This window comes from Miscanthus floridulus, chromosome 1 (assembly GCF_019320115.1).
Source record: "Miscanthus floridulus cultivar M001 chromosome 1, ASM1932011v1, whole genome shotgun sequence".
Lineage (NCBI taxonomy): Eukaryota > Viridiplantae > Streptophyta > Magnoliopsida > Poales > Poaceae > Miscanthus > Miscanthus floridulus.
In genome coordinates this window covers 115,961,002-116,033,090 of record NC_089580.1, presented here as the reverse complement: position 1 = coordinate 116,033,090, position 72,089 = coordinate 115,961,002, and positions in this window count along the sequence as shown.

Here is a 72,089-nt window from a genome sequence, read left to right as displayed (position 1 = left end):
GATATTCTTATTACATGGTCAAAGTATATATACATCCAACTACATCTAAAACTAACTCTGCTCTTGTGCACTTCGGGACGCTGCTTAGACAGTAGATCATCCACAATAGATAACTCCACTAACACGATTACGGTCCAACAATTTAAAAACCTATTCAATTCGGCGTGGACTACAATGGATAGACATGACTGTAACCACCCACTGCTAGCACACAACTAGAGAACAGGGTGTGCTCACAGGCAGAGCATTGTATAAGCACCATGCTTACATGAGGCTCGGCTACTTAGCCCAAACAATAAACTATAGCAGGCTAAGCGCTCTATGAACCCACACACAAAAGTATAGATAAGCTTAATTAAGCAAGATTCATATTCAAAGTAAGTATAGCCATGTAAATAAGAATGATATAATGATAACAAAGTCTCATAAGATAAATAAGTGAAGATACAATGGCTTTACCAAGCATCTAAGACCGGATCCAGAACCTGAGCAATGTCGCAGAACCGACCAATTTATAAGAGTATAGTACAATGGCAGCCCGCAAGCGGTCGCACTGTCATACTTGAGACCATATAAACCCGGTAGTCTGTAGAGTACCACGACGGGTCTCGATAAATGATCAACATACAACCAAGATCGTACATGATTCAACATACATGTCATATATTACATAAAGTTCATAGATATAGTTCCTTCATCAGAGTACAAAATAGAGTTATTACAAACCAAGTTTGATAGATAATAGCGGAAGCAAATTAAAGTTCAAAAGTAGTATTTGCCAACATAGTTCAACAACAGTGCCAACATATGATCACCATCCACAAAAGCATATAGAAGGATTATTAAAGATGCCTGTCCAAGGCTCACTCCTCATCCACAGCAGGATAGAAGCAATTCTTGTAATAGCCGTGATAGACGGTACCATCTGCAACAATGGGAATAAAACCCTGAGTACGAGAAGGTACTTAGCTAGACTTACCTATCATAAACCATAAATAAATTGACTCCAAGGATTATGTGAGGCTGTATAAGTGGAGGTAGATTGACAACATTTTGCATAAAAAGCGATTAACTCAGTTATACAATCATACTTTGGTCAAGTTAATTATATCTATTCATCTCTAGATTTGCAACTATCCTGTGCCAAACATGTGGTATTTCATTTAAGAGCATACAATAGTAACCATAGCCAGTGTAGTAATTCCTTGTTTATCCAAACCATCACATTCCATAATACAATTACTACGATGTTGGTACTAGCCAAGTTTCTCACTATCCGAGAGAAATGGTGATTTGAATCGATTTCAACCAGCTAGGAATTTATTTCTAACACAAACCTAGGTAGACCAGATCATTAGTCACCTTAGGTCACCTTTGGTACAACTCAGGTCCACATTTCGTGGGTTCGCCCAACGCTGCACAAACATGGACTGACGGTAGCTAGGTCGCTGAAGCCATGCCTGCCCATGGTCCTAGACCAGGTCGCTCAGGTCATGCTTGCCCATGGTCTATTGATCCGCTCCCCGCACATCCTTATTTCCTCTAGTGTGTGCACTTTTATAGAGCGGGGCCCGGCCTGAGTTGAGCACTTGGCTTTGCGGTTGAAATGAGTTATCCGGCCAGCTAAGTGATAGGCATGCGTTCAATCTTGTCAAAAAGCGCCAACAACGGTATTGTCCTTAATCAACACAGAAGGGGATAGATCCACACCCAAGACCTCCATGTCTTATTGCTTCTCTATCGACATCCCGCCCGGTCTCCATTCTTTATTAACACATGGTTATTTCCACAATAGCAATATAGCCAATCGTGCTTTGGTATCCACCTATATCTCGCAGGTGACAGGAAATCGCTCGACTTCTACCGGTCTAAGCATGGCTAAGCATATATTCAATCCTAGACCTACATAGGGTTAAAGATGTATATATCTGGACAAGGTAGTTCCATGCATCAAGTGTTTCCAGTCAACTCTTATAACCTAATGCATCAATCATAAAGGACTCAAGTAGTATTTTGTAAAACACTAGGAGACTCAGAATGCTCCGGGGCTTGCCTTTGAGAAAAGAGGTGGGGCGGTGATCTAGACACTCAGGGAGCTCTTCTGGAGTTGGCTCCTCTTCTTTTGGAGCAGCGGCTTGAGGAGTCTCCTGATGATCCCCATCCTCTTCTTTATTGAATTCCAGCAACATTATCTCCTTGGTCGATCCTATATGCATGATCATGGAATAAGATGTCGCGAATGCATATATGCTGACACGTATAGTATGATAAAATGTGATGAATGCATCCTCACAAGTATTTTCCACAGCATGGTATTAAAGTAATAACAAGTGCATCATATTCTACCGAGTAGGTGCATATCTCTTCTCTATTACTTAAGCAAATACTTCTACAATTTATTTACCGAACTACAAAACAACAGCTACTTGTTTTAATCATAACTAGAGTTATATACATCAAAATAATATGATTGTAGACATTCTGGAAATCTTATGAAATTGTCTACAACTTTCTTTTAATACTCTTTAGGTGATTCAATAGTTATCTAGGTCAAACAATTCAATCAATCAAATCTATCCAGAGAACAAACAATTAGGGCATCAAACTTCTAACAGCCAAAACTCTTAAACCCTAAAGCCTATGACTGTGAAAATTTAACACAAGGTAGACTAGTAAGTTATATAAAACTTTGTTATCAACAAGTTTTTCAGAAAAGGCCATTATCAACATGAAATCATCCACTCACCCGAAACTATACATGCAACCATTTATTTGAATTATAAAGCAATAATTAATTAGTTGCATACAACCAATTGCTTCTAAGCCTTACAACTAACTTCAACAGTTTATATGTATCTCAAGCACTATAGAAAACATCATGGTCAATCACAATTTATTTATTTAAATGCCTTTATTAATTTAATTAGATAATTAGGGGAAATAACAAACATATATCAAATGTGCACAATAAATTCTCATAAAAGTATAGTGGCTTCCAAGTGCACCCAATAGACTACTATAAAAATTTCATACCATTAAGCGATGTATAACATCCTTTGCAAAAATGACAAGCTAGCAAGGACTATTTTAGTGAAAATAGTAAACCCTATAGAAAAGTGTCAACAACAGATTATATATTTTTCCTAGCTTCATACTAGTACCATGATACTGTACAAAAATTTGCATATCAACATGTTTCATATTTTTATTACTACAATTTTCCTTAGAAAATGCCATTTATTAATAGATAAATAGAAAAATCATATTTCAAGCAAGTTTACTACAAGCTCAATATTTTTCCTAGCTAGAGCATCTCAATACAAGATTAGCAAAATTAGAATCACCTATTTACCACATTTCTAGCTCAAGATATATAATTTACAAAATTGTAAACATTCAAAAGCATTTATCTAAATACATTTTAATCACCAATAAAAATACTAGAAAACTGTACATTTCATATTTTTATAAAATACTACACTTCATAAGGAACACAAAAAAATTTTGGTTCACCAAAAATGGACATCTACAACTCAACTTATGATTTTTCCAAGTTAGTACAAAAATCAGGAAAAGAAATATCAAAATCTAGAACTACAGACACTGATAGGCGGGACCCAGCTGCCGGTGGACCCCATAGGTCAGTCAAACCAGAGCAGGGGATGGTGGTCGACCGGTGGTAGCTCACCGACGGCGAATCCTCCGACGAAACCAACCCCATAGTGATGTTCCTCACCCTCTCCCGCATCGATCCATGTAGGTGGTTAGCATGGAGGTGCACTGAAGGTGGCTCGTCGTCGGCCATGGCACCACGGTGGCGCTGCACGGTGGTGCGCCACCTGTCTCCGGCTAGGGCAAGGCTCAGCGAGAGAGGCTACGGTACCATGGTGCTTAGGCGAAGCTGTTAGGGCTACTCTAGGGTTAGGGGATGCGCTCGGGATGCCTGGCCGTGGGCATGTCCACGCGGCAGTGGAGCTCACTCCGGCGAGGTTCATACACTGGAGATGTCAATGGTGCAGCAGTTAGGCTAGATAGGACAGAAGCATTTATGAGACACGGGAAGAACAATGCACAGGAAAGAAAGCACAAAGGAGCGGTGGTGAGCATGGGCCAGGCGACCTCTCGATCCGGCGAGGTGCCAGTCATGGCGGCGGCGACAGAAATGGCCAATAGGCCCTCACCATGGCTCAAATGGGATTCGAAAGGGTCAAGGAGGTAGGGCGAAGCATGATGCCTCTATGGGCGCGAGCACTTGCATGATGGTTGAACGACTAAGGAGCTACGCGCCCGCGACTGGCTCGGCAGCAATGATGGGTTGCGACGCTTGGCTCTCGCGTGCTCGGACGAAGTAAATGGGCGTAGGCGAAGGCAGTAGATGAGGCAGGGATGCGTGGCATCGTCGTGTCCATGATGGCCTGACAAGTGGGGGCAGCGCTGGCATCCTGCTTCCACTTGGCGCGGCTGGCCTGATGGCGGTCAGCCACGACGGCGTGGACGCGATGGTCATCAGAGCTGCGTGAAGAAGACTGACAGTGCCATTTCGACGTTCCTAATCTTCTAAACCGTGGCTCCTTAGCAAAATATTCCTTAACAAAAGTTGTAGCCCTATACACCATCTCCAACTTCTCTTAAAGGATCAAGGCCTAATTCTCAAAGAATAAGTAGAAAAATCATCACAAAGTTGGGTACGTTAGCACTATCGGCGCAAAAAGACTTGATTTAGTGAAAGGTTGATTCTTGTGAGCCAATTTGAAACAGGTTAGGAGCTGAACTAGCCTATAACCCAAAAATAAAAGTTGTTGCCCTACTCAAATACTACAACTTTGATTCTTGCGAACCAATTTCTAAGTGCTAAAAACAGTGAAAGGTTGATTCTTGTGAGCCAATTTCAAGCAGGTTAGGAGCTGAACTAGCCTATGACCCAAAAATAAAAGTTATTGCCCTACTCAAATACTACAACTTTGATTCTTGTGAGCCAATTTCTAAGTGCTAAAAATAGTGAAAGGTTGATTCTTGTGAGCCAATTTCAAGTAGGTTAGGAGCTGAACTAGCCTATGACCCAAAAATAAAAGTTGTTGCCCTACTCAAATACTACAACTTTGATTTAGTGAACACATCCATGAAAAGTTTCTAAAATGTAGTTCAACTCTAGTCAAACATACTACTTTCAAATGATGGCTTACACTAGAGCTATGACTTAGTGACCAAACTAGCCCTAGTTATGAATACAAAAGTTATTCATAGTGGCATTCTAAACATGTTTAATGTATTCCTAAGGTCACACAAGCATTTCATACATTGTTTACACATAATACTCCCTAGGTCAACAAGCATATCATCACTTAGGAGCTTAATTAGACAAAGTGATCTACATGAACATTGTTCCATTAGTCATCCTAAGTGTAGCTAAGGTGCTTTAGTGACCAACATCAACCACTTACACTTATTCACACATGATCATAAGCATACACCTATAGAAACATAAAATAACAAGGCATGTTTCATATGTTTCAATCATATGCTTCACATGTAAAAGCTTATATATGAATGCTTGATGAGTATGCTCATGCAATGCAAGTGAAATTATGCAAGCCTAACACCTAGGGTGTTACAAGCAAGAGCCCAACTTGACCCTCACTCCTAAGCTACTAATCTACTACATTGAAGAGCTCTAGACCAAATCCTCCTGGTGTGTGTTGATCTGAATGAGAGATATGAATTAGGGTTTTTAGGATGGTCTCAAGGAGGGGGTATAGGGCCATATATGTAGGGGGGTAGTATCAATTCTGGATCCTCGGATCAAACTAACTTGAATAAATGGCATAGATGCAATCTTTAAGGTGGTGGAGAACTGTCATACGAAGGAGAGGCTGATCAGTGGACCTAGTAGGCTGAGCGGCCCCAGCTGAAAGCCTCTCATGGTCTTCTTCAGTTGGGTGTCCTCTGGAACCTTTTAGAGTTGTTTACACCATGGTTAAGCATGATTTACTTTGACGAATGGGTCCACCTTGATGGTTTTCTGGATAAACCCTGCTGAAAACACAGATTCACCAAAACTCATGGAATTTATTAGTTTAAACCCTTAGACCTATGTTTGGTGCTGGAATTAAGTATATACGTAGGTGATGGAATTAAGTATATACGTAGGTTATATTGATAGTTTATGAGTACTCCTCAAAAGTACTCATGTGTTCAATAAAAAATTCTCCTTCAGATTAGAACAAACTGTTCTGACTTTCAAACTTACCCATATTACCTTCAACCATGGGGCTTCTTAGCCTTCACTTGGGTATTGAGCAATTGAAAGATAGAATGAATGAGTCTAGCACTATGTCTCATGTTCTTTCTTCCACTATTATTCTAGAGTTTTTATTAGTTTGCCAAAATAAAACTCAGAGATTCCATTGTATGACACTTTCAAGTCTCTTAATATATATGGTATTTGTGGACCCTTACCAAGGCAATAAAGATGTTATGCCTTTTTCTTCCTACCACTAAGGCTTATGTGGAGTTCGTAGGTAGCAAGAAAGTTAGAGCATACTTGCAATACATATATTATAAAGTCAAACCTCAGATCCAAAAAGATATGCATGTGTGTGGAAGTATGGTGGATATATATGGTGGCTAACCTAATTCTACTTTGCTCCTTCAAAACATATCTCTCTCTTGAAACTTAGAAACTTTTCCTAGAGAATAGGGGCTATCTTATTTATCTCTTTTTTTAGGAGGGCATCTAAGTACCTATTGTTTTTAATATCTTAGACACTTTTGTGTCCTTTTTTTATGAATAACTTTTGCATAGCCCCATGTCTCTTTTCTGCAACAAAATTTTTGAGAGAGGTATCGACAAGAACTTGGAGCATTTATTTTGAGTGGAAACCTAACAAGCATGTTTTTGTGTTCACCCCCAGTGTAGGAGTAGAACATTTTTGGGTGGATCTAGATGGAAGGCATGTTTTTGCGCCTACCCCTAGTGTAGGAGTAGTGCAGATGTGGGTGGAGTGTATGTGATCTTGATTTTAAGAGCATGCCAAACTTCTCATAAGGGTCAACAAAGCTTGATAAAACTCAATGCAAAACAAGTAGCATATATGTGGAAGTTTTCCTTAGCCTAAATAACATGTATGGCTCTGGTGGGAATTCAAGCTTTGTCATACAAGAACTCATCATAGCATTTTTGTGTTTTTCAAAAGATAAATCTCTAGAACTTTAGTGTCACTTGGAACAAGATAAACAACAGCTCAGACCTTCTCATATCATATTCATCAATTACCTAGACTTAGATCAAGCATATGCTACCCATGAGTTTCAAGTTCACAGTAAATCCTTATATCAAAACAATCTTATCCAAAACTTGGGAGAATTCAAGGCTAAAAACTAGTTACTTGAAAGAAATTATAATAGAGCAACTATTCATTATTTCCATTTTAAAAGATCATCTTCAGAGTCCTTTTTATTTTATTCAGCTCTTAAAAACAAATTAAAGCAAATTGTATACACTCTCTTTATTAGTTTTCATTTTTTAGATTACACATTATTATTATGACTATATATACTTATTATAAGGATAACTATTTATTTTGTTTTTAGTTATTCATCTTTTTTATAAAGTAAACCTAAAAATAATAAAATAAAAAGGAAAAAAATACTTAGCTCGATACAATGGAGTGCCTCTCCCCAAAGCTGGTTGTTGTCGTGGTTCTCAATGCGATGGCCAGATGTGGAGATGCTAGAACAGAGCCTCCCAGTTCTGGTTTTGCTGTTGCTGTTGTTGCTAGGGGCTAGCCACCTCGTGTCCCATAGTAGCCTACCATTGTGTATGATTATGTAACATACCTTAGATGAAAGCTGTCCTCTCATCAATGGTTATGAGCCTATTATCGAATTTAGAACTTCCACTTGTAGAATTTGGAGGATCGACTCCCCCACACTTTACTAGAAGTGTGTTCTGCTCATAAAGACAAGGTAGAGATCAAGTGCATGGGCTCTGTTGGTGGAAAAACACCAACGGAATCAAAACTTTATTTACTCTTCTCTAGCCATAGGCAATTTAATCATGATAGAGTGAATGTTATGTGCATTATTTATTCTTATAACATGGGTGATAAGATCAGAAGGATGACAAAAAGAGTGGAGTTGCTTAACCTATGAAAGGATTGTCTATCTTTATAATGTATCAAACTTTACATGATTATGACTATCATCTTCCAAAGATAAGATATGCAACATTTTAGCTCATTTGGTTAAGACTATGAGATCAAGAAAGTGGTGCTATGAACAAACTTAAGGAACAAAACCTGTTGAGTTAATCAGGTTGAATCAAGCAAAGTTATAACTTAAATGTGTTTGTGTCTTCATTTATGTGTATACCAAGATCAAGAGGAAAATGATGACCTCTTACCTTAAGATGTTACCTTCATTATTGGAGCAAAATGACACCATGTGATGAAGGGTAGATGACTTGTGGTTGTCTTCTCTTCCTGCTTGAAGCTTTCCTTGCTTGAGTTGTTCATGAGCATCTTGTCTCCTATGTCGCACTCCTTCTTTCTCATTCTTTTGTCATGCCATCTTTTTGTTCTTTCTTTTGTGGATCTTGTCATTCTGTTTGGACCTTCTGCTCCACTCATTGTTTCTTCTCTACAAAGGATTAGTGGACAATACATACCCGAAGAAGTATACAAATGATTGAAAACAAGGATGGTGCTGTCATAGAGCTAAAGGTCATTTGTATCCCATGTATTAAATAATGTGCCTTTATTATTCACCACTACTTCAAATTTTCAACAAGGTTCAGGCAAAAATGTGCAAAATTGTTTAGAAAAATACCTCAAACCTTGATTGTTTTCTTCGAATGATCTCCTAACATTCCCAACAAAATTTGAATATTTTCTTGCAAGGGTTAGTCCACATATACAACCAAACTCTATACAAGTATGTTTTGATTTAATAATTATGTTTGAATAATATGTCGAAGCATACTTACAATATAATAAGGAAGTTTGAAAGACTAAAGAGATTCATTTGAGTAGAAACAAGAATATGTATGGTGACTCAAAGGAGGATGATTTTTAAATTGTTACCTGTTTGAGATTTAGCAAGTTGAGCACATCACAAAGGTAGGGATGACCAAGACAAACTAGCAACATGACATGAGATGTTTTAGAGAACTCTATTCCCCATAGTTGAATTTTGCAGAATGCAGAATCAAGTTTGGTTGATAGAATTCTCCTATGAATGTGACTCCATATTGCATAATGCTTGGTTGAATCTACCTTGTGTTTTCTATCGTAGAACCGTCCAATTTATAAGAGCACAAGTACAATGGCAGCCCTCAAGCGGTCGCACTATCATACTTGAGCCCATATAAACCCAGTAGTCCATCGAGTACCACGACGAGTCTCGATAAATGACCCACAAACAACCAAGATTGTACATGATTCAACATACATGTCACATATTACATAGAGTCACAGATAAATCTCCATCATTAGAGTACGAAATAAAGTTATTACAAACCAAGTTCGATAGAGTAGTAATAGCGAAAGCAAATTAAGTTTGGAAAGTAGCATTTGTCACATAGTTCAAATATAGTGCCAGCATGGGATCACAATCCACAAAAGCATAATAGAACGATTAATAAAGAGGCCTGCCCGAGGCTTACTCCTCATCCACAACGGGATAGAAGCAATTCTTGCAATATCCATGATATATTGTGCCATCTGCAACAATGGTAATAAAACCCTGAGTACGAGAAGGTACTCAGCTAGACTTACCCATCATAAACCAGAAATAAATTGACTCCATGGATCATGCAAGGCTTTATAAGTGCAGGTAGCTTGACAACATTTTGCATAAAAAGCGATTAACTCAGTTATACAATTATAGTTCCGTCATCAGGTTAATTATAACTATCCATCTCTAGATTAGCAACTATCCTATGCCAAACATGTGGTATATCATTTTAAGAGCATACAATAGTAACCATAGTAGGTATAGTAATTCCATATTTATCTGAACCATCATATTCCATAATACAATTACTATGATGTTGGGACTAGCCAAGTTTCTCACTATCCAGGAGAGACGATGTTTCGAATCAATTTCAACCAGCTGGGAATATATTCCTAACACAAACCTAGGCAAACTAGATCATTAGTTGCCTTAGGTCACCTTTGGTACAACTCTAGTGCACATTTTGCTGGTTCGCCCTGCGCCGCACAATCAGGGACAACCAACTGTCAGGATGTTCAGGCCCAGCCTACCCTTGGGCTCATGTCTGGCTCCCCGCACATCCTCACTACCATCCAAAGTGCGCACTATTACAAAGTGGGGCCCGGCTTGAGTTGAGATACTCGGCTTCATGGTCGGAATGAGTTATCTGACCACGTAGGTGATAGGCATGCGCTCAATCTTGTCAGAAGCCCCAACAACGGTACGGTCCTTAATCGGCATAGACGGAATCACATGAGTCAACCAACCATAGACTCCATCTGGCCTCCCATTTACTTTTACTCCATGGTTCTTTTTCACGATAGCAAATATAGCCAACCGTGCTTTGGTATCCACCTATATCTCGCAGGTGATAGGAAATCACCCGACTTCTATCGGTCTAAGCATGGCTAAGCATATATTCGATCTGGACCTACATAGGGTTAAAGGTATATTTCTGGGCAAGGAAATTATGTAACACCCTCGGTGTTACATTGTACTATTTTTGCTAAAACGCTACATGAGCATCATACTTATGTGCAATAGTGTGTAATGTGAAGTATAAATCAATGTTCGGCACTTGAAATGTTTATCCGAAACAAGAAACAAATGTTACGTTTCATGTCGCATAATATTGTCTAGTATTCTAAGCAAATATTTATCGAACAAAAATGCTATAGCACGTTTATGTGAACTTTGATAGAGTTTGTAGTACGTACTTTGTAGACGACGATGAAATAGGTGTGGTCGAGGATGAGGTTCGCTAGCTAGTATACCCAGTAGGTCAGAATTGGAATTCGACGCGAAACCGTTTGAAGTTTAAGTCATTTTGCGTAAGTTTGAAAAGGGGTCGAGGAAGCCATGTTCGGCAAAGTTTGTAGAGCGACTGGGTTAAGAAGTGGTGAGATGTTTTGGCATGATTGGCTCCTTAGGTACCCTTTTCCATGTAGAACAACTGGTTGGGCAGTTGTAGCATCAGATTTGAGTTTTTGAGCCGCTTTAAAAAGCATGCAGATCACATGTCTGCGAACAGAGACGCTGCTAGCCATGGTCATCACTTGGCTCGGTCTGGCGCCGCTGTTGGCCGCCCAATGCGTTGCCGCACCGGCCATGTCCTCGCTACCACCCCTGCAAGCACATCACGCGTGTGGTCCTTGCGTTGCAGGCCACGACCGTCTACCACCATGCGCTGGCGCGCAGCTAGCACCGCCGCTGCTACTATGCCGCGTCCTAGGCGCCTGCCCGCACCCTACTGTGGCAGAACCTCCTAAGTTATAGGGCCCACATGCACCTGCCACTGTCCGACGACCTTTGACCTTTATGCATATGTTTCCAATAACTTAAAAAGACTGTCGGGTGTCCTCGGGGAACCCCGAATCATCCACGATTTCCGAGCAGGATCACGTTACAGAGTCATTGCAGTATTACAACATTTATTCAAATATCTACACCAGAGTAAAAACAACGGAAGCCTTATAATAACATAATTTACAAAACGGTGGTTTCAAACCTCGTAACTAGGTTCGACGTTTATTACAAAACGAAATAGTGGAGTGGCATTATAATATAATACAAAACACACAAGGAGATTGCCCTGCCCAAGGGCCACACATTTACTTCTCATCGTCATCACAAGGTACAATTGTCATGCAGCACGATCCAAAATAGATCTGCTCATGAGGCTCACCTGCAACAAGGGTCAACGAACCCTGAGTACAAAAGTACTCAACAAGACTTAACCGAAATAAAACTGATAGAATTCAGGAATGCAGGCTCAGGGATTCAAGGTATGGTTTTAGCAATAATCAAAGTTATTTTGCGTAAAAGCTCTTTAACAAAATACTTTATTTCAACAATTTAAACTTCATAAAATCATATACAAAGATGACACGATCCATGATGAGATCATGAAACTTCATATCCAACACCTTCATCAACCATTCTCAAGTTCCAGTTATTAATACTACGATGATGAACAGTGAGTTGAGTCTCCATAACCGAGGAGCAACGACGATTCGAACCGATTAAAAACCCAGCTGGGAATTCCAGACCACACGACATATGCAGGTCCCCGACCTACATATACCAACCTACCCTCAGATCCTCTAAAGCAAGAACGGGTCCACGCCACCCAAGAATACAGTACTCCACCATTCCAGCCCATGGCCACGTGGGTACACGCTATTCCCGCCATCTCTCCACTCCCAGTGCGCGAGTAGCCATTCCCGACAAATTCTCACCTCATGCAATTCAACAATGGACGTGCCTTAATCGACATAGGCGGAAAGAACCCGCTCACAAGACCTCCATGTCTTGTGGCTCACACACACCGAGTCCGCCCGGTCTAGATTTATTACTCCACATTCCCATATCACATGCTAACATAATTAACCAATGTTCCATTTAAAACTTGCAGGTGGCAGGTAATCACCCGACTTTCATCGTTCTACGCATAGTTAAGTAAAACTAGGCATATATGAGTTTAAAACTGGTAATATGGTAAATATGGAATAACAAGGGTGGTAATGCACCAATTAGGCTTTTACTTAACTCCTAATCACTTAATGCAGTAACGGAAAGCAAAAGCAAAATTAATTTGTAAAACACAAGGTAGGGTTGTATGCATCCGGGGCTTGCCTTCGTTGACGGAAAAGTCTGATTCCTGCGACGTCACACAAGTATTCGATCCGACCTCAACAGACGGATTAACCTCCTCAACAACTTGATTAACTACCACGTGTTCATCTTCGTTCACTACACGTAATAACAATACCATGTTTAACATGATGCAGAATACGAAACATGATGCTCGATGATGGACGCAAAATTAATAATTTGAATACAACTTTCCTTCGCGGTACAGTTGCAAGTCAAACTAATCAAACCTTTTTCGTAACACATACATCAATTGCCAAGGATCATTATCAACTAATGACCCAAGGTCATCACTCAATCCAAAATTTCAAACAAAACCTAAATCATTAAAGGTTACTATTTGCTTTTATGAATTAATTATTTAATTCAAAATTATGAAATAAATCAACTTATTCTAATTAAGCTAAAATTTTTTGTAATTGTTCATTACATGATAACTAGGTGGCAAAACAGTTTTCATAATTTTTGGATAATTAATTAAGCCTAGAAAAATCATGGAAAGTCATTTATTAATTAATTGAGCAATTTTTATCACATCCCAAAAATACTGAAAATCAATATTTCAAATTTTTGTCATATAACATACATCATAGAGAATTCACACAAAAATTTTCATAATTTTTGGAGCTCTAAATAATTCTACACCAAAATAACAAATTACAGCACTATTCATTTAATTCTGAAAAATAGAAAAATCCATTTGAACGTTGAGTCACTGACATGGTGACCCCACCTGTCATCCCCTTCCTCCCGCTTTGACTACGGCGATGATGGCGCTGACCGGCGATATCTCACCGCCGGTGAGCTCAATGGCGACGACCAAGGTACTGAAATGACCCCTACACCCCTACGCGTCGATTGGTGGCACAATCGGGACCAATTACAGCGGCGCATGAGCATGACGACGGCCATGGCGGACACGGCAGCGCGGCTGCGCTACGCTAGTGATAGGAGCTCGGTAACGATGAAACAAACAACTTGGGTAGAACTAGGAGCTCACCCCGAACACACTGGAGTCACTGGCCGAGCCTGAGAAGCAACGGAGACACGGTTCGACGGTCACATCAGTCACGGCGGAGCAAATTTCGACGACGGCGATGCTCCGGCGACTGTGGTGGAGAAAATGGTCAATCAACCGGGCACAAAGCACCACGGCATCGAGGCAAAGCTGAAGCAAGAGTCAGAAATAGCAGAGGCTCACCGTAACGCGCTGGCCACGGCGACGCAGGCTCGACGGCGGGGCTGCTGGCCGTGGAGAAGAAACACGACGAGTGGCGGTTTCCAGCGAAATTAAGCTGAATTGATGGGTTGGTTGAGCACGTAAGGATAAGGCGGAGCTAATGGATGCTTTGCTGCAACGGCAGAGGCACTGGTTCGACGATAAGGGCTCACCGTAGAATGGCGGTGGCGGCGGGAGAAAACAGAGGAGAGGAAAGAACGACGACGATGACGCCTCGGTCCAAATAACACAGCTCAGAAGCTCAAGGAAGCTGCACTGTGGCCTTCACCACGCCAGCGCGACACCAAAGATGGCCACGACCGCGCCTGGAAGCAAACCGAAGATCGCCGGCCATGTAGCTTCGGCGGTGGACACTGTTCATCCAAATTACAGAATTGCCATTCGCCAAAATTCACAAATTACTCTCAAATTTTCATAACAACTCAAAAATCTACAAAAACAAAAGTTGTTCAAAATCAAAAGTTCTACAACTTTGCTTCTATAACCATCTCCTAATTTAGTCTAGATTTTGAAATGAACTTTTGAATTTGAATAGGGAAATTTAACGAATTACACCTTTTTGAATTACTCAAAATTTTTCTAAACAACTTGAAAAACTCCAAAAACAAACTTTGTATAACTTGCCAAACTCTACACTTTTGCTTTTGGGATCAACCCCAAATTATGCTTAGATTTTGAAATGGATTTTCAGGGTAGGATTTAAATGCTGAAAAGCGGGGTTTTCTCAAAAAAAAATTTCAAAAATCCAAACAAACTTTGAATTTAAGTCAACCAGTACAATTCAACACATACCACATGAATATAAACTTGTTTTAGTGTATGCATCTCAAAGTTTTCACCAAATGCCAACTGCTTTGCAATGCATATGATGACATGTCAGGTTTTAGTATTTTAAACACCCGAGGTGTTACACCTACCCACGCACGGGTCGGTTGCACCACCAGGTCCCGCGCTGCTGCTCACGCTACCGTTGTTGCACAACACACTACACACACACACACACACACACACACGCAATTGCACTGTGTCAGTGGACCGGCTACTCTGCCTCGCCTTTGCGTCGCAGGCACTTGGTCGCGCTGCGCACCGTCCATTGCCACGCGTGTCACTATTTCCGTTGACCCACCATAGCTACTTCGCCAGTGTGTTAGTGTTTGCTGCCATGGTATGCCATTGTCTCCTCTGCCCTACTAGCCTCTGCGGTGGTAGCACCAAGCCGACGTGCCTACCTTCCCTTGTTCCTCCATCGCCGGGCCACGCTGAGATAGCGCAGCGTCTGCAAAGGTAGTAAGGTTGCATGCATTGGGATGGAGTGAGGACTTAGCCACACGCCGAATGCGTCCACTGCTGTTGCTGGCCTTTGCCATGCTTAATTGGACAGTTCCGTTGTCGTCGGTCGTTTTAAGACCCACAGCCGCACCATGAAATTCCCTTACCCACGTCCACCGCTGTCCAATTGCTTGTCACCGCACCTTCGCCCTGCTCTACTTTACCACGTGTGCACCCTAGTTCGCCCTTCTGCGGCCTGCCCAGCGTTGCCACCATAGTCTCGCCATAGCCGTCGCCGCAGGGCCTACTGGGTGCACATGGCTAGGACTACTCGAGCTGTCTCTGGTTAGGCCACCATGACCAGTAAGCATGGGGTGAGTCTCTGTTGCCTACCCGTGAGTTGGTTCACGCTGTTGAGGTTGTGGCTCATGAGAGCACATCCATCGTCGCAGGGAAAGGGCCATTGCCAGGGAGGGAGCTTGGGATAGCGTCCCCATTCATCGTATCGCCTCCGATCATTGCGTGTTGAATTCAAGGTGAGCATCAGCTCCTTAGGTTGGGGTTGGAGGGTTGGGTGTGGCCGGTGTAGCCGCCCGGTGCCGCGCCATCACGCCGGTGCGCGCACGGGTGCCAGGGGACATTGTCACGGCGAAGAAGGGAAAGGAGAGGGTGGTAGTTGAAAAATCTATGACTCAATGTAATAGTGCTCATGTTAGTTTTGAGAATAGGGTAAAGAACGAGGGCTTATTCACTAAATGCGCCAGCCACGCGTGGCTCCGCTGTGGGCCGCCTGCGTTGGGCCATGACGTGCGACGCCGAGCGGGCCGCACCAGTCACTGCACCTGCGTGCGGGCGGGAAGCTGGGGTGGGCCGAGCAATAGAATGGCGTTTTCCAATTTCCAGTAAAATAGGAAGAGTTTATTCGATAAAGATTTTAGCTGAACTTTGGTAATTTGTAGTAAATTGTATAGTGGTCCAAAAATAGTGAGACTAATTTTGTTGGGTTCACAAAAATACCATCTACTTGTTAGTATAGTTAGATTGTAGTTAGCTATGACAAGGATTGGGTCATAAATTCAAAACTAGAGAGCTAATATTACATAGGTTAATATTTGTAGGAATATTTGTGGAACATTGGTGACAGCTATAGATATAAAAATTTTATAGTAGGCTTGCTAGGTTGGTAGGTACTTGCTGTAAAATTTGTTGCCCTAGGGTAGGTTGATAAGTAGAGTAGCTATTAGCCTTGCTTTATTGTATATAGCGTAAATCAGCATTAGGAGTAAGGATAGCTATAGTTGCTATAATGATAAATGCCATACTTCATTCTTGTGTTGATAGCAATAATAACTTAATACAATGGTCGGTAGCACTAGCATAGTAGTTAGATAGAGGTACCTTATTTTAAGAGCTACTGTTGCTAGATTACTAAGTATTGCATCATCATTTCATGCATGTAGATCACGAGCTGGTAGAAGTCGTGCCCGTCGACAAACATGAGTACGACGAGGTCATCGAGGTGTACGAGGAGGAGATCCTTGTGCAGGAAGGAGCCCTGGAGCCATTTGGTGCTGACCCTACTGACCCATCACCTGCCCAAGGCAAGCCCCGGTGCATAACCCCTATTTTTAATGATCACTGAATATATATATATATATGTGATGTGCATTTAAGTTACAGGCATTTTATGAAAACTACCTGCATAAATATATCTACCCATGAGTCCTACTAGTATAGGTCTAGTAGCTGCTATGCTCAAGATATCAGTAGCGTGAGTAACCTACCGTTACTCGCAAATAGGTGATAAAATATAATCACTCATGATAAAATGGTGGAAAGGAAAATGGTGACCGGGCAGGGTTATGGTTTGAGTACTGGTGGGTGTAAGGGTTGTGTCCTGTGGCCAATAGGGCATGACTTGGTTACACTTTTTCCCTATCCATGTTGATTAAGGACTGGTCATTGCAATGGACGCTAGGCAAGTCATAGATCTATTGTCCTGAGCGCATACTTGGGTATGGGCGTAGGGAAGACTTGTTGCTCTCTTGTCGTGGATCTGGCTCTTTCCGGACCAACAGATTAGAGGCAGAGATGGTGGAGGTCCTGGCACCACACTGAGTCTGGGACTCAGGAGTGGGGGCTTGGAGTCCAAGTTTGGACAGGGACCTAGACACCCAGGACAGAAGAGGGATGGGTTAGTCCTGCTTGTGCCTAGGGTATAAGCAGGGCATGTGTTTTTGGGGCACCTAGCTGGGCACATTGGTTCGCGAATCACCGCCAAGTCAGTATGACTTGTCTTAACTCTAGCACCATAGTAAGAACTAAAAGATGGAAGGTGATAAAATAGAACTGATTGCTCAACTCTTGCTGGAAAGTAGAATAGGTGCTTATATAGACTGCATAGCTAATAACTTAATGCGGCCAATAATAACAACCTAAATAAGGACTCACTGTTAGTATTGCTTTCTGCTAAAATAAACCAGCAAGACATAAAGCTTCTCATATTCCTTGGAGTTGGGAATTTATTCCCACTAGTCGGGTAAGTCTTGCGAGTACATTGTGTACTCAGGGTTTATTTACCCCTGTTGCAGGTGATGCATGAGATGTATCTTGCATGGAGGATGCTTCTGGTGGGCTCAGACAGATCCTCGTCCCTATCGCTAGATGTTTATTTTCAAATTCCGCTGTTTATCATTCCGCACTCTGATATTTGGTATTGTAATAATGTACTTTTTAAGAAAACTTTGATGTATGAAATGGACAAGTATTGTAACTTGTTCTCATTATTGGATCCTTGGGGAAAATGTGGATCTTTTGGGTTCTCCCTTGGGGTGTGCCCGACGGATACCGCCTGTTGTAGCTTACTTTCGAGGTGCTTAGTGTCTGGTGGAAGATGAGCGCCTCCGTAAGTGTGCTATTTTGGGTGGTTCTGCCACAAATTATATGCATCAAGTGGTTCCAATCAACTCTTATAACCTAATGCATCAAACATAAAGGACTCAAGTATTATTTTGTAAAACAATGGGAGACTTAGAATGATCCGGGGCTTGGCTTTCAGAAAGGAAGTGGGGCGGTGATCAGGGCACTCTGGGAGCTCTTCTAGATTCTGCTCCTCTTCTTCAGGAGCTATGGCTTGAGGAATCTCCTGCTGGACCCCTTCATCTTCTTCGTTGAATTCCAGCAATGTTATCTCCTTGGTCGATCCTATATGCATGCATATGACATAAGATATTACGAATGCATAGATGTCGACAAGTATAGTATGATAAAACATGATGAATGCATCCTTGTAAGTAATTTCAATAGCATGGTATGAAACTAATAACAAGTGCATCATATTTTACTGAGTAGGTGCATATCTCTTCTCTATTACCTAAGCAAACACTCATGCGACTCATTTACCGAACTACAAAATAGTAGCTAATTTTTAACCATAACTGGAGTTATATATATTGAAATCACATGGTTGTGGACATTCTGGAAAGCTTATGAAATCGTCTACAACTTCCTTTTAATACTCTTAAGGTGATTCAATAGTTATCTAGGTCAAACAAATCAGTCAATCAAATCTGTCCAGAAAGTAAACATTTCGGATAGCAAACTTGTAACAGCTAGAACTCTAAAACCCTAAGTCCTATGACCATGAAAATTTAACACAAGGTAGATTAGTAAGTTATCTACAACATTGTTATTAACAAGTTTTACAAAAAAGATCATTATCCATATGAAATCATCCACACAATCAAAACTATACATGCGGCCCTTTATTTGAATTATAAAGTGATAAATAGTTAGTTGCATACAATCAATTGCTTCTAAGCATTACAATTGACATCAACGATTACTATGCATCATAAGAACCATAGAAAACATCATGGTTAATCACAATCTACTTACTTAAATGCCTTTATTAATTTAATTAGATAATTAGGGTAAATACCAAATATACACCAATTGTGCACAATAAATTCTCATTAAATTACAGTAGCTTCCAAGTGCTTACAATAGGCTACTGTGAAAATTTCATAACATTTGGTGATGTAAAACATCCTATGCAAAAATGACAAGCTAGCAAGGGTTATTTTAGTGAAAATAGTAAACCTTATAGAAAAGTGTCAAGCAACAGATTATATATTTTTTTAGCTTCATATTAGTGCCATTCTACTGTACAAAAATTTGCATAGCAATATGTTACATATTTTTATCCCTAAAAGTTTCCTTAGAAAATGCTATTTATTAATAGATAAATAGAAAGATCATATTTTAATCAAGTTTACAGCAAGCTTATTATTTTTCCAAGCTAGAGCATGTCAACGCAAGACTAACAAAATTGGAATCACAAATTTATCATTTTCCTAGCTCAAGATATCTAATTTACAAGATTGTAAACATTCAAAAAGCATTTATCTAAACACATTTAAATCCCTAATAAAAATATTAGAAACTGTGCATATCATATTTTTATAAAATACTACACTTCCTAAGAAACACTACAAAATTTGGTTCACAAGATTTGGACCTCCAGAACTCAACTTATGATTTTCCAAACTAGCATGTAAATCTGAAATAAATGAGCTATCCTCTTCACTCTAAGCCACTGCCAGCTGGGACCCAGAGATCAGTCGGGCCCACTAGTCAGCGACACAGGAAGCAGGGGAGCAGCGCGGACCGGCCCAAGCTCATCATCGGTGAGCTCTCCGGCCAACCCAATCCCATCATCATGCTCTACACATCAAAGCGCATCGGGTGACCTAGGTAGTGGAGGTGTGGGTGCACACGAGACACCTCATCGCCGGTCATGGCGGCACGGCGGCACTGTGCTGTGGTACATCGGCCATTGCATGCCATGGCGAGGCCAGGCAAGTAGCACACAAGCATCATGGTGACCATACAAATCTATCTAGGTGACCTAGGTGACTCTAGGTGCTTCGACGAGCTCCGGCCACGTGCGCGGTGGCGCGGAGGTGCGAGCGCGGCAGCGCGGGTCATCGTGTTCTACACCAGCAAAGCAACGACTCAGAGTAACATCATGCCACAAGCAAGAACACACCCTGTACAAGCCCTAATGCAAGAAATCAATGAAAATTCCCAAGCATGCAGTGTGGTGTCGAGCTCACCGTGGAGGCGGCCATGGATGTCGTGAGTCCGGCGAGGACAAAAACGGCGAATACGCCCTCACTGAAGCTCTTCCGATGCTTCAATCACGTCAAGGAGGTGGAGGGGGATGTGGCAAAGCTATGGGTGAGATGGAGACGGCAATGGTGCAGTGGCATGGGTGCTAGGTGACGGCGGAGCTAGCGCGGTGCTCGACGGCTCTGCTCTGGTTCCGCGGCGAGAGCGAAAACCAGCGATGGAGAGTGAGTGAGGGAGTGCGCATGAGTGGGAATGAGGCACGGAGCGTGCAGATAATGGGCGCTAGCACGCAGCATCGAGGGCCAAGGGTCAGCAGTGGCGGCCACACGGCATCCATGCTCTGTCCATGGTCGGCCATAACAGCGCGTGGCGCGGCATTTTTCAGAGCGTGAAACCTGGCCTGACGACGCGATTTGAAGGCGATAAAACACCTAATTTGTATCTTGTTAGTGCAAACAATCTGAACAAAACTTGTAGACCTATGCACCAGCTACAAAAATGCTTAAGAAACCTTCTCCTAATTCACAACGGTTAGGGAGTAAAATCAGCCCAAAGTTGAGCTCGTCACACTATCGGCGTTAAAACACTTAGCAAATTTTTCCTAAGTGCTAAAAATAGGAAAAAAAACTGATTTTTGTGAACAAATTTCAAGCATATTAGGAGCTGAACTAGCCTATGACCCAAAAATAAAAGTTCCTCTCATCAAACACTACAACTTTGCTTTAGTGACCACATCCATGCAAAGTCTCTATGACATAGTTCAAACTAGGTCAAACCTACTACATTCAAATGATGACTTACACTATATCTATGTCCTAATGACCAAACTAGCCTTAGTCATGAATACCAAAGTTGTTCATAATGACATTCTAAACATGTTTAAGCTATTCATAAGGTCACACACACATTTCATACATTGGTTACACATTTCACTTTCCAAGTCAACATGCATAGCATCACTTAGAAGCTTAATTAGACAAAGTGGTCTACATGAGCCATGTTCCATTAGTCATCCTAAGTGTAGCTAAGATGTTTTAGTAACATCAACCACTTACACTTATTCACTCATGATCATAAGCATACACAAAGAAAACATGAAATAGCAAGGCATGTTTCATATGTTTCAAATGTAAAAGCTTAAATATGAATGCTTGATGCTCATGCTCATGCAATGCAAGTCAAATTATGCAAGCTTAACACCTAGGGTGTTACAGCCCCTCCCCCTTACAAAAATCTCGTCCCGAGATTTGCAAGACCTACCATTCTTGGAAAAAGGCAGGATAAACCTCACGTAAGTAATCCTCTCGTTCCCATGTGGCATCTTGTTCACTGTGATTATTCCACACCACCTTATAGAACTTAATGATCTTACTCCATGTTACTCTTTCCATCTCTTCTAGTACTCAGATTGGTTTCTCCTCATAGGTCAAATCCAATTGGAGCTTAATGTTGGTGGGTGCAATGGCTTCTTTAGGTATACGAAGACATCTCTTCAACTGAGAAATATGGAAGACATCGAATATTGTACTCATCTCTGGTGGAAGTTGTAACTTATAAGCGACATTCCCTTTCCATTCAGTAATCTTATATGGCCCTACATATCTAGGCGCAAGCTTTCTTTTCACTCCAAATCTCTGCACTCCTTTCATGGGTGACACTTTCAAGTATACATAGTCTCCCACTCCAAAAGTCAATGGTCTTCTTCTTTTATCAACATAACTCTTTTGTCTTGATTGAGCTGCCTTCATATGCTATTGGATAATGCGCACTTGCTCTTCCGCTTTAGTGAGAAAGTCAATGCCAAAGTATCTTCTTTTGCCGGTGTTAGGTTCATAAACCCAGGGTCCCTCGGGGACCGGCTTCTGCACCAAGGCTCGGCCCAAGAGTCTAAAAACAACAGGGAAAAGGGGCGGTCCAGCAACCAACCAGAAGGCCAGGCCCAAGAAGGGCAACGCCCGCTCATAGCAACTTCGTCCCACCTATCCGACCGGAGCGCTCAATTTAGGCTCCAGCCATCTCCGGATGGCCTCTTCGATCGGAAGGCCTGCCCCAAGCCCTACTTCCGACTCCAACCCCATGTCCCTCCGACCGGGGCTCGTAAGAACCCTGCTCACCGCTCTTCTCCGATCGGCACACTTAGAGTCGACTAGAGCCATCCGACCGGGGACACTCATTCGGTAGGAACTAGAAGACGTGCGGAGAAAGGCAAGGCAAGGCTCACAAGTCAAAACCACTGTACCAGGGACCATACCCTGCATGGAATAGTACTCTACAGCCACCCTGACACAAATAGTATTGTAGGCGCTGACATCTCCCTCTATAGTATTGTAGGGGCCGCTAAAACTCCCATACAGTAAGGCCCCCCGCGTGTCTTTGAACATCGATAGCGGTATGGGCACCAGGATTTACCGTACCAGGTGAACATAGCGAGACTTCTCACATGCCTCTAGGCATCAAACAATATTTGCAGGTATCGATGTCCACCGTCCCTGAAAAAGGCAGCACGACCTCCCGTGTGCATCTAACATTCTACAGTGATAGCAACAGTGTTGTAGGCGCCTACCACTATCTTGTACCCGTTGGTGTGGGCAACAAGGCTTGGTAGGCATGGGCAACAAGGCTCGGCAGCATATGTACCCTCACCCTCTCACTTGTAAAGCTGTCCCCATCATCTATAAAAGGGGATGCGCTTCCTCCAACAAAAGGGGACCGATTCCAGTAGGCCAAAGTTCCTTAGATCGATAGCTCACAACCACAGAACCACCAGGTTCAGACCTCAAGCATACGCTTAAACACTTAGCTCATAGCAAAGTTCCTGTCACTCTCAGCCCTTCCGATCGGAGCTGAATGGACCTCTTGTACACCCCATCTTTCTCCCTCTCATTTGTAACACCACTGCAGACTTCGAGCACCTGGGCTCAAGAATAAAGTCACCGACCGACCCTGACTAGACATAGGGCACATTGCCTGAACCAGTATAAATCCTGTGTCATTGAGAGCTAGGCCACCTCCGATCACAATGTACGACAAAACTACAAATATTCACTAGTTGGTCACTTTCTGCACCGATAGTTTGCGCCGTTCGTGGCGAAGACGTTGTACGTTCAACACTTTTTGGTCATCGAATGGCCCACTTTTCTGCCACCCTCACCGTCGCGGGCTCGGGCGATACGATTCGCTTTGGCTCGTTGGAGTTTCCCGCACTCTCGCCAGCCAGGATACGGGTTCCACCCATTTTCGAGCCATCCCAGGCCTTCCTCTTCAGAAGCCTGGAATTCATCGCCGACCAGCTCGGCATACTCCACCTCCGCGAGGAGACTTGTGACTTGGCACCCATCGGAGAGACGTCCTCCATCGACTTCGAGACACGTGGCTTCAACGGCACAGCATCTGCGCTTCATTCCAAGCAAACTCTATGCTCAAACCTCACTGTGAGTAATATACATGCTGTTATTTACTTACTATTCCTTATCTTCCGCTGATTACCCGACAGAACCCCATTGTCCCCAACGCAACCGCCATACGACCAGTTCCCCTATGGCCACGCGTCTTCCATGGACGCATATGCCCAGGGACTCCAAAAGATGCTGGCACCGCACCCTCTCATGTCTGAGTTCGTGGGGATGGTGAGCTATGCTCCCACCTATTTCCTCGACATCATGGATGACGACGTCGGGAGTGACGGCTCCAGCATTGGCAATGTGGCGCCTAGCCACCATCCGTCCTGGCAGTATGCTGTGGCGGATGCTCTGGAATAGCCGCTAGGGGTAACAGAGTCCTTCTGGACCCATGCCCCTCCGGCCCTCACGTGGAGACCCTCGAGCTCACATGTGAGCACAGGGAGGATCTACGACGACAGTGGCCGCATCAGCCACCGACTGCACCAGCGCGCTCGGCGCACCACACTGCGCCCCGTGTGCATAGACCACCGAACAGCGCTTGGGGTCATGCCCGTCAGCCCCAGTGCAACATCCCTATGAGGGGGACCGATCCCCCGCAGTTTTCTCGAGGCAGTCAGAACATTGCCACCGTAACAATGCTCCTGCGTGACCTGTTCGAGCCGAATGATGCTCATGAACGGGCGATCCACCAGAACCTCAGGGCACTACTGGAGACCACCACCGTTCAACGAGCGGAGTGCTTCATATCACAATGCCGACTTGCGACCTCGCTCCCCATCTGGGGAATAGGGACGTAGCAGATGGGGCACTACACCCTATCACCGCAACAACCACAGAGTGCGGCATAGGAAGGCGCAATGGCACCTCACCTCGACTTGACCACCGCTCCACGCCGACCACCTATCCACGCGCGGCTCAGGCCGAACCGAGATACGTGCAGCGTCGACCGGAGTCCCAGCCCTAATAGCCTGGGACCACGAACCTTTATCCAACACCTCCAGCAAGCGTTGTTCCCACTGTGCTTCAACGGAGGCCACGGCAAAGGTAAGGCCAAGTGCTAGGATCAAGATGAGGGCCCCTCCATGCAGAGGGGAAAAAAGAACAGAAAGGATCACCGCCAATCGGCCAACTTCGTGTCGGTCGCCGTGGCTGATCTCGTGGGCACATAGCCCCAGCAAGACCCTCTGGGCCAGTTCCATGATCTCATGGAGAGCCCGTGCACCAACAACGACTACCCCGTCAAACACCTCTATAAGGACTGCTAGCTCCTCAAGTGCCTACTGAGGTAAGCTGGCAGGCCAAAGGAAAAAAAAGGCAAGGAAGCAGCAATCGAAGAAGGGGGCGCAGCGGGCAAGGATCTAGACGACTGAAGGATGAAGTGATCTGACCGGACTCCTACCAACTGAAGGACAACAACGACGACGCTGTCTCCGAGCACCTTGGAACAACTATGTTGTTTTTTGTTTTCCTAAAGTTTTAGTCTTACCTTTGTTTACTTAGCGAACGCTCCTATAAAAGCACCCCGACCCAAACACTTTCCGGCTTGGGGCGCTCGGGGGCTACACTAAGGGGCTCTACTACCCCTCTATTTTGTTTTTACTTTGAGTACTCTTTTACTTTCATATGGAGAAACTCCTTCCTACCCGAACAATAGGGTAGTTTGTTCCTTTGATTTACCTTACGTAGCTTTGGTTTAAAACATTCCGACTGGTCGCACCATGCCCCGGGCTCACAAGGTTGCAGCCTACGGGACAAACAGGCAGGTACGAGAAAGAAAGAAATAAAAAACAAAATTATGCTAAGGGAGAACTAAGGAACGAAAGGGAACAAGCTTCCCCGAATGGAGCAACTCCATCACAAAAACCAAAACCGATTGTAGTTGTTAAAACACACATGAACGTTTTACATAGGGGCTCCCCCACGAACTTAAACTTTTTATGTTTACTAACTACTTATATTCTGTAAGATATTAAACCGGCCTGGCGGCATCTGTTGATGGCGCGACCGACAAAGGCGTGGCTGCTCACTCCTCGGCAGCACGACGTTCGGCTCGATCAGGGCCGAGGCAATGTCCCCCCCGAACCAGGCTCCGTGCTATCCACAGGCTCAGAAGCATCCTCCCCATGCATGCTTTAGGCCATGTCTTCACGGCGAACGTCCATCACCCACTCGGTGGGAACTTGCTCTGACACCAACCGCGCGTGTGGCAGCAAGCTCTCCCCGATTGACTGGATGCCCTCCATGCTCAGGCCTTCAGCATACCCGCTGTAGATAGTGGCGAAGTGCAGATTCGGGTGGTGCATCGCCACCGAGGTCAGCACCCCCGACGCCCCATAAAACAACCCACTCCTGACAAGGTCCTTGACCATGTCCAGGACCTCCACCAGCTGGACAGCAGGCGTGCTAGTACTTGGCACCGACCCAAAGACTTCTGAGACGACGAGCTGGGCAACGTTGCAGATCTAGTCAAGATCCCCCTCAAGAGCATGTCGCTCTTCATGGGTCTTGGCTAGCTCCTCCACATTCTGGCTAAGGGTCGCCTTGGTCGTCTCTAGGTCCTACTCCAGCGTCTTTACCTTTCCATCTAGCTCTGAAGGAGGGGCGACAAGCTCAGGAATAGGCTGAAGAAATAAATCAACGCAACAAAAAACAAGAAAGGGTATGTACCAGTGTAAGAGTTCTCAAGGGTAGAGAATTCCTCAGCCTGTGAAGTCGCCTGCATGCACAGCTAGGTGTTCGCCTCCTCCGTCCCCATCACCCGGCCTTGGAGCGCGAGCACCTCCAGGTTCGCCTCCAACCGGGCCCTCCGCTCTGACTCTAGGGTAGCCCACTCTGATGCTAGAGCACTCCGCTCTGGCTCAAGGGCCGCCAAGGCCTCTTGAAGCACCGTCTCGGTGCTCACCAGGGATGCCTGCAACTCCGCCTCAGTCTCTACCTAGCGGGCTTTCGTCGCCTTAAGCCCTTGCTTAGTGGCAGTCGCTTGCTCCGCTGCACGCTGCCCCTCCGCCCACACCGCGGCCGCCTTGGCCGCCCGGTCCTAGGACTCATGGTGAGCAAACTCTACCCGACGCTCGAGCTCAGCCATCCGGGCGTATTTCGCTTGGAGGAAGTAAGACTTGCGGGAAGACATCTTTCTTATATCCTACGAAAAACAAGCATGCTAAAAACAACCAATGAAAGATTCAAAGGGCAAGGACAAGTACCAGAAACTCACCTCCGCGGCGAGCTGTAGGTCACCCTCAACCAACTGCCAAGCGAACTGAGCCTGCTTCCGGGTGCTTTCAAGCTTCACGGACAGCTTGGTGAGCTCGGACACCGCGGCATACCCTTGCCCCCCAAAAATGTCCTAGAGCTGACGCTCCCGAGAATCCCGGAGGACAAACCACGCCTTTGATGGGTCCTCAGGGCAGGGCCACTCTAGGTCACCCTCCGGCGATTCACTAGAGGGCCTAGCCTCCAACTGGACCACCGCCAGCTCCCGCGGTGACAACGCTGGCTCCCGCGGCGCCACCGCCTGCTCCCGCGGTGATGCCGCCGGCTCCGCCGCGAGATCCGCCTCATCATCAGATGGGATGTTCACCACCTCATCCACGTGGAACGCCGCCAGGCGTCCCAACTCCATCCTGGCCACACTTCCATCCGGTGCCTTCGGCTCCGACGGTGTGGATAAGCTGTGCGACCCTCCACTCGGCAAGATAGGGAGCTTGCCCTCCCTCGTCTCTTCCACCACCACTAGTAGAGGAGGGGCCGTGAGAATTACCTCCGACGCAACCCCTGCAATCGGCACCAGGATCGCCGCCAACACCGACATCGCTGCTGCCGCCTTATCAGTAGCCACCCTAGGGGGCACCACCCCTAGGAGGGAACACTACAGGGTAGGCCTCCAAGTCTCCTACATGGGGGTCAGAGCGATGCTCAACCCTGGCATCCCCCGGCCACTGACAGAAATTACAGGTGAGTCACACTCCAAAAAGACTCGACCAGCAAAAGATCGAAGAGCAACAAAGGGAAACATATCGGGAGGTGAGCGGCACGACCCTGAAGGCAGGCCCCGACGACAATAGACCTATGGCACAAGGACCGCTCCCAGGCCGCGACCCATGCCCCCTCACTTCACACGGGGGTGGAGTCATCCCGACCGGCTCCTACCCGGCTTGCGGGTCACTATGACCTCCGGCTCGGGACTCCCCGACCAGAGCAACGGGCGGAGCGTTCTCCAACTGCAAGTCGTGCATCGTCCGGATGCCAATCTGCTCCTTAGACCGCCCAGACTACTTGACCGCACCCACGGTAGGCAAGGCCTCCTCCGGCTATGAGCCAGGCATTGGCACTGGTCCCATCGGCACACAAATGCCAGTCCGCTCCTCGGACCACCCGGCTCGCTTAGCCACGTCTACCACATACGACGACGGAACCAGCAACGCCACCGAGGGGCGCAGTTACCGCATCTGCTTCGCCACTCGTTAACTGATGACGTCCGCACTTGTTGCATGCTTCCTCGACGCAGGAACCTCCGCACGCCGCACGGCCTCCTGCTCCTCACCAACGGACGTCGCCGCAGGGTTGCGACGCTCTGCCGAGGTCACAGCGACCCCCTGACTCTCCTCCTCATCGGAGAAGACCATGTCATCCAAATTCGTAGGATCATCCGAAGTGAGTTCTGACTCGACGTCGCTCCTATGTTCCCCGGCCCTCACACGCCGAGCGACCTCCTTCTTCTCTTCCTTCCGCTAAACCTCCCTGGTTCTCTTCTTCTTTCGAGTGTCTGTCGCCTCCTTCTAGGCGGCCTACTGGGCCCTGCCCTCTGGTCCCTTAGGAAGGTGCGGCCGGGACTTGTACCTTTCAAGCCCCTACGGAATGAATGGCCTAGGATCAAGAAACAATAAAAGCAGGGGAAGAAACACGAACAAAATAAAGGATCATACTAGGTTAGACACGACCGAGGCATTAAACGGTATGGGTTTCCCCACAACCGTATCCCTGGGCCTCAGCTGCAGCACCTGGCCAAGGCGACTATAGACCTCATCGTCTGGCAGGTCCTCTGACGACGCATGGTCTGGGTCCGACCGGCCGCCGTACATCCACATCGGTCGCGTCCGCTCCACCAACGGCGCAACCCGGTGGCGGAAGAGGGTGTGGAACACCCGCACCCCATCAAGACCACACCTTATGAGCTTCCGGAGCTCCTCCTTGATTACCTCCACCTTGTGCCTCTCCATGCAGGCGCAACCCCACGACCAACTTTTTTGCTTCACCGGCCACCCACCGGTGAACGCTAGAAATGGTGCCACCACTGGATTCCAGATGTAAAACCACTCCCAATGCCACCCCCGGTTGGAGTCACATGGGGTGTACGTAGGATACAAGCCTCCCGCGCTTGGCTTCCTCTGCAAGGTGACCCCCCCCCACTAGTGCGGTCTCAGCCGAATTCCCCACAGTCATAGCTCTTCTAGAGATGAAAAGCCAGAAGAGATCCACATGCGGCTCCATCCTGAGGATAGCCTCGCAGACGGTGACAAAACCAGCAATGTGTAGCACCCCCATCGGATTGAGGTGCTGCAGCTCTAGACCCCACTCGTTGAGGAGCCCACATAGGAACCAGTGCGTGGGGTATCCTAATCCACGCTCATGAAAGGTAAGGAAAGAAACCACCTCGTCGGGACGAGGTTGTGGGAACTCCTCCCTCCTAGGGACCCTCCAGTGCACCACCTCCTACGGCGATAGAAACCCCTTCATGACAAAAGCTTCCAGCACCGATGTCCTCACGGTGGATGACCTCCAGTCCGACATTTCCATGAGTTCCTCTCTCCTCCCTCGCTCTCTCCCCTTTCTTTCCTAGAAACCTCCAGTCCGACATTTTTGAACGCTCATGGCAAAAAGGAAGAGAGAAGGCGGCGGCAGATGAAGAACAGGCAAAAGAACGGAACGAAAACCCTCTCCCTTCTCCTACTTAAGGAAAAGGGAACAACGGTAAGGCAAGGACGCGCCGATCAGGGAAGCTGGAATGACGGAGCAAGAATTTCTCTCTTTTCCATTTAATGCAGATAAGACGTGCCCTAACCGATGAGACGTGCTCTGCTCGACGGAACGACTCCTGGTCAGAAGGGACGTGGCCTGGCCATGGCCCACCACTACTGCATGATCAACCACTACCACACAACGGTCACAGGAACCAAAGCGCCACCGCACGCGTGTGGCTCCCCCCTTCCCCAGGCCAGAGCTAGAAGAACCCAAAGCAAAATCTTCCGTCGGAAGAAACCATCCGACCCCCTGAGTCGATTGAATCACTCAGCATAGACACCAAATGATAGGTAAGGAAGCGAAGGGGCGCCCCATGTAGGCCATGCTGACTCCATCACGAACGGCGAGCATGGGTCCCGGTCGGACATTTCTGACTGAAGCTCTCTGAACCCCGTCACTCAGGTTGTCAAGGTTTCGGTCGGACATTTCTGACTGAAGCTTTCTAAAACCCGTAACTCAGGCCATCAAGGTGAGCATGTGTTCATTAATATAAAAACTATTCATGCAAGGACTCACTCACGATTGACGAGCATAGGTCCCGGTCGGACATTTATGACTGAAGCTCTCTGAACCCCATCACTTAAGCCATCAAGGTGAGCACTGCCAAACCACTCTATTTCCTTATAAATCATTTCATACATCCATACGCACATCTCATTCCATACGCCGGTGCCTTCTGGATGATTCAGGCCCTGAACCACCCGGGGGCTCAGGAACTAAGCATCACACGTGCAGCGAAATGCATCAGAATGCTCCGTGTTGCATCACGAAGCGGCAGTTGCCTCATTTGACATGAGTAACCAATAGAGCTAGGGGAGAAAACCATAGATGAGCACCATGCAGCCCTAGCCCGGTCTAGTAGACTGGGTCATCTCAACCTTCTCATTCGATCCTGAACCTCTCGCTAGGCCCACAGAATCTCCATCGAGGGGAGGCCATTAGTCCACCCGGGTCAGTCTCCGGAACGACCTAGGCATCTACCGGGTTGTAGGTAAAGGAGTAGTGGAATGTCACAAGAGGGCTATGCCGACCCCATCACGAACGACGGACCTGGATTCTGCTCGATCACACCCGTTAGCGAACTCACCGAGCTAGTCTTCGAGCCCGAGCGATCAGGACAAGCGATGAAACTCAACCCCTCTGGTTTGTGAGGAACTAGATGGGGTAACGCACACAACTCACATCGACCCCCACGAAGGCTCGATAGGGCTTGGGGGCTCAGGACAAACGCCAAGGAAGCGACCTTGAACTCGCTAGATCCACGACTATGACTCACCCAGTCCCATGACGTGCATCGACGCTAGGATCCGCGAGCACCGCCTCGTCCGATCTTTAACTAAATAACTACGCTTTGTCTGCACTCCAAAAAATCTAGGGACCGTGACCCCAAACTCATGTCGATAGGATCTACGACATCCAGCTACGGCTTGGGACCGCGACTCCAAACTCACGTAACAGCTTCACTTCCGACTGTGCTCCAAAAAACCTTGGGACCGCGACTCTGAACTCGCGTAACGGCTTCACTTCCGACTGTGCTCCAAAAATCTAGGGACCACGACTCTGAACTCGCATGAAAACTAACTGTACTGACTACCTTGGCCGCCAACGCTGCGCCAAGGCTAGGATCCATGACTTCGACCGGCTCGGTCCCACGGCGCACACCGACGCCAGGACCCACGGTCTCGGTCTCGTCCGACCCCTAAACTAACTATTTAGAAACCACGACACGCACCGATGCCAGGGTTTCTCCAAACTAACTCCCTCACCCGATCCCATGGCGCGCATCGACGCCAGGATCAGTGAGCTCTCTCACGACCAAAATAACTCCCTCACCTAATCCCACAGTGCACATAGACGCTAGGATTAGTGAGCTCTCTCGCGACCAAACTAACTTCCTCGCCCGATCCCACGGCACGCATCGACGACAGGATCAGTAAGTTCTGTTTCAATCCAATCTTCGCGCCTAAAAATGCCTCGGCTGCACAACGACGCCTTGGTTGACAAAATTCCATCACAGACTAAAAACACGCACACACGCTCGCTAACAACACCCCCCATATGGTACTACCCGAACCACCCGAGGGCTCGGGGGCTACACCCGCGGGTGCGCTCGCGCGCACCCGTCGACAAGACAAAAATCCCCCGGACGATTCTACCCGAATCGCCCAGGGGCTCGAGGGCTCCTGTTGGGTTCATAAACCTGAGGTCCCTCAAGGACCGGCTTCTACACCAAGGCTCGCCCCAAGAGTCTAAAAACAATAGGGCAAAGGGGCGGTCCAGCAACCGATCAGAAGGCCAGGCCCAAGAAGAGCAACGCCCGCTCATCAGCAACTTCGGCCCACCTATCCGACCAGAGTGCTTGATTCAGGCTCCAGCCATCTCCGGATGGCCTCTCTAATCGGATGGCTGCTCTGAGCCCTACTTTTAACTCCAACCCTGCGTCCCTCCCACCGAGGCTCGTAAAAACCCTGCTCACCGCTCTTCTCGGACCGGCGCACTCATAGCCGACTAGAGCCATCCGACCGGGAATGCCCTTTTTGTAGGAACCAGAAGACATGCGGAGAAAGGCAAGGCAAGGATCACAAGTCAAAACCACTATACTAGGGACCATACCCTGCATGGAACAGTACTCTGCAGCCACCCTGACACAAACAGTGTTGTAGGCGCCGACATCTCCCTCTATAGTATTGTAGGGGCCGCTAAAACTCCCATACAGTAAGGCCCCCCGCGTGTCTCTGAACATCGATAGCGGTATGGGCACCAGGATTTACCATACCGGGTGAACATAGCGAGACTCCTCACACGCCTCTAGGCATCAAACAGTATTTGCAGGTACCGATGTCCACCGTCCCTGAAAAAGGCAGCACAACCTCTCGTGTGCATCTGACATTCTATAGTGACAGCAACAGTGTTGTAGTCGCCTACCACTATCTTGTACTCGCTGGTGTGGGCAACAAGGCTTGGTAGGTGTGGGCAACAAGGCTTAGCAGCATATGTACCCTCACCCTCTCACTTGTAAAGCCGTCCCTTCATCTATAAAAGGGGGTGCGCTTCCTCCAACAAAAGGGAACCAATTCCAGTAGGCCAGAGTTCCTTAGATCGATAGCTCACAACCACAGAACCACTAGGTTTAGACCTCAAGCATACGCTTGAACACTTAGCTTATAGCAAAGTTCCTATCACTCTCGGCCCTTCCGACCGGAGCCAACTGGACCTCTTGTACACCCCATCTTTCTCCCTCTCGTTTGTAACCCCACTATAGACTTCGAGCACCTAGGCTCAGGAATAAAGTCACCGACCGACCCTGACTAGACGTAGGGCACGTTGCCTGAACTAGTATAAATCCTGTGTCATTGAGTGCTAGGCCACCTCCGATCACAACATACAGCAAAACTACAAATATTCACTAGTTGGTCACTTTCTGCACCGACAGCTGGGCTCAACCCAATTCAACAGAGTTCTACATTTTCTACCGTACAAGGCTTCAAAAGGAGCCATCTTGATGCTTGCTTGATAACTGTTGTTGTAGGAGAACTCATCTAAAGGTAGCCATTTCTCCTATGAACCCTTGGAAGATATAACACAAGCTCTCAGCAAATCTTCTAAGATCTGGTTCACTCGCTCAGTCTATCTAGAAGTTTGTGGATGGTATGCCAAACTTCTAATTAGCTTAGTCCCCAAAGCCTGGTGCAAGTGTTCCCAAAAATGAGCTATAAATTGTGGTCCTCGATATGAGATTATGGTCCTAGGTACTCCATGTAGTCTAACAATCTGAGAAACATACAACTCAGCGTATTTCCTAGCTAGATACCTTGTGTTCACCGGTATAAAATGTGTTGAGTTGGTGAGACAATCTACAATGACCCATATGGAATCATGACCTTGCTGTGTCAACGGAAGGCCTGTGATAAAGTCCATACTAATTTCTTCCCATTTCCAACCTAGAATAGGCAATGGCTGAAGTAACCCAGCAGACTTCAAATGAACAACCTTTACTCTACTGCAATTATCGCACCTAGCAACATAGGCTGCGATCTCTTTTTTCATCTTAGTCCACCAAAAATGGGTTTTCAAATCTTGATACATCTTACTACTACCTGGATGGATAGACAACTTGGACGAATGTGCTTCGTCTAAAATTTGATTTCTAAGTTCATGGTCTTTTGGTACCACAAGTTGCTCCTCAAACCATAGCACACCTCTTTCATCTAATCTAAAATGCTTGGTCTCTTGTTCTTGTATCTTTCTCTTGATGTGAAATATACCTACATTTATCTTGTGCAGCTCTATGATTTTGCTCTCAAGTGAACAACTGATGGTGATATTGTGCAGTACAACAAGATGTAACAAATTAAATCCATCTTCTAACAATGCTTCAACAATGTTGCAATGAGATTTCTGACTAAGTGCATTGGCCACAACATTGGCTTTCCCTGGATGGTAGTGCACTTCTAAATTGTAGTCCTTATTCAGCTCTAGCCATCTTCGTTGTCTCATGTTCAGCTCAGGTTGGGTAAAGATATATTTGAGACTTTTGTGGTCAGTATATATGTGACATACATTGCCCAACAAATAATGTCTCCATATCTTTAATGCATGAAAAACTACTACAAGTTCTAAGTCATGTGTAGGGTAGTTGACTTCATGTTTTCTCAACTGCCGAGAAGCATATGCAATAACTCTTCCTTCTTGCATAAGCACACACCCCAAACCTATACCCGATGCATCACAAAACACATCGAAAGGCTTTTCAATGTCAAGTTGTGGCAAAACAGGTGCTATAGTTAATAGAGTCCTAAGGGTGTGAAAAGCTACTTCACACTCTAGTGTCCATCTGAACTTTTCATCTTTCTAAAGTAGTCTAGTTATGGGCTTAGCTATCTTGGAGAAATCTAGAATAAAATGATGGTAGCAACCTGCTAACCCTAGAAAACTCTAAACTTCATGAACCGAAGTTGGGGCCTTCCAATCCATGACCTCTTTTACTTTAGATGGGTCTATAGAAACTCCATCTCTTGATAAGATGTGCCCTAAGAAAGGTACCTTGCTCAACCAAAATTCACACTTGCTAAACTTGGCATATAACTTATGCTCCCTCAATCTGGATAGAACAATCCTCAGATACTCTACATGATCTGCCTCATTCTCTAAATAAATCAATATATCATCAATAAACACGATCATGAACTTGTCAAGCTCAGGCATGAATACTGAATTCATCAGGTACATGAAGTAGTCTAGAGCATTCGTTAGCCCGAAAGACATGACCAAATACTCATATAAGCCATACCTAGTGGAGAAAGTAGTTTTAGGTATGTCCTCTGGCCTAATCTTTATCTAATGATAGCCTGATCTCAAGTCAATCTTGGAGAATACCTTTGCTTTTGCCAACTGATCAAACAAGATCTCGATGCGAGGCAAAGGATACTTGCTTTTGAAGGTCACAGCATTAAGTGGCCTGTAATCCACACACATTCTCAAGGATTTGTCCTTCTTCTTCACAAACAAAGCTGGACATCTCCATGGAGATGAACTAGGTTGAATGAGACCTTTGTCCAACAGATTTTGCAATTGAATTTTAAGTTCTGCTAGCTCATTCGGTGGCATCCTATAAGGCGTTCTTGAGATAGGTGTCGTACCTGGCACTAACTCAATCTTAAATTCCACATCCCTATTCAGTGGCAAGCCTGGTAACTCATCTGGGAATACATTAGGAAACTCACAAACCACTAGAATATCACAAAGAGTAGTGGTTTGGATAGCACAAGCTAAGTGTTGGAGTTCAAAATTTTAGGAAAGTGGTACTAGAAAAGCATTACCTCCCTTTGGTTCTCTCAACATAATAGTACGAGTGCTAGTGTCAATGAGCACACCATGATCTTTCATCCAATTCATGCCTAAGATTACACTTATGGATAATTCAGGCAATACTAACATAATAGTATGAGTGCTTGTATAGAGATGAGCACATTTCTAACCATCTTATTTGTGGAGATAGTAGCCCCAGCTAAACTTATACTATAACCACCCTTGCTTACTTCAACTACTTTCTGCTCATGTCTAGATGCAAATGCTTGGCTCATAAATGTATGTGAAGCTCCCAGATCAAATAAAACAATGGTGGGATGCTTGTTGACAAGAAACATACCAACGGTGACAACTTCTCTAGCGGGCACGTCTTCTACAGCGGTGTAGTGCACATATCCAGGATGTGTCTTTGAGTTCACCTACCTCTGATTCCCTTGGTTCTGATTGTTGTTCTTTTCCTAAGTCAGAGCATCACTAATGAACTCATTGTAAGTAGTGCACTTGGAATTGGCCATAGTCTTCATCAGCTTCGTGCCAAGACCACGCTTGAAGCTCTCTATCTTCTTTTCTTCAGTATCAACGAAACCTAGAGCATAGCGAGACAAATTGTTGAAAGCGTGCATATACTCTATATGGGTCTTAGACCCTTGTATGAGCCTCATAAATTTAGCCGCCTTCATGCGCATTAGCCCTAGGGGAATGTGATTTCCTTGAAAGGCCAACTTGAACTGCTCCCATGTGACCTATGCACTGGCAGGTAGAGAGGACAAGAAATGTGTCCACCAAATCCTGGCCGGTCCCTATAGCTGATGGGATGCATACTCAACCTTCTGGTGCTCGGTGATCCTTAGCAGACAAAACTTTTGCTCAATAGTGTTGAGCCATTTGTCCACCTAGAGCGGTTCCTCTGCCACCTTGAAGATAGGAGGCTTTGTATCCAGAAAATCCTTAAAGGTGTTGTACTGGTTTGGCTCAAGCCCCTATTGCTATGGGTGGGCACGAGCCGTGTTCTGCGCAATGAGGCGCAGGGCTTCCTCCATAGTCCTTTGGCTTCCCAAGATTGGGCAAAGAACTCCTAAGCAGATGGTGATGGTGGTGGTAAGTCACCGTCATTGCCCTCATGGCTGCTGCTTGCTCCTGCATGAGTGTGAGTCATCTACAAAGTTGCAACAATAAGTGATTATTAGATGATGTCAAGAGATTGCAGACAAATTGTATAATCATGCCAAACTAAAATTACTGGATAGAATCTTAAATTCATACAAAAAATAGAGGCACAATAATTCATTCTCGCAACATAACATCACTAATTTGACCACTTATTGGGCTCGCAACGCGTTAACATTCAAGTCATAAGCACCAATAAAATGGACTGGAATTGCATTAACATTCATCCAAACGTGAGATAACATGCAAGTACCAATATTACATGATAGTTCCATCACAAATACCAAACTTAAACTACAGGTCCATTACATAAATAGTGAGGATACATCTAGCGTTTCCACTAGTCACTAAGCAATCTAATCCTCATTATAATCACTGTCAAGGTCAGAGATAGGATCATCTCCCTCCTCTGGCTCCACTTCTTCCTCGTCCCAGCCATCATCTTCTTCTTGCATTTCTGGACCATCTTCTTCCACATCAAGGATTGGGTTCAACTGGTTGTTCAGATAATGCACCTCATGCTGAAGGTCCATCACTTGAAGCTAGGCCTATGCAAGTTGCTGACGCAAGTCCCTCTCAACACGGCCCTACATGGCGCTTATGGCATGGTGCCTATCTCATTCTGCTTTTGCTATAGCGGCATGGCTGTTTGCTATGTCCCGCTGGCGCATAGCTGTGGATGCCTTGGCACGGGCAGCCTCCAGCTGCTCCCATAGTCCTGCTAACATAGCTTGATCATCAGCTCTAGCTTCTTGGGCTATAGCTCTCTATTGATCCACTTGCTCCATCTGGGTATAGAGATTGCCCAAAGCTACATAGGCTTGATCGGTTTCGCATTGAGCCTCACTTGCTGCCTTCTTATACTTGTGCACATGCTTCTTGAGCTTCCGTTGTGTGGCTTCAACTCTCATGAGCTTGCCCATGCAAGTGTTGTATGATTCCTGCTAGAAGTCTCTAGTGTCCTGGCGTGTATAGAACATCTTCATCACTGCAAACATGGCACTCATGGTAGGACTAGAGCTATTGGCCCACTCATCCCGATCCCGGATCAATGCATTGTGGTTGTGTTGTTCCCATATTGCGGTGGATGGATCCACCTGAGGAAACATACCAGCAGCACTACCGGTAAGTGCGTCCCCATGCTGCTGATAGATTTGACTCAATACCTCAAAGGCTACTACTTGGGCAGCCTCCCAAGGAGTTCTCCCTTTAGATTCAGCCTTCTACTCCTGCTAGAAGGGTGCTTGTGTGCGGACTGGTATGGTTAGCCTCACTTCATACCATGGTTGTCCCTCTAGGTACTCTTCATTCCAATGATAGAGGGGCGGCTCATGATACCCCGCAAAGTGCAAAACTCTCCAAAGCAAAGCAGGAGTTCCGAACATCATCAGGAAATTCTCACATCCAGCTAGTGCTGCCATCTGTGCCAACAACATATGCAACTCTCATGAGATAGAGTCATAATGGATAAGAGTTACATAACCAAGTAAGAAATTTATAAGGGGAGGAACAATGCAAGTATTGAATAATTATTTATCATGATGCATGCACGTTCCGTACGTCCTCACAAACTTAGGAAAAAATATTTCTAACGACATACATGGTGGCATACATACGTTCTCTCATATATAGCGTAACTAGTCGTGCTACATGTTTCGTTGTTAGTGTACCTGCACAAGAGTTTCATTTCAGCCCAACCCCATAATTAAATATGCAGAATGTAAATCTAGGCTCTAAGTTGTGATCTAAATACTTCCATATGTATACCCATACATATACTTCCGTATCAAAGCTACCCGATGACAGTTTATACCCACAATTAAATATGCACCATACACACATGCAAGCATGCGTACATAGTCGTACCAAAGCTAGCTCTCCCCGACCGCACGCTCACATCTTGCGGTCATGCCACTCATCAACTTACCTTCTTACCTTGGCATAGAGTCATTTGATCCATACATTACCATTCAAGTGAATGGCATCCATACAATAGCACGCCATATAGACGACAAAAATGAAAACCCCCAAGTTAGTACTTAAATAGCCACCTAAGAGTCCTTAATTGGGCATAAGGAAAGTGATCACTGGCACACTTTAGGTTTCAACTCTAGGTTTCAAATACCTATTTATATAGCTATTAGTTGCTAGAAAATGGTTTTGGAAAACAAAAACCTTTGTTTTAAATACACATGTGACTATTAACGTTGAATCTTGCTCTAATGCCAGCTGTCGCAGAACCGTCCAATTTATAAGAGCATAAGTATAATGGTAGCCCGGAAGTGGTCACACTATCATACTTGAGCCCATATAAACCCGGTAGTCCGTCGAGTACCACGACGGGTCTCGATAAACGATCCACAAACAACATGATGAATTCTAGCAACGTTATCTCCTTGGTCGATCCTATATGCATGATCATGGAATAAGATGTCGTGAATGCATATATGCTGACACGTATAGTATGATAAAATGTGATGAATGCATCCTCTCAAGTATTTTCCACAGCATGGTATTAAAGTAATAACAAGTGCATCATATTCTACCGAGTAGGTGCATATCTCTTCTATATTACTTAAGCAAACACTTCTGCAATTTATTTACCGAACTACAAAACAATAGCTACTTGTTTTAATCATAACTGGAGTTATATACATAAAAATAATATGATTGTGGACATTTTGGAAATCTTATGAAATTGTCTACAACTTTCTTTTAATAATCTTTAGCTAATTCAATAGTTATCTAGGTCAAACAATTCAGTCAATCAAATCTGTCTAGAGAACAAACAATTAGGGCAGCAAACTTCTAACAACCAAAACTCTTAAACCCTAAAGCCTATGACTCTAAAAATTTAACACAAGCTAGATTAGTAAGTTATATACAACTTTGTTATTAACAAGTTTTTCAGAAAAAGGCCATTATCAACATGAAATCATCCACTCAACCGAAACTATCCATGCAACCATTTATTTGAATTATAAAGCAATAATTAATTAGTTGCATATAACCAATTGCTTCTAAGCCTTACAACTAACTTCAACAGTTCATATGTATCTCAAGCACTATAGAAAACATCATGGTCAATCACAATTTATTTATTTAAATGCCTTTATTAATTTAATTAGATAATTAGGGGAATAACAAACATATACCAAATGTGCAGAATAAATTCTCATAAAAGTACAGTGACTTCCAAGTGCTACCAATAGACTACTGTAAAAATTTTATACCATTTGGACATGTATAACATCCTTCACAAAACTGACAAGCTAGCAAGGCCTATTTTAGTGAAAACAGTAAACCCTATAGAAAAGTGTCAAACAATAGATTATATATTTTTCCTAAATTCATACTTGTGCCATGATACTGTACAAAAATTTTCATATAAATATATTTCATATTTTTATACGTACAATTTTTCCTTAGAAAATGCCATTTATTAATAGATAAATAGAAAAATCATATTTCAATCAAGTTTACTGCAAGCTTAATATTTTTCCTAGCTAGAGCATCTCAACACAAGACTAGCAAAATTAGAATCACCTATTTACCACATTTCTAGCTCAAGATATATAATTTACGAAATTATAAACATTCAAAAGCATTTATCTAAATACATTTTAATCACCAATAAAAATACTAGAAACTGTACATTTCATATTTTTATAAAATACTACACTTCGTAAGGAACACAAAAAAATTTGGTTCACCAAAAATGGACATCTACAACTCAACTTATGATTTTTCCAAGTTAGTACAAAAATCAGGAAAAGAAATATCAAAATCTAGAACTACAGACACTGACAGGCGAGACCCAGCTGTCAGTGGACCCCGTAGGTCAGTCAAACCAGAGCAGGGGATGGTGGTCGACTGGCGGTAGCTCACCGACGGTGAATCCTCTGGTGAAACCAACCCCACAGTGATGTTCCTCACCCTCTCCCGCATCGATCCATGCACGTGGTTAGTATGGAGGTGCACTGAAGGTGGCTCGTCGCTGGCCATGGTGGCACGGCGGTGCATCGGCCGTCTCCGGCCATGGCAAGGCTCAACGAGAGAGGCTATGGTACCATGGTGCTCAGGCGAAGCTGTTAGGGCTATAGTAGGGTTAGGGGATGCACTCGGGACGCCTGGCCATGGGCATGTCCGCGCGGCAGTGGAGCTCACTCCGGTGAGGTTCATACGCCGAAGATGTCAATGGTGCAGCGGTTGGGCTAGATAGGGCAGAAGTGTTTATGAGACATGGGAAGAACAATGCACAGGAAAGAAAGCACGGAGGAGCGGTGGTGAGCATGGGCCATAACGACCTCTCGGTTTGGCGAGGTGCCAGTCATGGCGGCGGCGACAGAAATGGCCAATAGGCCGTCACTTTGGCTCGAACGAGACATCGAAAGGGTCAAGGAGGTAGGGCAAAGCATGACACATCTATGGGCATGAGCACTTGCATGATGGTTGGCCGACAGAGGAGCTACGCGATCACGACTGGCTCAGCAGCAATGGCGGGTTGCGCCGCTTGGCTCTCGCATGCTCGGACGAAGTAAATGGGCGCGGGCGAAGGCAATAGATGAGGCAGGGGGTGCATGGCGTTGTCGTGTCCATGATGGCCTGACAAGTGGGGGTAGCGCTGGCATCCTGCTTGCACTTGGCATGGCCGGCCTGACGGTGGTCGGCCATGACGGCGTGGACGCGATGGTCATCAGAGCTGGGTGAAGAAGAATGACAGCGCCATTTTGACATCCCTAATCTTCTAAACCGTGGCTCATTAGCAAAATATTCCATAACAAAAGTTGTAGCCCTATACACCATCTCCAACTTCTCTTAAAGGATCAAGGCCTAATTCTCAAAGAATAAGTAGAAAAATCATCGGGTACGTCAGCACTGTCGGCGCAAAAATACTTGATTTAGTGAAAGGTTGATTCTTGTGAGCCAATTTCAAGCAGGTTAGGAGCTGAACTAGCCTAAGACCCAAAAATAAAAGTTGTTGCCCTACTCAAATACTACAACTTTGATTCTTGTGAGCCAATTTCTAAGTGCTAAAAATAGTGAAAGGTTGATTCTTGTGAGCCAATTTCAAGTAGGTTAGGAGCTGAACTAGCCTATGACCCAAAAATAAAAGTTATTGCCCTACTCAAATACTACAACTTTGATTTAGTGAACACATCCATGAAAAGTTTCTGAAATGTAGTTCAACTCTAGTCAAACATACTACTTTCAAATGATGGCTTACACTAGACCTATGACTTAGTGACCAAACTAGCCCTAGTTCTGAATACCAAAGTTGTTCATAGTGGCATTCTAAACATGTTTAATGTATTCCTAAGGTCACACAAGCATTTCATACATTGGTTATACATAATACTCCCTAGGTCAACAAGCATATCATCACTTAGGAGCTTAATTAGACAAAGTGATCTACATGAACATTGTTCCATTAGTCATCCTAAGTGTAGCTAAGGTGCTTTAGTGAACAACATCAACCACTTACACTTATTCACACATGATCATAAGCATACACCTATAGAAACATAAAATAACAAGGCATGTTTCATATGTTTCAATCATATGCTTCACATGTAAAAGCTTATATATGAATGCTTGATGAGTATGCTCATGCAATGCAAGTGAAATTATGCAAGCCTAACACCTAGGGTGTTGCAAGCAAGAGCCCAACTTGACCCTCACTCTCGAGCTACTAATCTACTACATTGAAGAGCTCTAGACATAATCCTCCTGGTGTGTGTTGATCTAAATGAGAGATATGAATCAAGGTTTTCAGGATGGTCTCAGGGAGGGGGTACAGGGCTATATATATAGGGGGTAGCATCAATTCTGGATTCTCGGATCAAACTAACTTGAATAAATGGCATAGATGCGATCTTTAAGGTGGCGGAGAACTGTCATACGAAGGAGAGGCCGACCAGTGGACCTAGTAGGCCGACCGGCCTGCAAGTGGAGCCAGCCGGCCCCAGCTGGAAGCCTCTCACGGTCTTCTTTAGTGCGGTGTCCTCTAGAACCTTCTAGAGTTGTTTATGCCACAGTTAAGCGCGATTTACTTTGACGAATGGGTCCACCTTGACGGTTTTCTGGATAAACCCTGCTGAAAACATAGATTCACCAAAACTCAGGGAATTTATTAGTTTAAATGCTTAGACCTATGTTTGGTGATGGAATTAACTATATACGTAGGTTATATTGATAGTTTATGATTGACGTTAAGGACCATCAACAAGCTCCCCCACACTTAACCTTGGATTGTCCCTGAGCAAAGCTAAACTCAGCAATGGATTAGGAGTTGCTACAATGATTTCACTCCATAAAAGTACTCATGTGTTCAATAAAAAATTCTCCTTCAGATTAGAACAAATTGTTCTGACTTTCAAACTTACCCATATGACCTTCAACCATGGGGCTTCTTAGCCTTCACTTGGGTCTTGAGCAATTGAAAGATAGAACGAATGAGTCTAGCACTATGTCTCATGTTCTTTCTTCCACTATTGTTCTAGAGTTTTTATTAGTTTTCCAAAATAAAACTTAGAGATTCCATTGTATGACACTCTCAAGTCTCTTAATAAATGTGGTATTTGTGGACCCTTACCAGGGCAATAAAGATGCTATGCCTTTTTCTTCCTACCACTAAGGCTTATGTGGAGTTCGTACGTAGCGAGAAAGTTAGAGCAGACTTGCAATACATATATTATAAAGTCAAACCTTGGATCCAACAAGAGTTAAATCATACAATCAAATCAAGATATGCATGTGTGTGGAAGTATGGTGGATATATATGGTGTCTAACATAATTCTACTTTGCTCCTTGAAAACATATCTCTCTCTTGGAACTTAGAAACTTTTGCTAGAGAACAGGGGCTATCTTATTCATCTCTTTTTTTAGGAGGGCATCTAAGTACCCATTGTTTTTAATATCTTAGACACTTTTGTGTCCTTTTTTTATCAATAACTTTTGCATAGCCCCATGTCTCTTTTCTGCAACAAAATTTTTGAGAGAGGTATCAACAAGAACTTGGAGCATTTATTTTGAGTGGAAACCTAACAAGCATGTTTTTGTGTTCACCCCCAGTGTAGGAGTAGAACATTTTTTGGTGGATCTAGATGGAAGGCATGTTTTTGCACCTACCCCCAGTGTAGGAGTAGTGCATATGTGGGTGGAGTGTATGTGATCTTGATTCTAAGAGCATGGCAAACTTCTCATAAGGGTCAACAAAGCTTGATAAAACTCAATGCAAAACAAGTAGCATATATGTGGAAGTTTTCCTTAGCCTAAATAACATATATGGCTCTGGTGAGAATTCAAGCTTTGTCATACAAGAACTCATCATAGCATTTTTGTGTTTTTCAAAAGATAAATCTCTAGAACTTTAGTGTCACTTGGAACAAGATAAACAACAGCTCAGACTTTCTCATATCATATCCATCAATTACCTAGACTTAGATCAAGCATATGCTACCCACGAGTTTCAAGTTTAGAGTAAATCCTTATATCAAAACAATCTTATCCAAAACTTGGGAGAATTCAAGGCTAAAAACTAGTTACTTGAAAGAAATTATAACAGAGCAACTATTCATCATTTCCATTTTAAAAGGTCATCTTCAGAGTCCTTTTTATTTTATTCAGCTCTTAAAACAAATTAAAGAAAATTGTATACACTCTGTTTATTTTTTTTCATTTTTTAGGTTACACATTATTATTATGACTATATATACTTATTATAAGGATAACTATTTATTTTGTTTTTAGTTATTCATCTTTTTTATAAAGGAAACCAAAAAATAATAAAATAAAAAGGAAAAAAATACTTAGCTCGATACAATGGGGTGCCTCTCCCCAAAGCTGGTTGTTGTCGTGGTTCTCAATGCGATGGCCAGATGTGGAGATGCTAGAACAGAGCCTCCTAGTTCTGGTTTTGCTGTTCCTATTGTTGTTGGAGGCTGGCCACCTCATGTCCCATAGTAGCCTACCATTGTGTATGATTATGTAACATACCTTGGATGGCAGTTGTCCTCTCATCAATGGTTATGAGCCCGTTGTCGAATTCAGAACTTCCACTTGTAGAATTTGGAGGATCGAGTCCCTAAACTTTACTAGAAGTGTGTTCTGCTCATAAAGACAAGGTAGAGATCAAGTGCATGGGCTCTATTGTTGGAAAAACACCAACAGAACCAAAACTTTATTTACTCTTCTCTAGCCTTAGGCACATTGAATCATGATAGAGTGAATGTTATGTGCATTATTTGTTCTTATAACATGGGTGATAAGATCAGAAGGATGACAAAAAGAGTGGAGTTGCTTAACCTATGAAAGGATTGTCTATCTTTATAATGAATCAAACTTTACATGATTATGACTATCATCTTCCAAAGATAAGATACGCAACATTTTAGCTCATTTGGTTAAGACTATGAGATCAAGAAAGTGGTGCTATGAACAAACTTAAGGAACAAAACCTGCTGAGTTAATCAGGTTGAATCAAGCAAAGTTATAACTCAAATGTGTTTGTGTCTTCATTTCTGTGTATACCAAGATCAAGAGGAAAATGATGACCTCTTACCTTAAGATGTTACCTTGATTATTGGAGCAGAATGACACCATGTGATGAATGGTAGATGACTTGTGGTGGTCTTCTCTTCCTGCTTGAAGCTTTCCTTGCTTGAGCTATTCATGAGCATCTTGTCTCCTATGTCTCACTCCTTCTTTCTCATTCTTTTGTCATGCCATCTTTTTGTTCTTTCTTTTGTGGATCTTGTCATTCTGTTTGGACCTTCTGCTCCACTCATTGTTTCTTCTCTGCAAAGGATTAGTGGACAATACATACCCGAAGAAGTATACAAATGACTAAAAACAAGGATAGTGTTGTCATAGAGCTAAAGGTCATTTGTATCCCATGTATTAAATAATGTGCCTTTATTATTCACCACTACTTCAAATTTTCAATAAGGTTCAGGCAAAAATATGCAAAATTGTTTAGAAAAATACCTCAAACTTTGATTGTTTTCTTTGAATGATCTCCTAACATTCCCAACAAAATTTGAATATTTTATTGCAAGGGTTAGTCCACATATACAACCAAACTCTATACAAGCATGTTTTGATTTAATAATTATGTTCGAATAATATGTCGAAGCATACTTACAATAGAATAAGGAAGTTTGAAAGACTAAAGAGATTCATTCGAGTAGAAACAAGAATATGTATAGTGACTCAAAGGAGGATGATTTTTAAATTGTTACATGTTAGAGATTTAGCAAGTTGAGCACATCACAAAGGTAGGAATGTCCAAGACAAACTAGCAACATGACATGAGATGTTTTAGATAACTCTATCCCGCACACTTGAATTTTGCAGAATGCAGAATCAAGTTTGGTTGATAGAAATCTCCTATGAATGTGATTCCATGTTGCATAATGCTTGGTCGAATCTACCTTGTGTTTTCTATCACAGAACCGTCCAATTTATAAGAGCACAAGTACAATGGTAACCCGCAAGCGGTCGTACTATCATACTTGAGCCCATATAAACCTGGTAGTCCGTTGAGTACCACGATGGGACTTGATAAATGATCCACAAACAACCAAGATCGTACATGATTCAACATACATGTCACATATTACATAGAGTCACAGATACATCTTCATCATCAGAGTATGAAATAAAGTTATTACAAACCAAGTTTGATAGAGTTGTTTACTCCAGAATTTGGAAGAAGAGTTGAAGGGATTTGAAAGCTCCCAAAAATCATGTCATCAAGGAATCAGCTGTGTGGAGATTGGAGCTAGTTGATTCGAACGCACCAGAATTGGCTTTCTTCAGATAGCGCCAGCAGATGACGATAGAGGCTACGATCGGTGTTGGGACGAGACATGCTGGACTCTACAAAAAGGGAAAGATTAGAGTCCAAGTTATCTTAAATTAGGAATGTTTTCATTATGCTAAAGATTGTATTGAGTCATACTCGAGTAAGGTTCGTGTTTAGACTCCAGGTATAAATATCAAATCCTAGCTATTGTTAAGGGATCAACCAATCAAATACAAAGTCAATTACTTTTTTCGGCTCCAGCCACCCCTTAGGAGTAGGAGTAGAGTAGATCTCAGCAAGTTCTTCAGCAAGTACGGCTACATCGATCTGGTCGACCTCCTCTGCTTGTCTGTAAGTACCATCATGGTTTATACCTCTGTTCGTATGGCTGCATCGATCCAGTCGACCCCCACTATGACTCTGGTATAGACTAGTTATCGACTCTTGTCTAATTCAAGTATGGCCTATGTGATTCTGGCTCACACCCCACTGCTTGAATTAGATCAAGGTCAAGTTATCGGCTCTACCTTAGCATGGCAGTCTTTGGTGGATTCATTAAGTTATCGATATTGCTTATTGCTTTCATTGTTTATCTAATTACAGCAATATCATCATGACCGATTGAGATTGATCTGGATCGGCCTTACATCTTGTTTAACTCATCGTTTGCTAATTTAAAACTGATCTAATCTACATCTTAAGCGATGAGTTATGTTTTTATTGGCTATTTTGCGTCAATCTTAATCGTGCATAGCGTGCGGTTAAGGCATGTCCGATCTTGAGTAGATCTATTAGCTAATGAAAACCGTTCCATGGCCTGTCATCATGGCCTATGGGATTTTGTCTCTCACCCCACTGTTGGCACCATGAAGCGGGGATCGTTAGTTGGTAGACCCGTTCCTGAGAAGGCATGACCTTAATTGTGCGCTATGCCTGAATCGACTGTTTAGCCTATATCTAATGCTTTCACGAACAGTTTGCATTACGAGATTGTTGAAGTAGAGGTAAGTTGAAAGATATGTTAGCCCCATGATCTTGTTATTGTATTATGGGCTGCATGATTCTGCTTCATGCCCCACTGATATTAGTAATGAGTTAGGGTCATCGAGTCTATTGTTGTTTCTATGACCTGCATGATTCTGCCTCATGCCCCACTGGTCATGATGATAGATGAAATCTAACATGTTCATTAGATTTATCTTTATTAAATGGTTAAGTGATGTTGCATTGTTTCTTTATATAAAAAGGAGTTCGGTTACTTATAATCATTGGCTCAGTACAAACCGATCACCGCTGATACCTTATTGCCATTGATTAATATTTGCTTAAATAACATTTATCTTGAATGATAACCGATTCTTCTTATACAACCCCATGAGCTTTAACCGATTCATTCTTGTAAATATGCTGGGATCGACTATTTAGTCGATCTCCTCTCATATCGGCTCTTAGAGCCACACATTCGGGACTGTCTGGCAACACCAGCATGTTCCGCCCTTAATTACTAATGAACTTTCTCTCCTTGTCAATTGCAGGGTCAAATTGACTGACATGTCTCGGGAGGATTACGTAGGATCGACCACCCTTGCGCTGAAGCTAGGTGGATCTGCTCCATCGAGCGGACCCTTTCGGCTTGCTGCGTGTGTTCTCGGCATAGAGACAAAAATTTTGTGTCGACACATATTTCTGGAACACCTGGTGGGACCCCACAATCGTCATGGCGGTTCACAACAACGATAGCATCCTTATGGTACATTATGAAGACCTACCTGACGAAGATAAGGATACCATCAACAAGGCTACAGAAGAATTTCAGAAGAAGTGTTTGCTGTCCTACACCAAAACGCGTGACAACATAATTATTCAGAAATTTCCACTACCAAGAGTTCTACTACACGGGTAGATAGATATGGTCGAAGCTAAAGATAGGCATTTCTTTACGGAAGCCAGAGGCAAGTCTATTCATGATGCCATATCAAGCCGCAATGAAGCTTTTGTTGACGCATTTCACAACGCCATGAAAGAGGTGATTCATGGAATTCCAGTTGGTCAGGTTGGATCAACTTGGTATAATATTCTAGATCCGTCGACTCAAGGGACTAATTAAGTCGGTACCAGCCATCAAGAGGCAGCACTAGCTGGTAATGGTGACGTCTAGACACTTCAAGGTTCATCTGAACAAACTTCAGGTACTACTACAAATCAGATACAGTATAATCCTAGATCGTCAATACCGCATGTGCAACAGTCGGCGGGGCAAAGTCAAAACCAGATGATCAATTTTGGCACATCAGGCCACATACCGTCGCCGGCTCAGAAGATAGCACCATCAGTTCAAAGGATCCATAGAGATATAGATCCTTATGTCTATAATCAGAGACTTCAAGTAGCAAGCCTGCAAAGGACCCAACAGATTGAGATTCCATAAGGCTATCACTGTGGCACGAATTATAACACCCTCCACATGATACCAAATCCAAGATATCAAGGCACGTGGGATTTCAATACACAGATGGGTCAGCAAGTACCGAGAAATCCAAATCCGCAAGCTGACGAGTTGCTACTCAAGGTGACCGAGATGATGAAGAATCAGTTCAGTCTGAAGACAGAAGGAATGACTTTTTCGTACAAACGCCCATATCCAGAATGGTATGATTTGGTCGCTCTTCCTACAAATTATAGGCTCCTAGAATTCACCAAGTTCACTAGTCAAGACGGTACAAGCACAATAGAACATGTCAGTCGGTATCTTACACAATTGGGCAAAGCATCAGTTGAGGATGCCCATCGAGTTCATTTCTTCTTCTTGTCCCTGTCAGGGCCAGCCTTCACTTGGTTCTCGTCACTACCAGTCAACTCCATTGCCAATTGGGATAACCTGGAGGAGAAATTTCATACATATTTTTACACTAGGACTAGAGAGAAGAAAATAACCGATTTGACAACCATGAGACAGAGGACTAATGAATCGGGCACTGAGTTTCTTTAGAGATTTCGAGAGACTAAGAATTTGTGTTTCTCATTAAGCTTGGCCAATGATCAGCTAGCTACTCTAGCCATCCAAGGAATGCTGCCAATGTGGAAAGAAAAGCTGCTAGGACAAGAGTTTGAGAACTTGGGACAATTGGTTCAATGGGTGGCAGCGCTCAATAGCCAATTCCAGAGTATACGCAGAGATACCCGATTCTAGAAGAGCACCACAGTAGCCAAAGCTTGTGATCCATACTCAATTGAAGACGGCTATGAAGATGAAAAAGAGGAGGTTGCTGCAGCTGAATGGAATTGGGGCAAGAAGATAATAATGGTGCCAAATCCTTGGGGAAGAGGAGTCGAGGAGAGCTATGACTTTGATGTCACAAAATCGGACAAGCTCTTTGACTTCTTACTTGAGCAAGGCTAGATCAAATTGCCGAACAATCATGTTATGTTACCCCCTGAATAGTTGAAGAATAAGAAGTTCTGCAAGTTCCATAATGCTACTTCTCATTCCACTAATGAGTGCAGAATTTTTCGACAGCATATACAAAGGGCTATTCAGCAAGGGAGGCTCAAGTTCGATACGCCTCGGAAGATGAAGGTTGATGATAATCCTTTCCTAGGAGATCAAAATGGTTGATGTTGGGATATTCAAAGGAAAAACTAAGGTCCTAACATTAGCCAGATCGAGAGAAGCTGGAACAGTTGATCCCAAGATGCAAATATCGGCTGACGAATACAAAGAGATTAGAAAACGTCGTGATCAGTAGAAGAGCTGATATGAGTAGGGGGAAACGTCAAAGGATGGAGCAACGAAGCTGCGAGTCATGTCTCAGATCCTATTGAATAAATGGCGGCGGTAGAAAGAAAAAGATTATCAGCGATGGCTAGAGGATCAAGAATACCAGCGTCAATTGGAAGAAGAAAGGTATGAAAGGAAGCAAGCTAAATCGCACTGGAATTGTCCTTTCTTCAGATACTGCTGGAACAAAGGTTTGAAATTGCCTACCAGACATGATTGTCCAGAATGCAGCAATCAATATTAGGAGTTTAGGCAATCTCAAATCAACCGTCGGTCTATCCATGCCCAGGATGCATATCGTCATAATAGCATGGATCGGCGCTTAAAAAATAAAAGTATTCATGATCGGCTAGGAAAAAGAGTTGTTGACCAAGAATGGGCTGATCATGAAGAAGGAAGCAACCAGAGGGAACATGTCTGGCAAGAGGGCCAATGGTGCCCCGGAGGATTGACAAGAAGCCAGAAGAGAAGGGTACAACGCCTAAGGAATAAAGAGATGGAACATGCTCAGGCATCCAGTAAAACTCAAGTATGGTGTACCAAGCAAATAGCCGATAGAAAGCAACCATCAGCTAATATCCAAATGGCTTTTCTATTGCCGTTGAAATTCAGAATCAATGGTGAAAGCCCATAGCCAATCCAAGCAGCTAGCTTTGAAAATTTGTGTTAATGGATAATCCAATAGATGGTATAGATGGTAAACTAGGGCATGGTTTCACATCGGCTGATGAATTAGAAGAAGTGGATATTGGTTCTAGAGAGACACGTAGGTCGACGTACGTAAGTGCTAAATTGGGTCCGGAGTATAGGCGAGAATTAATTAATTTATTGAAGGAATTTAAAGACTGCTTTGCTTGGGAATACTACGAGATGCCTGGTTTAGACTAGTCAATTGTTCAACATTGGTTGCCAATCAAACCTAGATATCGGCCATTCAAGCAAGCCCCAAGGAGATTCAATCTGAACGTGCTTGATGATATTAAAAAGGAGACTGAGAGGCTACTGGAGGCGAAGTTCATCCGACCATGCCGATATGTAGAGTGGATATCGAACGTTGTCCCTGTATACAAGAAGAATGGAAAATTGAGGGTTTGCATTGATTTCAGGGATCTGAACAAAGCCACACCCATGGATGGTTATCCGATGCTAATAGCCGATATGTTAGTAGATGCAGCAGCCGAGCACAAGGTTATTAGCTTCATGGATGGCAATGCAGGGTATAACCAAAATTTCATGGCTAAAGAGGACATAGCAAAGACCGCTTTCAGGTGCCCCGGTGCGATAGGCTTGTTCGAGTGGGTTGTGATCACCTTTGGTCTAAAGAATGCTGGTGCCACTTATCAAAGGGCAATGAATTATATCTTTCATAAGTTGATTGGCAGGATTGTCAAAATCTACATTAATGATGTGATGATAAAATCAATAGGGTATAAAGAGCATCTAGCTGATTTGAGGGAGACTCTGGAATGCACAAGAAAGCATGGCCTGAAGATGAATCCTAATAAGTGTGCCTTTTGAGTATCAGCTGGGCAATTCTTGGGTTTTATGGACCACGAGAGGGGGATTGAAGTCGGTCAGAAGAGCATGAAAGCAATTGATGATGCGGTGCCCCCGACCACTAAGACAGAGTTGCAATCTTTGCTTGGCAAGATTAATTTCATCAGAAGGTTTATTTCAAATTTGTCAGAAAGGGTTCTTCCGTTTTCTCCCTTGTTGAAATTAAAGAATGATCAAGAATTCAGAGGGGTGATATACAACAGAAGGTGTTTGAAGAGATAAAAGAGTATATGAAGCATCCACCCGTGCTAGTTCCTCCTTAGCAGGGTAAGCCTTACAAGTTGTACATATCGGTCGATGACAAAACAATTGGATCGGCCTTGATACAAGAGTTTGAAGGAAAGGAGCGAGTGGTTTTCTATTTAAGCAGGAGACTTCTAGATTCAGAAACAAGATATTCTCCCACCGAAAAGTTATGCCTGTGCTTATATTTCTCTTGCACCAAGTTGAGGCATTACTTATTGTTGGCTGAATGTATGGTTGTTTCCAAGGCTGACATAATCAAGCACATGTTATCGATGCTGATACTAAATGGGAGAGTGGGAAAATGGATTCTCGCGTTATCAGAGTTTGACTTGAGGTACGAATCGGCTAAAGCAGTCAAAGGGCAAGTAATAGCCAATTTTGTCACCCAGCATCATAAACCAAGCATGAATTATGTAGAGCCGATGCCTTGGACGTTATTCTTTGATGGATCATCTTGCAAGCAAGGTGGTGGCATTGGTATTGTTATTATTTCACCTTGGGGGGCAAATTTTGAGTTTGCCTTTTGAACCGAGCCAATGGTTACCAACAATCAAGCAGAATATGAGGCTATTCTAAGAGGGATTCAACTTCTTCATGAGGTAAAGGCCGAAGCAATTGAAATATTTGGAGACTCACTATTAATTATTAATCAGTTGATCGGCCTATATGAGTGCAAAGAAGACATTTTGAGGAGATATTATGATGAGTGTCAGAGGTTGCTCAAAGAGTTTCCTCATGTCTCATTTCAGCACATTCCGAGGGCACAGAATCAAGAAGCTAACCGTTTGGCTCAAAGTGCATTAGGTTATCGAGTAATTCAAGAAATCTTGAGCAATGATACCTTGGATAATGATTGGAGAGTTGAAATAGTCATGTTGACAGAATATGCTCGGTAGTCCACCGAGGGGTATCCCGCGATGGTAAATTTGTCGGTGGGGGTCCACATGATCTGGAACCGAATGGTGACACAAGGCGCAGAGACAGCGATTTAGACAGGTTCGGGCCGTCTGATCGATGTAATACCCTACGTCCTGTGTCTTTGGTGTATTGTATTGAGATGTAGTAGATAGATCTTGTCCGCTAGGGGACCCCTACCTCTCCTTATATACTCTGGAGGGGCAGGGTTACAAGGAAAGTAGCCTATTTGGTACTGTACAATATCTTGCGGTGCACGCCGAGCAACGCCATGCATGCCTTGATCTTGTGGGCTGGGCCACCTCTGATGGTGTGGCCCATGTCTTGTCTTGTGGATACCGGGGGGCATACCCCCACAGCTAGTCCCCAAGCCTGATAGTAGGTGACATAGTCGCGTGGTGCCAAGGTCAGAAAGTAGAAGACCAACCGAGCAGGCAGCCAGTCCCCGGGTGTAGCCTCGAGATGAGAACAAGCACATTCACCGCAAGGTGAAGTGTGCCCACTTAGTCCCCGAGCCTACTGGAAGATGAAGAATGAATCTTGTAGCAGGGTCAAAGAAAAAGAAGTCTGAATGCTTGCTAACGTCGTCTGATATGCACGTATCAAGACCCCAGACGTGCTGGCCAAAATCAGCACTCTGATCCAAACAGCTTGGAGCAGCTTGATAGCACACCAATGAGACATAGCAAGATCCGACCATCAAGGGAGCACTGAGGAGTCCCTGGCATCGCTGACGATGACCGTGCACTGAGGAGCGAGGAGTCCCCGACATAGGCAGCGATGTCCGAGCATCGAGGAGCGAGGAGTCCCCGATGTCACTGGCGATGACCGAGCACTTAGGAGAGAGGAGTCCCCGGCATAAGCGGCGATGTCCATGCACCAAGGAGCAAGGAGCCCTCGGTGTCCCTGGCGATGTCCAAGCACCGAGGAGCAAGGAGTCCCTGGCGTAGGCGGTGATGTCCGAGCACCAAGGAGCGAGGAGTCCCCGGCGTCGCTGGTGATGACCGAGGAGCGAGGAGTCCCCGATGTCGCTGGCGATGATCGAGCATCGAGGAGCAAGAAATTCCCAGTGTAGGCGGTGATGTCCAAGTGTCGAGGAGAGAGGAGTCCCTGATGTCGCTGGTGATGACCGAGCACCAAGGAGTGAGGAGTCCCCGGCGTCGCTGGTGATGTCCGAGCACCAAGGAGCGAGGAGTCCCTGGCGTCACTAGCGATGACCGAGCATCGAGGAGTGAGGAGTCGTCGGCATCGCTGATGATGACCAAGCACCGAGGAGTCCCCGGTGTCACTGGCGATGATCGAGCACCGAGGAGTCCTCGGTGTCGCTGGTGATGACCGAGCACCGAGGAGTTCCCGATGTCATTGGTGATGACTGAGCAGCGAGGAGCGAGGAGTCCTCGGCATCGCTGGCAATGACCAAGCATCGAGGAGCGAGGAGTCTCTGGTATCACTGGCGATGACTAAGCACCGAGGAGCGAGGAGTCCCCGGCATCGCTGGCAATGACCAAGCACCGAGGAGCGAAGATCCCCCCGCATAGGCGGCGATGTCCGAGCACCAAGGAGTCCTCAGCGTAGGCGGCGAGGTCCGAGCACCGAGGAGTCCCTGGCATAGGTGGCGAGGTCCGAGCACCGACATAGCAGACGAAGTCCGTGTGGTGAAGTGTGCCCACTTAGTCCTCGAGCACGAATTATCCATGCGCCAAGGAGTAACCGGTGTAGCCGGCGATGAAGCACGAGCGATGAACAGTCTGGTCAACTGGTCGGCGACGAAGTGAGCATTGAGTAGAAGCAACCGGTGAACAGTCCGATCAACTGGTCGGTGACGAAGTCCATGAACCTAGAGGTCCAACCAATTGATCAGTGGAGAAGTCCGAGCACTAGGTGGTCTGATCACCTAGATGATGATCCTGCAATACAAACATGTAGAACGGGTAGTACATGATGTAAAAAAATGAAATCTAGAGAAAAATCAGCAATGGTGATGAAACAGCATATGCAGTTCGGTGATCAGTTGGTGTGAAAATATATTTATGTTTAATATAAACCGCCCGAACAGTTAGTGTGTAGTTGAGTCTCCAGCCCTAGCTAGCCCGATAACCATAACATGGAGCATGGAGCTCGTGCATGTGTAGGAGGAACAGGCGTGACCAAGGAGCCGCTGCCGACCACCCATAACACAGAGCACGGAGCCCGTAGCACATGTAGGGAGGAGCCAGAGACAGGGCCATCTCTGGAGGCGTCCGAGCATCAACGTGACTGTTCGAGGGTTCGGAAAATCGTTTGAAGAGCAAATATGGAGAAAACAGTTTAGAGAAACATTATGGCGATATACAAAGATTGGAGAATATTTAGAAAAATATTAAAGTGTGACTTAACTTTAAACAGAAAGTCTGGTCGGTGACGTATGACGTTATCTGGTCGGCGTTGACAGTGAGCACCTAGCGGGCAGTGAGTTGTTGGTGAAGACGACCTCGGAGGTGGTTTTGAGATCGGATCTATTGTCGCGGGGGCTGATGTAGCCAGCGATGAATCATCGTCGTGGATCGACATGGATCTCCATGAGATTTTTGATGAGAATGTGCAGTTGATTTGAGGTCCATCTGGCTCGCCATGGATCAAGCGCACACCCCTAGCTGGCACACCAACTGTCGATAGAATAATAGTCCATTGAGGGGTATCCTGCGATGGTAGATTTGTCGGTGGGGGTGCGTGTGATTAGGAACCGGATGGTGACACAAGGCGCAGAGACAGCGATTTAGACAGGTTCGGGCTATCTGATCGATGTAATACCCTACGTCCTATGTCTTTGGTGTATTGCATTGAGATGTAGTAGATAGATCTTGTTCGCTAGGGGACCCCTGCCTCTCCTTATATACTCTAGAGGGGCAGGGTTACAAGGAAAGTAGCCTATTTGGTACTATACAATATCTTGCGGTGCACGCCAAACAGCATCGTGCATGCCTTGATCTTGTGGGCTGGGCCACCTTTGATGGTGCGGCCCATGTCTTGTCTCATGGATACCAGGGGGCATACCCCCACAAGTCGACTACCTTAGAAATCCATCACGAAAAGTTACCAGAAAGCTAAGGTATAAATTGACTAAATACGTTTTGCTGGATTATCAGCTGTCTTACAAAACGATCGATGGGGCCTTACTCACATGCCTGAATCAAGAAGAGGCCAAGGTGTTGATGGGCAAGGTGCATGAAGGGATATGTGGAGCTCATCAATTAGATTATAAGATGAAATGGATTATCCGCAGAACTAGATATTTTTGGCCAACAATATTAGAAGATTGTTTTGAATATTACAAGGGATGCCAAGGCTATCAACATTTTGGTAATATCCAGAGTCGCCTGCATCGGCCATGAACCCAATAATCAAGCCATGGCCATTTCAGGGCTGGGGAATTGATTTAATTGGCTAGATCTTTCCGCCCTCGAGCAAAGGACATAAGTTCATATTGGTAGCAATAGATTACTTCACCAAGTGGGTTGAAGCGATCCCCTTGAAAACGGTAACTTCAAAAAACATGGTTGATTCTATCAAGGAGCATATTGTGTATCGTTTTGGAATTCCTCAAACCATCACTACCGATCAAGGGACCATGTTCACATTAGAGGAATTCAGAGATTTTGCTGCCAGTATGGGGATCAAGCTGCTAAATTCATCTCCTTACTTTGCTCGGGCTAATGGTCAGGCAGAGGCATCCAATCAGATTATGATTAAGTTGATCAAGAAGAAAATTGAGGAATAGCCTAGGAAGTGGCATTCGATGCTTAATGAGGCACTATGGGCATATAGGATGCCCTATCATGGATCAATTAAAACATCACCTTATGAGCTTGTGTATGGCCATAACACAGTCCTTTCTTGGGAAGTTCAGACTGGATCAAGGCGTGTTATGTTACAGAATGATTTGATAGCCGAAGTCTACAAAAATCTTATGATGGACGACTTAGAAGACTTGAGTTGCCTTCGGCTGCGCGCTCTCAAAAATATTGAAGCCAATAAACTGAGGGTCGCAAAATATTACAATAAAAGGGTCAAGAATAAGCAATTTTTTGAAGGAAATTTGGTATGGAAAGTGAAATTGCCGATCGGGTCAAAGGACGGCAAATTAGGCAAATGGTCACCTAATTGGGAAGGGCCTTATCGGATCAAATGTTGTGCGCCCGGTATTGCTTATATTTTGGAGACACTAGGAGGAGAAGAAGAGTTCGGCCAAGCAATCAATGGGAAATATCTAAAGAAATATTATCCCAGCATTTAGATTAACACTTAAGTAGCTGATTTGTTCGGTCAATAGCTCTAATAGCCGATATCAGAAAGGTATCGCCTCTAGTACAAAAAATGAACCCAAAAGAATAGAAGCCAGTACGATGCGTATCGCCTATAGGAGGAAAGCAAACATGGATGAAGTGATACGTATAATATGAAATATGAGACAAAGGAAGATCATTCAAGACAAGGGAATTGTTTGCTAAAAATCACCTATTACAAGCTACGGGCCATAAAACAATTTGCTCACTACTTCATTGGCCAAAGTATAGAAAGCTACAGAGTTGGCGGCGCTATAGAATTCCTCAATCAAATGCTCATGATCCTTGAGAGGCACTGCATCCAGGAAACCATGAGGAAGAAGCCAAAGGTTGTGACCAGAGCAGGCTTGTGCAATAGCCAACGCTGTAGCAGCACCATGGCGAACGCCATGGAGAGCAACCTCCTTGACACAGTTTGGAATGTCATGCAAATGGACTACCAGAACGGCGCCCCTGGCATTAACAAATCCCACCACATGATCTGCGGCTGATCGAAGGCTTTCCAACTGAGCAGTTAGATCTAAAAAAATTCAAAGAAAGGGTTGATCAGAGCATCTCGAAGGCAAAGTTAAGAAAAGCAAAGGAGATTGTGGTAGCTGTCTTACCTGTGATTCTAGCTTCAGCCCTGGCCAACCGTTCCCTCGGATCAGCCTCAGAGGACGATCATATTTGAATCATGGCCAGAGCCGACTCCACGAGGGAAAGACAGTTGGTTAAACTTTGATCAGTCCGATCAATGGAAGCAATTAGATCGTCATTATCGATCTGCCTCCTCGAACAACTAGGAAGCTGGCAACAAATCAGTGTTGAAGACAATCTCGAAGATTGAACCAAGTCGACCCTGTGCTTTGGGGCGGTGGAGACATCCCGAGTAGCACCTCCCGACGATGAAGACGCTGGCGCGATGATGCGGACCCATTAAGAACTTCCTCAGCAGGCCTCTTGCTATTCTCCATGATCTCAAACCTAAAGAAGAGCAGGAACTATGCTAAAGACACAGAAGGTTTGAGACGAGATGGGTAGTTTTCCAAGCCCTAGCCGTGGCCCACATATATAGCCTGGGGAGGTGAGGTGATGGATTTCACCAAGAGTTTGAAAACTGAAAATAGATATGGAAGCGGATCGGCACTTTGGAATTTTAGGGGAGAGATAACGAAGAGATAACAGATTCAGACTTATTGCTTCCCCAGATTACGAAACATCATGGGATGGATATGAAGAATTTACATTAACCAGAAATCAACCCACCAAGACTTCTTTGGATTGGAGGGAGCCCGGGCCCCTACAAGGCCGAAGGTCATCATGAACGAGGTCACATCGGCCGGATAATGGAATTATACTAGGAGTAGGGGAAGGCCTCCCGCTTGGCAGACTCCTAACTAGTTTCTTGGTGATCAGGAACTGCGGGAAAGAAGCATGTGGCTCTCCCAGTGGGCATTTGATGAAGCAAACAAGGGGAAGGTGTCCACACATTTTAGCCCTTACAAATACTAGAACAGCTTTGCGAGCATGGAGAGAAGACTCAGGTGGTATCACAAGACTTCTTCTAGCCGTAATAGCTGATTCTCTTGCTCGACAAGGCGCTAGAATGAGTGACACAATCACCCTATACACAAGAATTCTTCTAGCCACTCAAGACCTTCATAGCAAAAAGATGGACCATGGAGGGTCCGGCGAAGTCAGAGCTCGAGAAGGCAGGTAGAAGAGAAACATAGCTAAATTGTTAAGCTGCTCTCATAGGGAGTGGATAGGCATTTTATAGCCGGTCTGGAAGGATGAATCCAAGTGCCCGTGAAGCGATGATGCTCTTGTAAAAGTTGTGAAGCATGGGCTCATGAGCTGACATAGGCAGCAACAAACAGTAGACCCCAAATCAAGATTCTCTACCCGTGACTGCAGACCAATCGAAGATGAAGACATGATAATTTTGGAATAAAATTACTTTTATTCCAAAATTGGGGGGCATTTGTTTACACCAGAATTTCGAATTTGAGTTGCAGGGATTTGGAAGCTCCCAAAAATCATGTCATCAAGGAATCAACTGCATGGAGATTGGAGCTAGTTGATTCGGACACACTAGAATCAGCTTTCTTCAGATAGCGCCAGCAGATGACGACAGAGGCTACGATCGGTGTTGGGACGAGACATGCTGGACTCTACAAAAAGGGAAAGATTAGAGTCCAAGTTATCTTAAATTAGGAATGTTTTCATTATGCCAAAGATTGTATTGAGTCATACTCAAGTAAGGTTCATGTTTAGACTCCGGGTATAAATATCAAATCCTGGCTATTGTAAAGGGATCAACCAATCAAATACAAAGTCAATTACTTTTTTCGGCTCTGGCCACCCCTTAGGAGTAGGAGTAGAGTAGATCTCGGCGAGTTCTTTGGCAAGTATGGCTGCATCGATCCGGTCGACCTCCACTGCTTGTCTGTAAGTACCGTCATGATTTATACCTCTGTTCGTATGGCTGCATCGATCCGGTCGACCCCCACTGCGACTCTGGTATAGGCTAGTTATCAACTCTTGTCTAATTCAAGTATGGCCTATGTGATTCTGGCTTACACCCCACTGCTTGAATTAGATCAAGGTCAAGTTATCAACTCTATCTTAGCATGGCAGTCTTTGGTAGATTCATTAAGTTATCGATATTGCTTATTGCTTTCATTGTTTATCTAATTACAACAATATCATCATGCCCGATTGAGATTGGTCTGGATCAGCCTTACATCTTGTTTAACTCATCATTTGCTAATTTAAAACTGATCTAATCTACATCTTAAGCGATGAGTTATGTTTTTATTGGCTATTTTGCGTCAATCTTAATTGTGCATAGTGTGCGGTTAAGGCATGTCCGATCTTGAGTAGATCTATTAGCTAATAAAAACTGTTCCATGGCCCATCATCACGGCCTGTGGGATTCTACCTCTCACCCCACTGTTGGCACCGTGAAGCAGGGATCGTTAGTTGGTAGACCTGTTCCTGAGAAGGCATGACCTTAATTGTGCGCTATGCCTGAATCGGCTATTTAGTCGATATCGAATGCTTTCACGAACAGTTCGCATTATGAGATCGTTGAAGTAGAGATAAGTTGAAAGATATGTTAGCCCCATGATCTTGTTATTGTATTACGGCCTACATGATTCTGCCTTATGCCCCACTAATATTAGTAATGAGTTAGGGTCGTCGAGTCTATTGTTGTTTCTACAGCCTGCATGATTCTGCCTCATGCCCCACTGGTCATGATGATAGATGAGGTCTAACATGTTCATTAGATTTATCTTTATTAAATGGTTAAGTGATGTTGAATTGTTTCTTTATATAAAAAGGAGTTCGGTTACTTATAATCATTGGCTCAGTACAAACCGATCACCACTGATACCTTATTGCCATTGATTAATATTTGCTTAAATAACATTTATCTTGAATGATAACCAATTCTTCTTATACAACCCCATGAGCTTTAACTGATCCATTCTTGTAAATATGCTGGGATCAACTATTTAGTCGATCTCCTCTCATATCGGCTCATAGAGCCGCACATTCGGGACTATCTGGCAACACCAGCACATTCCGCCCTTAATTACTGATGAGCTTTCTCTCCTTGTCAATTGTAGGGTCAAATTGACTGGCACATCTTGGGAGGATTGCATAGGATCGACCACCCTTGCGCTGAAGCTAGGTGGATCTGCTCCATCGAGCGGACCCTTCTGGCTTGCTGTGTGTGTCCTCGGCACAGAGACGAAAATTTTGTGTCGACAAGAGTAGTAATAGTAGAAGCAAATTAAGTTTGGAAACTAGCATTTGTCACATAGTTCAAATATAGTGCTAGCATGGGATCACAATCCACAAAAGCATAATAGAAGGATTAATAAAGAGGCCTGCCCGATGCTTACTCCTCATCCACAACGGGATAGAAGCAATTCTTGCAATATCCATGATATACTGTGCCATCTGCAACAATGGGAATAAAACCCTGAGTATGAGAAGGTACTCAGCTAGACTTACCCATCATAAACTAGAAATAAATTGACTCCAAGGATCATGCAAGGCTTTATAAGTGGAGGTAGCTTGACAACATTTTGCATAAAAAGCAATTAACTTAGTTATACAATTATAGGTCTATCATCAAGTTAATTATAACTATCCATCTCTAGATTATCTGAACCATCATATTCTATAATACAATTACTACGATGTGGTATATCATTTTAAGAGCATACAATAGTAACCATAGCAGGTATTGTAATTCCATGTTTATCTGAACCATCATATTCCATAATACAATTACTACGATGTTGGGACTAGCCAAGTTTCTCACTATCCAGGAGAGACAGTGATTCGAATCGATTTCAACCAGCTAAGGAATTTATTCCTAACACAAACCCAGGCAGACCAGATCATTAGTCGCCTTAGGTCACCTTTGGTACAACTCAAGTGCACATTTTGTGGGTTCGCCCAACGCCGCACAATCAGGGACAACCAACTACCAGGACGTTTAGGCCCAGCCTGCCCTTGGGCTCACGTCTGGCTCCCCGCACATCCTTACTACCATCCAGAGTGTGCACTCCTATAGAGTGGGGCCGGCTTGAGTTGAGTTACTCGGTTTCATGGTCCGAACGAGTTATCCAACCAGCTAGGTGATAGGCATGCGTTCAATCTTTTCAGAAGCGCCAACAACGGTACGGTCCCTAATCGGCATAGACGGAATCACATGGGTCAACCTACCATAGACTCTATCTGGCCTCCATTTACTTTTACCCCATGGTTCTTTTTCACGATAGCAAATATAGCCAACCGTGCTTTGGTATCCACCTATATCTCGCAGGTGATAGGAAATCACCTGACTTCTACCGGTCTAAGCATGTCTAAGCATATATTCGATCCTAGACCTACATAGGGTTAAATGTATATTTCTAGACAAGGAAATTATATGCATCAAGTGGTTCCAATCAACTCTTATAACCTAATGCATCAAACATAAATGACTCAAGTATTATTTTGTAAAACAATGGGAGACTTAGAATGCTTCGGGCTTGCCTTTCAGAAAGGAAGTGGGGCCATGATCAGAGCACTCTGGGAGCTCTTCTGGATTCTACTCCTCTTCTTCAGGAGCTGTGGCTTGAGGAATCTCCTACTAGACCCCTTCATCTTCTTCGTTGAATTCCAGCAATGTTATCTCCTCGGTTGATCCTATATGCATGCATATGACATAAGATATTGTGATTGCATAGATGTGGACAAGTATAGTATGATAAAACATGATGAATGCATCCTTTTAAGTAATTTCAATAGCATGGTGTGAAAGTAATAACAAGTGCATCATATTTTACTGAGTAGGTGCATATCTCTTCTCTATTACCTAAGCAAACACTCATGCAACTCATTTACCGAACTACAAAACAACAGCTATTTGTTTTAACCATAACTGGAGTTATATATATATCAAGATCACATGATTGTGGACATTCTGGAAAGCTTATGAAATTGTCTACAACTTACTTTTAATACTCTTAAGGTTATTCAACAGTTATCTAGGTCAAACAAATCAGTCAATCAAATCTATCCATAAAGTAAACGTTTCGGATAGCAAACTTGTAACAGCTAGAACTCTAAAACCCTAAGTCTTATGACCATGAAAATTTAACACAAGGTAAGATTAGTAAGTTATCTACAACATTGTTATTAACAAGTTTTACAACAAAGATCATTATCCACATGAAATAATCCACACAATCAAAACTATACAGGCAGCCCTTTATTTTAATTATAAAGTGATAAATAGTTAGTTGCATACAATCAATTGCTTCTAAGCTTTACTATTGACATCAACAGTTACTATGCATCATAAGAACCATAGAAAACATCATGGTTAATCACAATCTAATTACTTAAATGCCTTTATTAATTTAATTGGATAATTAGGGTAAACAACAAACATACACTAAATGTGCACAATAAATTCTTATAAAATTACAGTAGCTTCCTAGTGCTTACAATAGGTTACTGTGAAAATTTCATAACATTTGGTCATGTAAAACATCCTATGCAGAAATGAAAAGCTAGCAAGGGTTATTTTAGTGAAAATAGTAAACCCTATAGAAAAGTGTCAAACAATAGATTATATATTTTTCCTAGCTTCATATTAGTTCCACACTACTGTACAAAAATTTGCATAGCAATATGTTACATATTTTTATCCCTAAAATTTTCCTCAAAAAATGCTATTTATTAATAGATAAATAAAAAGATCATATTTCAATCAAGTTTACAGCAAGCTTATTATTTTTCCTAGCTAGAGCATGTCAACACAAGACTAACAAAATTGGAATCACAATGTTATCATTTTCCTAGCTCAAGATATCTAATTTACAAGATTGTAAACATTCAAAACGCATTTATCCAAACACATTTAAATCCCCAATAAAAATATCAGAAACTGTGCATATCATATTTTTGTAAAATACTACACTTCCTATGGAACACTACAAAATTTGGTTCACAAGATTCGGATCTCTAGAACTCAACTTATGATTTTCCAAAGCTAGCTTGTAAATCTGAAATAAATGAACTATCCTCTTCACTCTAAGCCACTGACAGCCGGGATCTAGAGGTTAGTCAGGCCCACTGGTCAGTGACACAGGAAGCAGGGGAGTGGCGCGGACAGGCCCTAGCTCATCGCCGGCGAGCTCTCCGGCCAACCCAATCCCATCATCGTGCTCTACACATCAAAGCGCATCGGGTGACGTAGGTAGTGGAGGTGTGGGTGCACACGAGACACCTCGTCACCTAGCATGGCGGCATGACGACACGGCGCTACGGTACACCGACCATTGCGGACCATGGCAAGGCAAGGCAAGGCAAGTAGCACACAAGCATCACGGTGACCTTGCGGATCTATCTAGGTGACCTAGGCGACTCTAGGTGCTCCGACAAGCTCCGGCCATGTGCGCGGTGGCGCGGAGGTGCGAGCGTGGCAGCGCGGGTCATCATGTTCTGCACCAGCAAAGCAACGACTTGCAGTAACATCATGCCACAAGCAAGAACACACCCTGTACAAGCCATAAGGTGAGAAATCAATGAAAATGCCCAAGCAAGTAGTGCGGTGTCGAGCTCACCGTGGAGGCGGCCACGGACGTCGTGAGTCCGACAAGGACGAAAACGGCAAATACGCCCTCATCAAAGCTCTTTTGGTGTTGCAATCATGTCGAGGAGGTGGAGGTGGATGCGGCACAACTCTATTTCCATGGCGAGAGCGAAAACAGGCGATGGAGAGTGAGTGAGGGAGTGCACGTGAGTGGGAATGAGGCGCGGGGCGTGCAGATAACGGGCGCCAGCGCGCGGCATCGAGGGCCAAGCGTCAGCCAGCAGCAACCATGTGCTAGCCATGCTCTGTCCATGGTCAGCCATGATAGTGTGCGGCACGGCGTTCTTCAGAGCACGAAACCTGGCCTGATGACGCGATTTGAAGGCGATAAAACTCCTAGTCCGTATCTTGTTAGTGCAAACAATCTGAACAAAACTTGTAGACCTATGCACCAGCTACAAAAATGCTTAAGAAAACTTCTCCTAATTCGCAATGGTTAGGGAGTAAAATCAGCCCAAAGTTGAGCTCATCACACTGTCGGCGTTAAACACTTAGCAAATTTTTCCTAAGTGCTAAAAATAGGAAAAAGCTGATTTTTGTGAGCAAATTTCAAGCATGTTAGGAGCTGAACTAGCCTATGACCCAAACATAAAAGTTGTTCCTCTCATCAAACACTACAACTTTGCTTTAGTGACCACATCCATGCAAAGTCTTTATGACATAGTTCAAACTAGGTCAAACCTACTACATTCAAATGATGACTTACACTATATCTATGTCTTAATGACCAAACTAGCCTTAGTCATGAATACCAAAGTTGTTCATAATGACATTCTAAACATGTTTAAGCTATTCATAAGGTCACACACACATTTCATACATTGGTTACACATTTCACTTTCCAGGTCAACATGCATAGCATCACTTAGAAGCTTAATTAGACAAAGTGGTCTACATGAACCATGTTCCATTAGTCATCCTAAGTGTAGCTAAGATGTTTTAGTAACTAACATCAACCACTTACACCTATTCACTCATGATCATAAGCATACAGAAAGAAAACATGAAATAGCAAGGCATGTTTCATATGTTTCAATCATATGTTTCAAATGTAAAAGCTTAAATATGAATGCTTGATGCTCATGCTCATGCAATGCAAGTCAAATTATGCAAGCTTAACACCTAGGGTGTTACATTTTCCTTTGTTTTGTTGAAATGATTAGTGACAAAACATACCTGAAGGAAGCTTATCCAATTTACCTATTGGCGAGAGCTTTATGGCTTTAGGTCCATTGAGCAGGACCTCTTCTTGCCTTTAGCTTTTCTTTGCACCATTCAATCTTGGAGATGAGGATATCGACAATTGCATGCACTTCTTCCATCAACCTTTCTTGATTTTTGTTGATCCTTGGTTGGCAAGTTGGGGTTCATTGGATATGTAAACTCAAGTTCCTCCTTGATTGTCTTTATCTTCTAACGGCATGGCAAAGAGTTGTTTTTCTTTGTTTGTTAGCGATACGCCAGCCGTCTTAATGGTTAGGGAAGGAGATTCTTTGGAATTTGCATGAAAGCTTCATCTCCAATGACTTAGGGGGTGTCATGTGTCACCATGGCTGTTTTTGGACCTTATGAGACAGTGTCGGCAATCCACCATCGGTTGATGTTGTTGGTTGATACGAGGATGCATGTCATGGCATCTCGTTGTCCTGGTCCTTGCTGCTGACATGCGAGTTGGTGTTTTCGAAGATGATGAAAGCAGGCATCAGTTTGGCTAATATGAGGTGAGTTGCACCCTGCTTCTCATCAGCCTCCTAGCCTCAGTCCTAAAAAGGTGAGTTGCTAGGTTGCCTTCGACGTTACTTGTGACTTGTTGATTTGTTTGTCCACTTCCTATGAGTGAGTGCTTCTATTGTACATCCTTTTTGTGGCACTCGTCTTATTTCTCTTTGTTCCATAGCTAAAGTGGTGGTTTGGTTTGGGTTCGCAGGTTCATACCAAACCATGGATAGGCACAACTTATATTCATTCTTTCCTGCAAAATGTTAATGGACACATACCCGAGGGAATACAATAAATTTGAAAGATGGGTTGTTATCCATAATTTCTGTGATTTTCATCTATGCTAATGAAAAGATGGTTTTAGGATTACTTTAGCATAGGTTTTGTTTATCATGTCTTATAGCAATTTTTATGTGTTTGCTGCATTCTAGCATGGTTCAAGACTAAGATAACTTGCAACAAAGGATAAGTGAATAAACCTTGATACTTACAGTTCTTCCTTCCAAGAAGAATGAGCTGGGTCTTCTTTGCGTAGAGTTATTGGAGTTCATCACATGCCTTGATTCATCTTTGACGTGAATTTATCTCAAGACTTACCCAGATTGAATTTGAAAGTTCCCTATAAGGGTCAGTCCAACAAAATATCCAGTATCTACTAAAGCATACTATCGGCTCAAAAATCAACCTAGACACCACATCTAATTTGATTTAGGAAGGCATTTTAACCTAAGCACCATGCTTAATTTAAAAAAGCCTTTGGAAGTAAGATGAACACACCTCTTGGTTCGAAAATCAAACTAAACACCTCATCTAATTTGATTTAAGAAAATAGTTTAAACTAAGCACCTTGCCTAATTTAAAAGGTGTATGAGGATACTTGAAAACCTTAAGCATACTATGGCAAACAAAGGTAGCATGAAAGCATTATAGAGATTCATTCGAATAGAGATGAAAGAGCATGATCATGGTGAGAGATTTTTTACCAAGCATGAGCCTTCATGTGCTCACATTTTTTTCTTTTTTTTATACTTTGACCTTCATGTGTCCATATATTTTTTCTTTATTTAATAAAGATGCAAGTGGGATGGATATATGAATGGAACTAAACATGTTGTGAATTTGATATGGGAAAATTTAAACTAATCAGAGTGGATGCATGGATTATTCAAAGTAAACATACAATGGAACACAAAAAGTTTAAAAGATAACTACTCATTAAATTTTAAGTCCATGAGCAAGACTATCTCACCTTTCTTGGTCATACTTACCATGGCTCACATGATGGAATTTGTGAGTAGTGCAGCATCTATATTTGTCACTTGAGATGTGATTTGAATTCTTGTGACAACGACCTTTTTCTCCAATCTACACTTGGTTAGAGAATTTATATATGTCTATACAAACCTGTGAGATGGCAGCGTTCTAGTGTTGATGGATCTTGAATGCTCAGGCACCCTAGGGTTCTTCAATGTTTCTTCTTTTCTTGTGGAAGCCTGCTAGAAGGTCAAAACAACATCTGTTGTCCTGTCTTATTCCACAATTCAATAGAACAGGGGTAATCCAACTAATGCTAGTGGTATGTGAAAGGATCGAGATGCCCAAGAGGGGGAGGCAAATTGGGCTAATTCTAAATTTCTTGCAATAATCGTGCCCTACACTTAGCCCATTTCACCCCTTGTGCCTAGAAGTGTTTCTATTGTTCTACCGCGCAAAAGTTTTGCACCCTAGGTTCCAATCCTACTATAGTATGTCAATTCTAAGAATGTAGACATGAATTGAATTGCTCAAATGTAAAATTCTCAAAGTAAAGAGAGGGAGAGGAACGCGGCAATGTTTATTCTGAGGTATCAGAGAGTTGCCACTCCCCACTAGTCCTCGTTGGAGTACCCGCGCAAGGGTGTGGCTCCCCTATCATCCACGCAAGGATCAAGTGCTCTCTATGGACTAATTCTTTGACACTTCATCACGGTGAATCGCCCACAACCGCTGACAAGATGACTTGGGTCATCCACAAGCTCCACTGAATGATCACCAAGCTTCCAATCATCACCGAGCCATCTAGGTGATGGCGATCACCAAGAGTAACAAGCACAAACTCTCACTTGACCATGACAAGCCTAATGAGAAAGGTGGATGCACACTTGCTACTTCTTATGCACTAATGATGTCCTTAATCTTGGATTCTCAAATCTCAATCACCCCACTAGGCTCTTGCACTCCCTTAAACTCCAAAGGTATTTCTCAGCTGAACAAATGGGCAAGAGAGTTGAGTTGGACGAGTTGGAGAAGTATAAATACCCCCCACCAACTCAACTAGCCATTTGAAACAAAACAACCACTCTGCTAGCTGACTGAATGCGCCTGTCAGGGTGACTAGACACGTCCAGTCAGTATTGGACTAGCCAGCACAGATAGATGCCCTTGGAGTGATCAGACTCCGCACAGAGTCCGATCCACCCTGACCTGACACGTTAGATCATCGAAAAGGCTCTCTAGTGCCTTTCTGATGTTGATCGGACATTGTCAATCGTGAGTCTAGTCACTTACCTTACTACGACCGGTTCTTAGTCAACAGTGAAGCGCCGCTGCTACTGTTGGTCATCACCTAGCGAATGGTCCTAGCTAGGAGCCAGTGTCCAGTCGCTCCTCTATTCCTACTACACGTGCCAAGCAACTGACCTAATGCGTCCAGTCCCGTAAGGACCAACGTCCGGTCACTTTGTCTTAATTCCATTCACTTCCAATTCGAAAAACTTTGTGAATGAAGTTGACTCCAACTGATTTTTGGGCTATCCCTGAGCTACCTAGTGTTATGTTTGACAAGTGTGCACCACACCTAAACCATTAGACTCGCCTAGGTCATGCTACTAGTTCATAGCCCCCTTAATAGTATAGCCAAAGGGAAAAACAAACTCCTAAACTACTCTAAGTCTCTCTCCAACACCAAATGAAGCCAACAACATGTACTCAATGGATATGAAGTAAGCACAAGTATGAAATAGAGAGCTCATTTGAATCAAAGTATAATACGGAAGCAAAGCAAATGAACATAACCAAATGACATGATATATATACATATCAAAGTAGAGAGCACACATGTCACATAATCCAACACAACATGCAAACACACATATAATACAATGCATAAAGGTAGACAAGAATGCATGAAGTATCACACACAAAAGAATGAGTCCATGTCACACGCTCCCCCTAAGTCTACATACTCGCTCCCTCTCCCCCTTTGGCGGCAAGCACCAAAACCTAAGGGTCGGCTAGTTGAATGGGAGCAGACGAGTCGGGTGCGGAGACACATGGAGACTCTAAACTCTGAGCTATCGGACCCTCTAGAGCAGACTCACACTAACCCTAAGTAACTAGAAGTGGAGGTGAAGTGGTCTGGGTCTACTCGGTGGACTCGGTAACTAGGTCCGCCAGCTAAGACTCTAAAGCTATGGTAGTGGCCAGACCCTATGGCTCTGAAGCTATCTTTGTAGAAGCCATGACTGTTGCTGTCTCTACCACAGAGGCCTCAAGGGTAGAAGTGACTATCAGAGGTGGCTTAGATGAAGCAACCAAAGACAAGATCATCTCGATAGTCCCTATGACTAGAGCTGTTGTAGTAGTAATAGGCACCTAAAGCTCTGGAGGTGTGGGGGGACCTGTGATATCGCTAAAAGTGGTAGCCAAACCCTAGAGACTGGTGTGTCTATCACTAACACTGACTTGGACAGAGTAGGGGTGAATCCGATGATAATCGGAGTGAAACCCTGAGTCTATGTATCTAGTGTAGCAAACCACTATGGAACCTACTCGGTGGGCGAGGCAAACTATGTAGCTGTCTGTCCTTGACTCTAAAGCCCACTTGGCTATACAACTGGAGTCATTGGGGTACTAGTAACAGTCGAACCAAGCTGCAATGTGGGCCAGTAAGGAACAATCCCTGTAGCTATAAGAACATGCTGCATGAAACCAAGAAGCTCCTGCTGCTGAATGGCCTGCTACTACTGCTAGAACTGGTCCTACCGTGGTTGCATCTGAGCGATAGCTGCAGCTGTGGCATGTGCCTAATGTGTCTGCTCCTGCTACGTCCTATCAAGTATCGCTATCAGAGTAGGATCTATCTATGGTGGCTAAGGTGGACCTAAGGTAGCAACACTATCCTTTCTGTCATGAGCTCATGTGTCGGTGTTTTTGGACCACCGATGAGTAAATTTGTATTTGCACATCTGGCATGTTTGGCTTGGAGGACACAAGGGTTTGTACTAGTTTAGGTGGAATGTTCCTACGTCTAGTTTGCTGCTGCTCATGTTACCGACACTTGGTTTGTAGTAGGGGTTACAAATAGGTGAGAGAGGGAAAGGATCCCAAGTCTCTAGTGAAAGGAGTGAACTGGTGCTGAGAGCTTGATCGCTGCTCAGCCATGTGCTCATGTCGTGCTCTCATGTTTTTATCTTGTGGTTTGGTCTTGTGCGGATCTGGATCCCCCTTCATGGGGCACCCTGCTTCCCCTTTTATAGGCAAAGGGAAAGCATGGGTTATAGTTGAGGAAAAGGAGAAGAACAAGAGAGAGAGAAGAAGGCTTCTAGGATCGTTGGGTCCTTTTTCTCCTTCATGGGGGGCCCTCCAATCCTATAGATGTCAATAGGGATAGCTCCACATCGTGACCCTATTCATCACTGGGGCCATGCGCAGACATCATCTGCCGATCATGGCATTCCATTCCGTTCGAGCGGACATCGTGGTGAATTGATGCGCCTATCAGTGTTCATACGAGGGTTAGGCAGAATAGCACCGGCACGCCCGACGCTATTCTTGATGTGAATCCTCAGGTATGGCCCATCATGGCTGTCGGTACAGAAAGCGACCAACTAGTAAATATTTGTATTTTTGCTGCATGTTGTGATCGGAGGTGGCCTAGCACTCAATGAAACAGGATTTATACTGGTTCAGGCAATATGACCTACGTCCAGTTTGGGTCGGTCAGTGACTTTATTCCTGAGCCCAGGTGCTCGAAGTCTGTAGTGGGGTTACAAACGAGAAGGAGAAAGGAAGGGTGTTCAAGAGGCCTGGTCGGGTCCGACCGGAAGGGCTGAGGGCGACCAGAACTCTGCTCTGAGCTAGAAGTCCAAGCTTGTGCTTAAGGGATTGTGAGCTATCGATCTAGTGAGTCTAAACTTAAAGAAGTCAACCTCTCCTTTGTTGGAGGGAGCGCATCCCCTTTTATAGATAAAGGGGATGGCTTTACAGGTGAGGGGGAGAGAGTACGGATGTTTCTATGCCTTGTTGCCCACGCCGACGAGGGTAGCGATGATGGTAGGCGCCCACAATACTGTTGATGTCACTGTAGAATGTTAGGTGCACATGGGAGGTTGCGTTGGCTTCTTCAGAAAGGGTGGATGTTGGTACCTGCAAAATACTTTTGTTATGTGAGGAGCCCTTACCACGAGTACCAGGTATGGTGAACCTTGGCGCCGACTACTGATGCCCAGAGGCATGGGGTTTTTTTGCCGTATGGGAGCTCAATGGCGCCTACAATACTGTAGACACAAATGTCGATGCCTACAATACTATTTGTGTCAGGGTGGTTGTGAAGCACTACTCTCGTAGGTGTACAGGGTATGGTCCCGGTATCATGGTTTGACTTTGTGCACTACTTTCTCCATTTGCCCCTGGTTCCTTCCGAGCGGGCGTCC